At 37.7% G+C, this 71,691-nt stretch overlaps 4 protein-coding genes and 2 long non-coding RNA genes across 6 annotated transcripts in view; 3 read left to right on the plus strand and 3 right to left on the minus strand.

Moving 5' to 3' along the window:
• Positions 1-1,157: 1,157 nt before the first annotated feature.
• LOC122014493 (protein translocase subunit SECA1, chloroplastic-like) lies at positions 1,158-20,580 on the plus strand. Its single transcript, XM_042570727.1, has 21 exons — positions 1,158-1,678; positions 2,755-2,827; positions 4,778-4,984; positions 7,856-7,959; positions 8,093-8,272; positions 8,393-8,611; positions 9,437-9,550; positions 9,641-9,754; positions 12,155-12,322; positions 13,401-13,576; positions 13,940-14,006; positions 14,079-14,225; positions 15,936-16,031; positions 16,117-16,185; positions 17,113-17,214; positions 18,463-18,714; positions 18,878-18,945; positions 19,054-19,171; positions 19,359-19,598; positions 19,710-20,037; positions 20,173-20,580. Exons 1-20 carry the CDS (start codon positions 1,301-1,303, stop codon positions 19,824-19,826), a joined length of 3,009 nt encoding a protein of 1,002 aa, XP_042426661.1. The 5' UTR covers positions 1,158-1,300; the 3' UTR covers positions 19,827-20,037; positions 20,173-20,580.
• A 2,665-nt stretch (positions 20,581-23,245) lies between these two features.
• On the minus strand, positions 23,246-25,156 carry LOC122015297. The gene is made up of 3 exons (XR_006120875.1): positions 24,685-25,156; positions 24,014-24,623; positions 23,246-23,672 (listed from the first exon to the last, which is right to left on the minus strand). It is a non-coding gene; the product is annotated as an uncharacterized LOC122015297 (long non-coding RNA).
• LOC122015296 (microtubule-associated protein 70-1-like) lies at positions 24,281-28,100 on the plus strand. Its single transcript, XM_042572110.1, has 11 exons — positions 24,281-24,521; positions 24,881-24,966; positions 25,036-25,101; positions 25,210-25,380; positions 25,458-25,628; positions 25,778-25,933; positions 26,042-26,188; positions 26,271-26,342; positions 26,436-26,945; positions 27,066-27,240; positions 27,915-28,100. Exons 1-10 carry the CDS (start codon positions 24,281-24,283, stop codon positions 27,231-27,233), a joined length of 1,788 nt encoding a protein of 595 aa, XP_042428044.1. The 3' UTR covers positions 27,234-27,240; positions 27,915-28,100.
• LOC122015298 lies at positions 25,467-25,881 on the minus strand. Its single transcript, XR_006120876.1, has 2 exons — positions 25,742-25,881; positions 25,467-25,664 (listed from the first exon to the last, which is right to left on the minus strand). It is a non-coding gene; the product is annotated as an uncharacterized LOC122015298 (long non-coding RNA).
• A 19,507-nt stretch (positions 28,101-47,607) lies between the features above and the next one.
• Positions 47,608-50,330, plus strand: LOC122017682 (aquaporin SIP1-2-like). The gene is made up of 3 exons (XM_042575349.1): positions 47,608-48,020; positions 48,094-48,366; positions 49,936-50,330. Exons 1-3 carry the CDS (start codon positions 47,727-47,729, stop codon positions 50,086-50,088), a joined length of 720 nt encoding a protein of 239 aa, XP_042431283.1. The 5' UTR covers positions 47,608-47,726; the 3' UTR covers positions 50,089-50,330.
• Positions 50,331-66,347: 16,017 nt separating this feature from the next.
• LOC122015093 (cell division control protein 48 homolog C-like) overlaps positions 66,348-71,691 on the minus strand; it is a 10,462-nt gene continuing 5,118 nt past the window's right edge. The window contains exons 3-10 of the mRNA XM_042571776.1: positions 69,940-70,092; positions 69,745-69,861; positions 69,560-69,664; positions 68,845-68,910; positions 68,688-68,752; positions 68,417-68,612; positions 67,351-67,491; positions 66,348-66,646 (exon numbers count right to left, since the gene is read on the minus strand). Of these exons, the coding sequence (XP_042427710.1) occupies positions 66,599-66,646; positions 67,351-67,491; positions 68,417-68,612; positions 68,688-68,752; positions 68,845-68,910; positions 69,560-69,664; positions 69,745-69,861; positions 69,940-70,092 (891 nt within the window). The 3' untranslated portion in view covers positions 66,348-66,598. The remainder of the gene's footprint in view (positions 66,647-67,350; positions 67,492-68,416; positions 68,613-68,687; positions 68,753-68,844; positions 68,911-69,559; positions 69,665-69,744; positions 69,862-69,939; positions 70,093-71,691) is intronic.

Genomic DNA, 71,691 nt, shown 5'->3' on the forward strand with positions numbered 1-71,691 from the left:
TCCATCTTACCCGTTCGAGGTCGAGCAGTCTCCACTAGTCTCAGACCAGTTTATTGATACCTCCATCTCCCCCGTTTGGGGTCGAGCAGCCTCTACTGGTCTTGGACCAACTTAATGAAGACTCCATCTCCCCCATTCGGGGTCGAGAAGTCTTTATTGGTCTTGGACCAACTTATTGAAGACTCCATCTTCCCCGTTCGGGATCGAGCAATCTCTACTGGTCTCGGACCAACTTATTGATGCATCTATCTCACTCGTTCAGGGTCGAACAGTCTCCACTGGTCTCGGATTAACTTATTGATGCCTCCATCTCTCCATTTGGAGTTGAGCAGTCTCTACTGATCTCGGACCTGCTTATCGAAACTCCCATCTCCCCCATTTGGGGTTGAAGTATCTCTACTACTCTCGACCAGAGTATCTCACAAGTTCCATGCTCACTTGGTTCACGGGTTTCTCTCTCGTCGGCCTTCAATTTCACGGGCTACGCTCCAGTTCAGTTCTTGGGTTCTATGCCCGTTTGGTTCATGGGTTTCACTCCTCGTTCGCCTTTGATTTTACACGCTACGCACTTGCTTAGTTTTCGAGCTCCACACCTGCTCAGCTCATGAGCTTTGCTCCCGTTCCCCTCCGATTACACATGCTTCGTACTCACTCGGCACTCGAGCTTCGCGTCCTTCGATCTGACGGGCTACTCTCCTGCTTGGCGTTGCTCGACAGCCCGCTTGCCGCTCTCTCAGTTTCTCGCTCGACATCGCTTGATCGCCCGTTCGACATTCGCCCGCTCAGCATCGCTCGATCGCTTGCTTGACATCCTCTAGGCACTATTTTTCATGGAGTGTACGGAAAGTATATCAAAACTATCCATGTCCACCTAGTGTAATTGATTTTATTTCTATTTTTTTTTTTATTTTTTTTTTAAGTTCTCGATTATCTTAATAAGATTTTATTCTAAGATTTAGAGTTAAATTATAGTATTAAATAAAAAAAATATCAAATTATTTTTTTTTAATGTAAACATGAGGTGTCAGCATATCGAACACTATATAATTATGGAATCCTATAATTATAATAATAATAATAATAATAATAATAAAAAGAGCCCTTTTGTGAATTAACTTTCGTTTTAAAATTCTTTCTCGTAAATCTCTTCCACGCCACAAAATACTCCCTCTCGTTTCCTCATCTTATCCGTGCGTTTCACCTTTGCTACGACCTCAAGCTCGGCCTCGCTGTGGCCGCAAGAGCAGGCACAGAGAGAGAGAGAGAGAGAGTGGTGGTATCTTGATCCAATTCGAGAACTATGGCCACCATTTCCCCGCTTCTCCATCTCCCAGTGGCCAAGCTCGACGATATCCTCGTCTTACGGAAGAGTCTCATCCCCAGGCCTGACCCAGGAACCGCTCTCTTCGGCTGCAGCTCCGGCCGACAAGCTCCATGGATCTTCCCTGTCCGGCGCCGGTTTCGTCCGCGGGCGGCAGCCTTGGGAGGTCTGTTAGGCGGCATCTTCAAGGGGACCGACACTGGCGAGGGCACCAGGCAGCGGTTCGCCGATTCCGTTGCTGCGATCAACCGGTTGGAGCCGGAGGTGTCGCGCCTCTCTGACTCGGAGCTGAGGGAGAGGACGTCGGTCTTGAAAGAGCGTGCTCGGAATGGCGAGCTGCTCGATTCTCTTCTACCTGTAAGGCGCATTTACAATCAATTTTAGAGTGTTTCTATTGTAATTCTTCAATCTTGCATATTTCATCATTTTGGCTTTACTTTGTCAGAAGTTTGATTTCTTTTTCCATGCCTTTGATGACTGAATTGCATAAAATTAGAGTTTTATTAGTAAAAGGTGGAATTATATAGAATTCTTTTACTATTTATTTGATGAATGAGGTACAGAAAATTCAAGTTTTAATGTATATATATATATATATAATAATAATAATAATAATAAAAATTAGACAAGCCATTGTTGACACCTTATACAAAAAATTCTGTCACTCTTAGGTTCATCTATCTCTCCACACTGATAGAGAAAACAATGAAAATCTAACGTTTGGCACTCCCCAGACAACCAAAACAATCGAGAAGAAAAAAAAATCCTCTTATCTACTGGAAATATGACATTCCACAATATCCACAAACACTTCATGTCATTTTCTAGGCTCTGAAGTCTGAAACATGTCCAAGGTGAATAATCCTGCAACCCTCCCAAAATTCAGTTGAAATCAACCTTTTCCTTCTTTATTCCTGCACCAAATAAATGTAAACTAGGCTTTCTAATTCTAGGCAATCTGGGTAACTATTGGGTCAGCTAGGCTATTGTCGAAGCATTAAGCCGGGATGCCCAACATTTATCATTCCCTTTTTCCTAACTTTTGTCATCTATTACATTATATATATATATATATTCTCAAAGTATAATTCATATACAAGTTTATGTGGAGTCATGTCAATTTAAAATTTCCTTGCTGTTATTTTCTTCTCAGATTTTAGTTTGGTAACTGCCAATTTTAGCTTATTAATGTGAAGAAAAGGGAGCACCACTTTGGCATGCAATCTTTGTCTCAATCAGTATCAAATACACCACTAGCTCAAGCATACTCCTATTTATAGATGACTCGTAGATTAGACATGTATAAATGAATCTTCACTATGGGACATAACCCTTCGACATAATTAATGTCTATAAAAATTAATTATGGGAATTAAATGTCTACAAAAATTCATTTTAATAGTTTTAACACTTATGTTTTAAATTGTTGACAGGAAGCATTTGCCATAGTGAGAGAGGCATCAATGAGAGTCTTGGGCCTGCGGCCTTTTGATGTACAGTTAATAGGTATGCCACCTTTTTCTGTATTTTTTTTTTTTTGAGCTTTAGTTAGAAGTATATTTTAATGTGAAGTTTGCCAGACATCTCTTTGATGCTGTCAGTGTATGCTTGTGGATAATTGGTGCATGCCTGAGCAAATTGTTGAATGCACCATTGAAGATTATGTCACTTCTCTTGAAATTATTTTCCTCATGGATTGATACACAAAGACTTGTGTCTTCAAGGGAATGCAAAATGTTGAAAAATCAAAGAATTTTTTTAATATTGGTTGCAACTTAAGTTTGTTGAATAGTTCACAACCTTAGTTATGTGAAAAATGCTAACCTAACAATAAAGTACTGGTGGAAGTCTCTTGAATCAAGAAAACTCTCTTTATTTGAATAAAAAGTGCTACAAATCTGTTTTCTTGAGCATCAATTTAGCCAAATATTTGGATCTTCTTTAACATAATTATGAACCTTCATATTGTATGACTAAGAGCAGTTTTTAGATTATTCTTTGAGTGTTTGTTCCTTCATTGGGAGAGTTTTCATCCTCATCCTGCTTGCTCTTTAGCTGAAAAAAGAAATCTTCATTACTAAACTACAATTTTATTTCAACTACCCATCTGATTTTGGCCCGGAGAGAGTGCTCTCTCATTTTTTTTTTTCATATAGAGATAGTTATCTGAAGGGGAGCCTTGGCGCAACGGTAAAGTTGTTGCTTTATGACCTAAAGGTCACGGATTCGAATCCTAGAAATAGCCTCTTGCAAAGTAGGGTAAGGTTGCATACACCCGCATGGCGGGAGCTTCGTGCATCAGGCTGCGTTTTTTTTATATAGAGATAGGACTATGTATTGACGGGAGTTTTATGCACCGAGATGCCTTTTTTAATTTAATAAGTTAATAATTTTTTTCAACATTTTCTACCATTCAAGAATTAAATTTAGTTCCGGGGCGTTGGTCACTCCAATGAGTAGGAAAGAAAACAAGAAGAATAGGAGGAAATTTACTTACCAAGATGAGGCAGAAATTTGCTGTGGAACTTTCCTATGGGACGTGAGGTAAATGAGGTAAATCTCCTAGCTAGGAATTTTCTCATGACTTGGGCTCAAGTGACTATGAAACATAGTCTGCTAGGGTGGCTCACGTCTTACGATGAAGGTTGAGCTCGCAGCTTATTTGCTGTGAAGAATATGCACATAACTTGCTTGTAGATGAAAGATGAGCTTGTGATGAAAGATCTGCTTGCATGCAAGGATTCATAGCTTCCCATGTGCCAATTGAAGGGGAAATAATTTTTTTTGCTTTTGTCAGCAGATACAAAATGAAATTTGAAACATTGTTATCATCTTATCTTAGGTTCCAAAGCTCAAGTTGTGTAGGAGTTTTAGTTTTTTACCAAAATGTTATATTTGAGTATCGTGTTGGTGTTGGTATTGGTATTGGTATTGGTATTGGTGTTTTGACGTATGATGGTGGTGAATTGAAGGAAGAAGGAGGAAGGAGATAAAAAATAAGAATAAGAAGAGAAGATAACTATATATCCAAGAGCAAACTTAAAATGACATTTATTGTGTTGCCCTATCTTGAATGGTACAAATTCAACACTTTGTTGTGCGGACATAAATTACAAAAAAATTTAACAATCATAAATCATTACATAATTCCAACTAAACTTGTTGTGACATGTTATGGGGTATCGAGTTTCATCATGACACAATACTTATCGGCATAATCAACACAGCTTATATAGTACAGATAACTTGTGCCAATTAGTATTGAAGTTTAATAATTTATTGGAATGGTAAGATTTGACCATACCACATAATACGAGATTTCAAATTATGATCTTATCTAAAATCATCTCCATAACTTATAACCCAATACTTCATGATCTTAATTCTCTTTCCCCAAGAATAAAAGTATAAGTCGTACAACTATTTTATACTAATTCTGTCATTTTTCATTTATAGGTGGCATGGTTCTTCATAATGGTGAAATTGCAGAAATGAGGACAGGAGAAGGAAAAACACTAGTGGCTGTTCTACCAGCATATCTGAATGCATTAAGTGGGAAGGGAGTGCACATTGTTACTGTGAATGACTACCTTGCAAGACGTGATTGTGAATGGGTTGGTCAAGTTCCACGCTTCCTAGGCTTGCAGGTTGGCCTGATCCAACGTACGTTACATTCTCATTGTGAATGAATTATCATGGTTTGATCTAATTTTCTGTCTCCATCTTAATTCCTTGAAATGCGTAGGTACTTGTTCCTAATTTCTCTTTTAAAGCAAAGGCTAAATTATTAAAATGCATTTTTATGACATTTACTTGTTACTTTGATTTTTTATTTACAGTCCAGATGTGTGATATCTAGATTTAACTTGAATTATCTTTTGAAACCAGCACAAGTCAACTTTGATTGGTCATGTCTTTCTTGTTGATTAGGGTGATTAATAATGTCACATAACCTGCACTTTTTATAATATTGTAGAACCAACATCAATTCTTAATTAAAACTAGTATTATGTTGAGAAACCGTACTTTGAAACATGTATAATTCTTGCATTGGAGGTGAATCATCATATGGAATTTCATAACTAGTGTTATGTTGAAAAAACTTTATTTTAAAACATGTATACTTCTTGCATTGGAGGATTGATTAGGGTTGTAAATGAATCGGATATTCTGAACAAACTTGGTGTTCGGTTTGATAAAACTTGTTTATTAAAAAGTATACAAAACAAACAAGCTTCAACACTAGTAAGCTTGGTCCATTAACAATCATGAACAAAGTGTTATGAACCATTTTTGAATAAATTTATTAACTTGTGTAAAATTTAATTATAAATTTATTTCTTATTTTTTTATTCAAATACATAAAAGATGTAGTAATTTATAAATTTTATAATCTTAAATTATTTATAATATGTTAAGAATAAGAAAATAATATAAGTTCCATGTATTAGATAAATGTTTAATCGAACAACAACACTATTAGTTGAGCTTGATAAAATGCTTGAGCTCGGTTGGAGCTCGATAAAATTTTTAGTATATGATGCGGCGATAAGGGAGAGCCCACCCGTCACTGGTCAGTTGTCACGGGGTCGATCAAAGTCAAGGTGGTCAACGTCGGGGCTTACGGAAAGAGCCTCGGGCAAAGGTGTGGGCCGGTCGGACAAATGTCCATTATGGGTCGGCCGGCCGAGCGGACAAACCCGTAGCCGATTGTTTCGATCGGCAGGAAAATGAGCCGCTCGGACCGCTTGCCCGACGCAAGTAATGAAATTACACAGGAGGAGACGAGGAAACAAAAGAGAACACTCCGTCTATCATTAAATATGAAGAAGCCAAGATAAAGAAGAACACTCCCTCTATCATTAATTCACGGAAGTCAAGACAAAGAAGTCTTCCTCTGACAATTAATATCACTAAATAAGGGCAGATGAACGATCACAAAGAAAGGTATAAAAGGGTACGCTATGTATGAGGAAAGGCAAGATTTTCCTATTTCTTGATTACTCATTTTCTCTTCCTGATTCTGACTTGAGCCTCGGAGGGCCAATGCTAGGGACCCTTCCCCAGTTTGGTTTTGTTTTGTAGGATTGAGGTCTTCATCCCGTCAGTAGTCACCCCATCCCCGACTTTCCAGCTTCTCTCATTCGGACATGATTAGTATACAAGATTGAATAAGCTCGATAAGTAAAGAAACAAACTTAACATGGCTAAGCTCGGCTTAGCTTGTTTACACCCCTAGGATTAATGCATTAATCATCGTATAAAATTTCACACCATATTGATTGACATGGATAATTTTTTTTTCAATAAATTATTAAAACATGACACTTGTCAACATAGGTAATCTCTCATATATCATTCCTACCACCCATGCCAAGGAGTACCATGCCTTGCCGACTTGACATGCATGGGAATCTTGATGAAGTCCATTAATGATATCTCAGCTAATGTTTGTTAGTTGAGATGATGCATGGAATCCTACCAAAATGACTTCCACTAGTGGGTTATGATTAAGGTCATGTCTTATTCAACCATGACCCATTTAATTCTAACATGTTTAATATATGGATGAAAATCTATAACTCACATATCATCCATTTATAAAGGGGTTGAATTGCTAATGACCCATTTGATTAAACGACTTACATGGCGTCATGTAGTACACAACCTACATAATTAAATGAGTCATAAATAAGTTGAATGACACAAACTGTTTAACAAGATTAAATTAACATTAAATATAAACGACATATTAATTATTTTTTATTCTACAAAACTTAATATACATTACCTATGATTATATGTTATAATATTTATCTTTATAACTTATATAGTTTACTACTAAATAACTAACTTAATATCTATATATTTATAAATGGATCCTGTGCCATTTATTTAAGGGTCATAAATAGGTCAACCCATTTAAAATCATAACTTGTTTACCTCTAACCTTCTAACTCTAATCCGCAAAATTTCTGAACAAGTTGTGCCAACTTTTGTCACTCTTAATTGGCACATTATGGTATAATAGTTTTCTTTGAATATTTAATTTCTATAATATTATTTTTAAAAGTAAAAAAAGGCTATAATAAGAAGAGACTAAAGGAGTTAAGTCACATGATCATCTTAGCTCACGTAGGAAAATGCTGAAATGCATTGAATGTTAACACAGGATGGTACAGTAAAATTTTAATTTATTGATTATCTAGTTGCTATAATGTTATTTTTAGAGGTAAATAAATTAAGTAGAAATTAAAGGAGCAAAGTTTGAATTCATCTCAGCATGCTTCGATGTTTTCGAAGTCTCAGCATGTCATGATATTAAAATTGTACCATTATAGCTAAGGACCAAAGCCTATCCTGGAATATTACTCCATGTTCTTTCCTGCACCCATCCTGCTTGTTCTTTTGTATTTTTCCTTCTTTAACCTTTTCATTTCTCATTTCTTCAAGCATGTAGGAGATTTGACTCACACTTCTCTTACAATATTGTGCTTTCCTTTGATTCTTTTATTAATATTGCCCTATCTTCAGAGAATATGACAAGTGAGCAAAGAAGAGAAAACTACTTATGTGACATAACATATGTCACAAATAGTGAGCTTGGATTTGATTATCTAAGGGACAATCTTGCAATGGTCAGTTTTCTTTTCTTATATACTACTAATTGATTTGAAATTGTTGTTTATTATTGATTGAATTATTTTAGTTATCATTTTTCATTTGGTTAATTTGTCTTTTCAAATGAATAATTTGACATCTTAATCTCAGACAGTTGATGAGCTTGTCTTAAGGGACTTCAATTATTGTGTGATTGATGAAGTTGATTCTATTCTCATTGATGAAGCAAGGACTCCTCTGATCATCTCTGGCCTTGCTGAAAAGCCAAGTGATCGATACTATAAAGCCGCAAAAATTGCAGCTGCTTTTGCGAGAGATATTCATTATACTGTAAGGAAAGATGTGAACTTTGATATATCCATTATTCTAATATTCCTTTTATCTTTTCAATATATGCATGTTGGATGATTTATAAACTAAAACTTCGTTAATAAGACTTATTCACTTTAGGTTGATGAAAAACAAAAAACTATTTTACTAACTGAACAAGGGTACGAGGATGCTGAAGAAATTTTGGACATAAAGGATCTTTATGATCCTCGTGAACAATGGGCTTCATATGTTCTTAATGCAATTAAAGCGAAGGAACTCTTCCTTAGAGATGTCAATTACATTATTCGTGGGAAGGAAGTTCTTATTGTGGATGAGTTCACTGGTCGAGTAATGCAAGTGAGTATACTCTTGTGTGTTGCATGCTTTGCAGACTGTTGTCTATCTTTTGTGCTAAAATTATATGTTAGAACTGAAACAAATGAACTGTGAACAAGTTTCTATATGGATATTTTCTCAACCTGTGGGTGCATGCTTGGTTTTCTTTTTCTTCTTTTTTTTTTTTGACTGTAAGAATCTTGTGTGCCAGACCTAGACTTGGATAATGACATAACAGTGAAAAGTTGGATTCAAAAGCAAGAAAGTAATGATTTAGATTTTAGAGTATTGGCATCAAATTGAGGCCCCATTTGGTGACTTAAAGAAGTTTTCAAAAAGAATATCTATTCTTTGTTTAGTATGCTTAAATTGCCTTAGTCAATATAAAAGAACTTGAATACTTAACATTGTACTCTCATGTGGGTACGTGGGCAGATGGACTGGAATAGATTGCCATCATGGTGTAAATTAGCCTAAATTAAACCCGGTATTTAATCAATATTCTTAAGTCTTAAGATCTGTCCTCACATGTGAGTACATGGATTGGATGCAGCTGGGCCTAACATGCGCTTTCTTATGTATGTATATCGTTTGTGTAGGCATAATGGATTCACCTTGGCCTATCATGTGGATTGTCTTAGTTTAGCTAGATATATACTTTTTGGTTACTGATAGTAGCAGAATTCAAATGTGGGATCTTACCCTACCTCTCATAAAGATTATTAAGCCATAAGTCTTTCTATTTAAAGAGAGACATCTGAACTAATTTCTATTTAGTCCCCCACATGTGCTATTATGAACCTATATACTTCATATTTGATGCTTATTTTTGCATATTTTTGGCAGGGTAGACGTTGGAGTGATGGTCTTCATCAAGCAGTTGAGGCAAAAGAAGGTTTACCAATCCAGAATGAAACTGTTACACTTGCATCAATTAGCTATCAGAACTTCTTTCTTCAGGTAATCTTTTGCAACTACATGTCCTCAAGTAGCTAACTAGCTGGACTTTTACTTTTCAAATATGGTAAAATTAGTTTGTGTAATTGTCAGTTCCCCAAACTTTGTGGTATGACTGGAACTGCTGCTACAGAAAGTGCAGAGTTTGAGAGCATATATAAGCTGAAGGTTTCAATTGTTCCAACAAACAAGACTATGATAAGAAAGGTACTAAGTCACTAATGCTTATCATTATTTGCAGGTGATTGCATGATATTATTAATTTGTTATTCAAAATTTCCAGCACACTATATTTATGCCTTAATCCTTGCATTTGAGACGTTGCTTTATAAATTTTGTGATGACTTTCACTTAATAGGTAGAATATCTCCTGTCTGTATTTTTTATGCAACATGATAAAAACATAGGTGTGTTGGTTTTTGTATATGGAGTGAACTTGTCCTAACTAACCTCTTCTTAGCTTGAGGGTTGACCTTGCTAAACAGTAATATCACATTTGAGATTAATGGAGCATTTGATAGTCTCTTTTCATATCAACAATGTAGCATTTTGGGAAGCAAGAAAACCTTTGGGTTGAGGATTGTGTTGAGCTAAGCTGGTCTATGTGGGTGGAATTTACCATTTCGCTTGCTAACCGACACGACAATGCTTTGACGCTAACACATAGGTTTGCCGCAGAAATAGAGAGGGGGAGTGAACCCACTTAGTCCTAATCACCATGTCTATTTGATGACCTAACATTAAATTGACTTCCACTAAATTCTAAAAATTTGAAGTAATGGTTTAGTTTAGCTTGATTAGTTATCTAAAAAATATTAAAAAATAATTTAAAGTAGAAAATTTTAAATAGAATAAAATTTAATATCTAATATTATGAAGTTTTTTTTTTATACTTTTGTGATGTCGGGACAACCAAGAGAAATCATGTGATTGCTATGATAAAAAATTTAGGCTTGGCGAGACTCTGTTGAGCTTCTCCCCTTCCTTTTTTTGTTTGTTCTCTAAGCTTTAGTTTTGTATGTTAAGGAACAACTAAAGTTTGAAACATTTTGTTTAAATGAATTTATTTAATTAAGTTAGAAAATAATTTAATTATTTTCACTTTTAAATTTATTTTATTAGAATATCATTGAAAATACTTGACACTTCTTTCGGTACTAGTAAGGTGACATGTTATGTACTTCACTAAACTTATCTAGTTATTTTGTGTAAATTTTAATTCAAGTCAAGGTTTAAAATTTCGACCCGTGCCAATGTTTCGGTCTTGGACCGGAATGATATGGTTTCGGTACCGTATCGTGCTGTGCCGATATAGTTTCGATATTTTTTAAATATAAAATATATTAATTAAAAAATAAAATATTTAACATAAATATTTAAAAAATAAACAATATAAAAAATATAAAAAATAATCTTTTAAAAAAAGGAAAATATATGAAAATAGATAAATAAATAAATTAAAATTTTATTATAAATTTTAAATTAAAATAAATGAAATATAAAATTAATTAGATAATTTTATTAGGGTAATAGGGTTTAATAAAGTCTCTTTAGATTATCTCCATCACAGTTAGGAGTTGATTAAAATAATTAACCTAAGTTTAATTAAAAAAATCCAAAATCCGACACCACTCGCGAGCTCGTGCGACTTCAGCGCTGTCGCGGGGTTGCACGCCCCCTTAGCCATGGTCGCGGGGATCGCGTGACTCCTCCAGCACGACCGCTGTGGTTGTGCGACCCCTCTACAGCGGCCGCAAGGTCACACGATGCCTCCGCGGCGGCAGCAGAAGGGTTATGCAACCTCTCCACTGCTATTGCGGGGTTGAGCGACCCCTCCGCTGCGACCATAGGGTTGCGCAACACATCGCAGCTGTCGTGGGTTTGGTGCCTAGGTCGTGCTGGTGCCAGTTGCCGGGTGGAACGAGATGTTTCCCCTGTTTCGACTGTCTCGACACGACACTTTAAACCATGATTCAAGTTAATATTGTATTAAATATTTTGTACTAGTAAGTTAATATTGTATTAAAAAAATCAATATATTGTATTAAAAAAAGGTGTTGAAATCGTATTGACACGACTATATAGTAGAAACCATATGACTCCGATCAGAGAATGGGCAAATTTTTAAACCTTGCTTCAGGATATGACAAATTTTAAGTTCAAATCCTTTACAACACATTATAAGAAGAAGATGATAGTTGATCGAGAATATTAGGTCGCAAAAAATGTTGAGCAAGTATATACACATAACATTAGGCGTAAAATTTCTTTTAACGATGGCATATGTAGTTTGTGACTTAATTTGGGAGGTTTAGTTAATTTTTATAAGAATTTGAGAGAGAAATTATGCATAGACTTACCATATGTTTTAAAGGAAAAACATAATGGTGTTGCCTGTCTTGGCATATATATTAAGATATACCAAATCATATTAGGATTTGGTTATTTAAGTGTATCTTGAGAAGATTAGTTCTAGACTGAATAAGACAAGTCTTCCCTTGTTTCTCAACTAAACTGGTTTTAGATTATGATCCATGGAACTTTTGCATTCCTGTAGATATATACTGATGTTACTGAAACATGAAATCTATCATTTTATCTATTCAGGATGAATCAGATGTTGTCTTTAGGGCTACTACAGGAAAATGGCGTGCTGTTGTGATTGAGATATCCCGGATGCACAAGACTGGTTGCCCTGTGCTTGTTGGTACAACAAGCGTGGAGCAAAGTGATGCATTATCAATGCAGTTACGTGAAACAGACATTCCTCATGAGGTGAGCTATTAGATGCACTCATTATTGTCTGATATTTATTTCCATTTAACATTTTGAAACTTTTGGGTTTAAGCTTATCTTTCAAAGCTATGAACATTGCTTTATGCAATAATATACAGTTTTCATGCAACAACGGAATCATCTACCTTTATATGTCTATTTTGTAGAAGTCTATGATACTTTTCCAATGCACAAGGATACAATGCTCATATCACACAGAATTGTCATGTAATTATAATCTAACTATATAAGAAGAAATGCATATTTACTAAAAATATATCAGTCAGATGACCTTAGTGTTTGCTGTCTGGATCTTGTTTATCATTACCAAATGCTTCAGTTTATTTTACTAATAGTATTGAAATGGAACTAAAGCTCAGATTGAGAAACATAAATATGTTTAGTAATCATCATGTAACAGATCGGCACAAGGTTACATGCCAAGTTGGATGACATCAGACTATTCTGGAGGTCAAATGATGTTATGGAAATATGCTTTATAATTTTGTAGTCATTTTGAGTAACACGAATTCAGAACTGAGATAATTCCTCCACAAATTACATTCTGACTGACACAGAACACGGACTTGCATGTGTTTGCCACAAAATATATTTATTCAAGTGGGCAGGGACTAGAAAAGAAGCTTGTCAAGCATTTCTATACCTTCCCATATTTTTTTTTCTTTAATTAAAGGTAATCCCTAAACTCAAATTCCTATCTTCCGTTTGAACAATTTACTCCCACAAGGCCTTTCTTTGCAAAATTACTTCTACAAATTTTCAAGAAAATCAGCAAATTGCACCTTATACATGCTCATCTAACCCAAAGATAACTGGTCGTGATTGTATGTCTGTAACATTGAGTACTAAATGATGTTAGGTTCAGGGCACTCTCTTGACATTTATCTCTAATTTCAAGGTCCAATTGCGGAAAGAATAAAGAAAATAGCATTCTTCAACAGGCGCTGTTAATTTTTAGAACACAAACATTTCCAGTTTATTTACCCATGATGCATGAGTTTGCTTTACATCTCGCTCAGCATTTGAATTGTCTTCTTAAACTAGTCTTTATTGAAAGGTCCTGAATGCAAAGCCAGAGAATGTTGAGAGGGAAGCAGAAATAGTAGCACAGAGTGGGCGCCTTGGTGCTGTGACAATTGCCACTAATATGGCAGGTCGTGGAACTGACATCATACTAGGAGGTAATGCAGAATTTATGGCTAGGTTGAAGCTACGTGAGATGTTAATGCCAAGGTAAAATTAAAAATTCTCTGTTTCTCTGAAAAATAACTTGCTGTAGATGCTTAACTGCAAGGTATAAAAGCATATTCTTTCCTGGAGTTTGTTTCACTTAGGCTATCTTTTCATGTAGTTGCCATACATCAACTAATGATTTCCATTTGTTTTTTCTTCTTTGTGCTCTCTTTTCTTTTCTTGCTGTTATAGATAGTATTTTGTCTTGTCAGCATTTACTGGGTTTTCTATGTTTTGCATTTTCACAATTCTTCTAAACTTTGTCGACCAAAATCCAAAATAACATATTCTTATTCAGGCTATCAAGAACCACCAGCACTAGAATTACACTTCTATTGGTTCTGATTGATTTGTACTTGACAGTGTTGTCAAGCCAATCGAAGGAGTCTTTGTCTCTGTGAAGAAACTTCCACCAAAAAAGTCTTGGAAGGTAAATATCTGCTTTGATCTGCTAGTGATAGATTTGATAAAATCTTACATCTTATCTTGGTTATGCATATAGGTAAAGGAGAATTTATTCCCTTGCGACCTAACTAAAGAGACAATATCACTGGTCAATGATGCAGTAGCATTAGCTGTTAAATCATGGGGTTTGAGAACATTGACTGAGCTTGAAGCAGAGGAGAGGCTGTCTTACTCATGTGAAAAGGTATATTGCATATGAACTCTGACAGATGACTGGCTATCAAGTATCAACAGAAATGATCGACTGCTGGTTTAATTTTCAGTTCAACTCAACTCAAATTTACTTGAGAAGTATTATTCTATCAATCTTTGTCACGGACCAGATGGGTCTTCATGGTCATTGGTATAACATGGCTCCCTTGATGATTATTACACAATCTCTTGATTACTTGCTAACCCAGCAACAACCAAACCACAAGTATACAAATCACAAGAAATTCATTTAATAGTTTACATCCACATATACTAAACCATGTTATGAAAAGCTACCACGCAAAACTTAACTGCATAGAAATATTCAAGGCTTAGAATTTTTAGTCATGCTAAAGTTTCAGTTTATGACTAGAACAATATAGTTTCGAACTATAATGTGCGATGCATATAAAGTTTCAATGATTTTTAAAATATAAAATATATTAATTCTTTTTTCTACTTTTCCTAAGAATCCATCTCCTACATCTTTAAATAGGTACCTAGTCTTTTGTTTATTGGAGGGAAAAAAATTAACAGGGAAGCAAAAGAAAAGGGGAAGGAATTAACTATAATGAACAAATAAACAAATAAATAAAATGAACGTTGTTGGTTTGCCTTGCAGCCGCCTCGCGATCTCACATCATTGTGAGGTTGCGTCAGCCTCGCAACTATGTCGGTGCTCGTGTCACTGTCGATCGTCAGGCAAAAGTAAATTAAAGAAAACACTTGATGTTGGCAAGTGGATCTAATGCAGCCAATTGGGAGGCGTTTGACAACAGATCAGAGGGGTGTGGGGGACATTGTTGTAGGTCGTAGAGGTTAGAAGAACTGCAATCATTGTAGACAATTGAAAGCGAGTGGTGCAAGTGCGATCATTTAGAGTGCCCATAGTGGAGAGTTGGAGCAACGTATGGAATTAGTGGTAGAGTATATGGGGAAGTGGAAGGTGAACATACAACTGGTGATGGACAACAGAAATACAACCTAGATGGAAGTGGAAAGTTGATGGTGATATAGGAGAATGACATAATCGAATATTGAATAGGAAACTTGGCTTCGATTTCAAATATATGTAGCACCAAAATTGCATCAAGCCTCACACACAAAAATTAATGAAGAAGGGAGAACTATCTCACATGGATAAGAAAGATCTCACACAAAGATTAATTAAAATGAAATTTTATTAACTGAAACATCATAAATACATTGCAGATAACACTTCGTTCATAGACTTCACTCTTAAGCAACTAGGAAATAAATCAAAACTAAATTAGAAACACAAATCTAATTAGACTCCTATCAAAACTTTGTACCTTCTATCAACAACATACCAACACTAAATTAAAATAATTACCAATTTTATCACTTCCTCAAAAATGACTACCGATCAAATGAAAATTGATTTTAAATTTTGGATGGGTTAGCATTACAGGGAGTGTGCACAATCTTTATAATCATATAGTTCTTAAGGAATATGCTGGTGCATATAATTTGAATTGTAATGCAGTAGTAATGTAGTAGCATAAAAGCTAATATCTTGTATATTTCATTATGATTCAATTGATTCTTTGCCCTTTAGTTATTATTTTAAACGATTGATCCCACTTGTCTTTTATCTCACATATTTCTCTTTCTGCAGCTTATTATCCTGGAAACAAGTCTAATCACTTATAGAGATGTAACTTGCTCATGACAATTACAGGGACCCACAAGAGATGAAGTCATTGCAAAATTGAGAGATGCTTTTATAAAGATTGTTCAAGAATACAAGGTTTATACTGATGAGGAAAGAAAGAAGGTATGTTAGGCCTAACTTAGCCCAATGGTGAAATTTCAATTCTACATAGATTTACTAGACTGATATACATACATCAATTCATTAGGTTGTAGCTGCTGGTGGTCTTCATGTGGTAGGAACAGAGCGTCATGAATCCCGTAGAATTGACAATCAGGTATAGGTAATCATGATACCTACAGTTAGGTTCTTTATTACTCGACGACCTCGATACACATCTTCAGTTGTTTGTATACAGAAACATGCTTGTTTAGTTATTGAGTGCAAAATGGCAATGCATATGTATATGCATCGAGACTTTAACAAGGCTGCTTCATTGACATGTCTTTTTTACCCTTCATGGATGTACATTATCTAAAATTTGTATTGACATTCTTTGTAACTGGCTGTAAATGATCGATTTGTATTACACGCATGTGACTTCAATCAATCAACTTGGTAGAAGCTTATTGCCATGTATAGTATTAGTCCATTCTCAATCCTGATATAGTTTGTCATCCAGCTTTTGTGAATTTATCCGGTTACCTTATTGTCATGTATCATAACATTTCTTTTTGCAATGCTGGTGCAGTTTGTTGTCTAATTTTTGCATGCTTATACCAAACTCATCGTCTTAGTTATGATCCTCAAATCTAAACTTGATTTTATAAGCATGTTTTAGTATTTGAATTTATAGTTTACTTGAACTGAGGACATGGCCATGTCCAGCAACCACTATTGATATTACAAGATGCAATTCCTTTCTTTTATTAGTTTGACTGAATTCTTGTGCTGTTTCTCATATTAATTCAGTATCATCTGCATAATAACATAACAGATTTTCATTCATCATCTAGTTGAAGGGGAGCCTTGGCGCAACGGTAAAGTTGTTGCTTTGTGACCTAAAGGTCATGGGTTCGAACCTTGGAAATAGTCTCTTGTAAAAAAAAAAATAGGATAAGGTTGTGTACAATGGATCCTTCCTCGGGACCCCACATGGCGGGAGCTTTATGCACCGGATTGCCCTTTTATCTAGTTGAAGTAATTTATATTTATTGGCAATGAATCTTTTTTTATATAATTTCCTTTTCATTGTATCCCACAGCTTCGAGGGCGAAGTGGAAGACAAGGTGATCCAGGAAGTTCTCGATTTTTCCTGAGCCTTGAAGATAATCTGTTTAGGGTATTTGGTGGAGACAGGATACAGGTGCTACCTTGTTCCTTATTTATTATCTTCCTAATCTCCAAATGTTTAGTTAGCGAAGTAGATTGCTGCTGTATTCATGGGAGGAGGACAAGGGACCGCAAGTAGCAGTCATGACAAGACAGAGCCAAAGATCATGATGACATTAAAATTAATAAAGGCAACATGAAGGAGAGAAGTGATAAAAGGGACAAAATATCAACAGTTTTAGATGAAGGTTATGCGACCTCTCCTATACGATGTAGTCACAAAAGGGGTGTAGATCTCTGCGACATTCCCTGTGAGACATAGGCATAGAGAAGGTAGAATCTTTGTCCCTGGGCAAGCGACACAACCAAATATCAACTCTCCCTTTTTATCGTGCAATAAAACCATGAGAACCAACTACATCACTATGGATATTTGGAAGTTAATGAAGGGGAATGAGCTAGTCTCTACGTAGAGACAATCAATAACAATTACTTGATATTTTCTTAGATTGAGTCATAAAATTGTATTATGGATGTAATATTATACCACAACAACTAAGCCTTATTCCAGTAAGTTGGGTAAAACAATAAAAAAATATAAGAATTTCATACAATTACACTCTTAGGTTTGGGTTGCCTTTAATGAAAATATGTTTCTCTTTCACCAACATAGGAATGCAAGGTTTGACTAGTCCTCCCAATCATCAGAAGACTCCCTTCTTCGTTTCCCTTTTGATATAGTGCCTATAATCTCCATCTCAAAGCTAGTCATTTATAACAATCACCCATGCATGAAGCCTTTATCTGGCAAATCAAAGTATCCGTTAGAAAAAGTGAAATTAAGAGATTGAGATTGCAAAAGGAGAATCATCACAAGTTGAGCGACCACCATTTTGAGTTGTTAACTTGATACTTGATGGTATCTTGCATCTCTTTATAAACCATCAGATGAAGGAAACCACATCCAATTGAGCCAATAATGAAATTGTCTGGATCTGTCTATGAATTTACATCCCTTGTCATTCCTATTGCACTTACCCTGCTAATCATGATAAATGCATTGCTTCCATGTTTAAATATGCTAAGGTGATATATTCACCTCAATAATGGGATGCTAATTCAATTTGATGGTTGGTTGTCTGCTTGCTAGTTGAGACAATCTAGGACTACAATAGTATCCTCAAATTTATTGGATATATGTATTGTCATTTATCTTCATATATTTGTGTAGATAGTAACAATATGGAAACTTTCTTAAGCATCATTTACATGGAAAGTGTAGGGCTTAATGCGAGCCTTTAGGGTTGAAGACCTACCAATTGAATCCAAAATGCTGACGAAGGCACTTGATGAGGCCCAACGGAAAGTTGAGAATTACTTCTTTGATATCAGGAAACAATTATTCGAGTATGATGAGGTGCTAAACAGCCAAAGAGATCGTGTTTATGCCGAAAGGAGGAGGGCACTTGTATCTGATACCCTACAGTCACTCATTGTTGAATATGCTGAATTGACAATGGATGACATCTTAGAGGTAAATTTTATATCAAATCAAGGCACACCATTGTATTTGTTTTTTCTTTTTAGTTAGGCTTGATATATGCAGAATTATGATATCATTTTTCCAAGATGTATTGTCTTATGTATGTATTGTGATTTTTGTGTTTGTTATTATCATAGACATTTTTAATGTTTAGGCAAATATTCCTCCTGAAACCCCAAAAGAAAGTTGGGATCTTGAACAACTGATTGCAAAAGTTCAACAGTAAGATATTCTAAAACTGTAGCTATAGATTTGTCAAGTGATGCCTTCATTGTATTTTTGCAACCTTTTTCTTTGCTGTGCCGGATTCTTACATTGTTTTATTGGCAGATACTGTTATCTTTTAAATGATATGACACCTGAGTTGGTGGTGAGTAAATGCTCAAACTATGAGGAGTTGCGGGAGTATCTCCGGTATCGAGGACGTGAAGCATACTTCCAAAAGATGGTCTGTGACTTGGATCCATTCTTAAATTGCATACATGATATTTTTGTACTTAAGCTACTTGTATTATTTCTTTGGGAAAATGAAGAAAAATTCATTTTTCTATTTTACCCAACTGGCTAAACCACCGTATACTTCACGGATTAAATATTTCTACGAGAGTCTCATAGTGCTTACATAAATATTTTAGGATGTAGTCGAGAAACAAGCACCAGGGTTGATGAAAGAAGCAGAGAGGTTCTTGATCTTAACCAACATTGACAGACTATGGAAAGAGCATCTCCAAGCTATCAAATTTGTCCAACAGGCTGTTGGCTTAAGGGGATATGCCCAACGAGATCCCCTCATTGAGTATAAACTTGAAGGATATAATCTCTTCCTAGAAATGATGGCACAAATCCGCAGAAATGTCATTTATTCTATCTACCAGGTTCTTAAACATTTTATTATGTTTGAGCCGACCGACTCAATAAGAAGCAAACCTTGAATTATATTATTCCTTGGTCTTTGTTGATTTATGTCCTATGTTTTTCACTTACAGTTTCGACCAATCTTGAAGAAGAGTGAGCAACTGGGTGATAGTTCGAAGAGGAAAGACTTGAAAAGGAAAGGGGCTGATGACACCAACCCCATCGGAGCTGCACAGGCTACTTCATAAATTGTCAATTCAAAAGATATCGGAGATATCTACTTCAATAGGGGAAGAGTTTTCTTTTATTTTCTTTTTTTCCTCTGTTGTATCTTAAATTATTCACGGTTAGAGTACTTAATGAACAATAGAATATCAGTAAAAATGCAAATGCCTCTTCTATGTAAAGCCTGCCATTGAAGATTCTATTTACCACTCCGAAAGCATTCCTGAATTCAAGGTTGGTTTTAAGTTTCTATAGCAACTTAGGATTCTTAAAAGATTTTATTAGTGGTTTTTCATTACGTGCTTACATTTGATTTAGAAATAAAATGATTGATTTATATAATTAGTCATTTCTTTTGCTTTGCCTCAGTGGTTGGATCAAAATCACAATGATTGAAGATGAACTCTTGGGGTAGACGGTTTGGTCTTATGTATCTCACTCATCAAGTAAATTCAAGAAGCATGGTGGCTACTGCTGTGGTGCCCTAGGTTCATCAGTAATTTAATTATCGTAGATGTGTACGTGTGTAACTCTGGTTGTTTGGGAATATATTATCTCTTACCATCACACTAAGTCCTAGGGGATTGGGATCAATGATCCTTGGGTGTTTGTCTCCGATGCTGATTAGTGGTTCAATAATGTTTCAGTAAAAAGTAGTTAGGTTGAGATGAGAGTTGGACTCTCCTTTAAGATGATATTGCACTTCTAAATAGTTGTGGTTTATTGTTTCTGTTAATGTAAAACGACCTTTGTCAAAGAATGTCACTTTAAATTTCATGAGATGGTGAACTATTAATGCCTTGGAACTCTTCAAGAATTAGAGAAGTGAAGAAAATTTAAGAGGAAATTATTTTAGTTTGGTGCAAACTATAATAAAAGTTGGAAGTCTTTGTTATAGGATGAAGAAACAATCTCAAGAGTCACTAAGATGAAGTGTTCTAAGAGTTCAAAATTCAAGTGGATTTCTAGTGGCATTGTTATGAACATTGATGGCCCACCTAAAGGGGATGTAAATACTAAATAGGTGACATTTAATTTTCATCAATTCTAGCATAATAATAAACTCAGGATAAACATTAAATTATAATTGTGTTGTATGCTAATCAAAGTGATACTAATTGTAGTAGAAATAAATATACTAAATACATGTGCTAGCAAGATGATGCAATATGGTTCGAATCTTCTAAATCATCACTTTAAATGAAGCAATGAGCTAAAGCCTATAGAAAGATTACTAGTAAGTTGTTAGAACTCAATGTAATGATAAATTTCAGAGCACTTGGTGTAACCCTCCATTAGAAATGCCACTAGTCAAGCCACCTTTTAACCCCATGTTCATATTCTATTGTGCAGTCGTGCCACAAAGTGGTCCAATGTGACCTTAGCGACATTAGAATTTGATGTTTGGATAAAAGTTTAATTTAGAATTTATCGTTGTATATTTAGATTGTATAGGATTTAGAGAAATACACATGGAGAAGATGTGGCACAGCCAAGGTCGATTGAACTTGATTACTCAAGGTCTGTAAAGATCAGAGAAGGATGGCATAGAGCATTCGAGGGACCACGAGAAGCATTAGAGTATGGCTAAGTTGATGAAGTGAATCATGAAAGAAAAAGGGGTGAAAGCACGAGGAGCCAAGGGTTCAGGCGAATTTGAGAGATGTATGGCCTAGTGAAAGATGACTTCAAGGTGCAAATACAACTCTTGTGAGTTGAGTGTTGAGAGCAAGTGTGCCTAGCAAGGGTAAATCTCAACATAGACTTGCTTAACTTTAGAATTAATCGTCAAGTATCCAGTTGACTAGTAGAATAGTAGATTGATAAAGGCTACTAGTTGGCTAATCAACATCTAACAACAACAGTAATAAAGCTTAATGAAAGAAGGAATTCAAAGAGATTTAAAGTCAACGTTCCTAGATTTAATTCAAGCAATTCTTTGACCTTTCTTGCACATATTCGAGAGTCTTCTTGTGAGCTTTTTTGCATTCCATTCTAGAGCATTGTAAGAGGTTTCACCTCCTATAATTGATCAAGAAGGAGAAAAATCTTGGTTGATTCAAGGATGATCCATTTGAAGAATTGGCAGGTCATAGACTAGGAGCTATGGGCTGCTGAACCACATTACATCCTTGTGCCCTTGTGTTTGTGCTTTCTCTTCTTTTTTCAATGCATTTTTGTGTTAACCTTGCTAAGCAATTAACAAGAATCCTTTTGAGCTGTGAATTTTAGGAATATTCACAATTCACCCTTCCTCCCCCTTTGACGTTCATGGTTTCAATGAGTGGTATCATAACTTCGTTGACCTTCGGATGACTAACTTCCAATGAAGCAAATGACCATAGAAAAATTTTAAATTTCAAGGTTAGAGTCAAATTTTGAATCCTAAAGAGGAAGATGATGCTCTACTTCCACCTCAACATTGACATGGCAATAGTCATTGAAGAAAGACATGATTTTTTTTTTCTCTTAACATTGAAGGTTACATATTATCATTGTCTGTGGCTGACCAAGAAGCAAAGGGAGAAAGTGGTGACCGATGTCTCATAAGCAAGCCCTCTTGGAACAAGAGATGAACAAAATTGAGCTCTACGTTTAACATGATTCAACGTTGGTTCAATCATAAATCACCAAGTTCGCATCCACCTCAAGTGACATTCAAACCCAAGTCAAGCTCAACTTGATTCACATCCAAGACTCTTTCTCAAACAACCTAACAAGCTCAAATCGAACCCCCGATCGTGCCTAATTATCTCAAAATCAGCTCCTAACATATTGACTCAGCATCAAATGAGTTTCTTCATTTGATTAATAATTACTAACTAATCACAAGGATAAATAATTACTCAAAGCTAACCCCTAATAAAACTTATAAATATACAACAACACCTTTAAGAAGTTGGTCGTCCAAATTTAAAGCGCAAGAATAAATGCACCCACCAACAGGGTAGAATACAACAACAAGCCACAACTTAAAAGGATTAAATAGCCAACAGCAGAGGGTTGATTATGATTCCATTACAACTCACAAGTCCCATCAACTCTCCTCAAAGAATCAAAATAATTTGGAGACTAAATACACTTTCATAATAGCACATTTCATTTATCAAGCATCCTAAATGGACATTTTTTTTAAACAAAAAAGTCATTTATGCCTAACTAAAAAAAAGAAATATCTTATTATGGATTCATTTTTAAAAAAATCTAAAACAGAACTTATAATTATATTAAAATTAGCACCCTTACAAATGTAGACATGGATAACCTTATTTGGCACTTTGTTAACATACATACATACATAAATACACTATAATAATCAGTCAGCAAATATCATATTAGCACTAGGTTAGCTTCAAGTTTAACACAATTTATAATTAAATTTATAAAATATAAATATTTTTTAAAAAGAAAAAGATAATTATAAAAAAGCCTTGAAACAATCAGCTCCAGCTCCAATGATCTCAAAATTTGTTTTAATTTATGATAAGATAAGGTTAATGGTGGAGTACCCTGCCGTCCCATTTCTCGTACGTCTGGCAATTAATCAAAGCCCAAGGAAAATGACAAGTAGGAGCCAGCGATCCCGCAGGCCACGGCAAATGCGTAATCATAGAATACTGAACTTCTGGACTGCTTACCATGAGCATTTCCAAATTTATCAGGACAACCAAATGGAAAACTTGGATAGGACTGAATCGATCGCAGTATTATCTGGTTCAATTTTTTTTCCCCCACAGGCCACAGCAGTGCAATGCAACAGCTTACAGCTCAAAAGCGAGCAGGTGGGGAACTGCCTGCCTCACTCTGAAAGCAATTAGTTGTTTAGCAGTAGACGAATCTGCAGTTAGGACACGGCTGCTGAGCTGTTCCTGCATAACACAATCCACCAGCCATGACAACCAGGACTGACGCTGATGGATTATATATAAATAGATGAGCCAATTTACTTACATAAAAATTAAAATAAGAGTATTTTTAGAATAAACAATATTATAGGATGTCCTTTTAGTTTTTTTTGAAAAAAAAAATTAAAAAAGAGATACTTTATAATGATTTATATAATTTAAAAATACTCTTTTGATTATTTTTTTTCGCCCGATTTACTACCTCAACCGGTTGAAATTAACCAGTTTGGTTCAATTGTTGAGCCAGACCGAACCGTTTATCATTTTGTTTATATTTAATAAATTATAATATAAATTAATCGAACCTGGTCTGCTCCAGCTGCGTCGGTGGAACACTCTTGTATCTCTCTCTCTCTCTCTCTCTCTCTTTCGTCTCCTCAGTTTTTTTGTTTGCTTTGATCATTTGCATGCTGTTCCAAGTAACAATGAGCGGGATTAGTTTCTTTGATCTCTGCCATTAGGATCGCAGCATGTACTTGTTATACTCACTCGATCCAACTGCATCGGATTAGATTGGAGACTGTTCGTCGAAAGCTCTTCTCCTTCCCTGTACTCTAGTTCCGATTCCGCTCATGGGGGAGAACGGAGGGAAAGAGGAATCCAAATCGGCGGCGTTTGGGTTGCTGGAGGAGGATGCCGTCGACTACTATTTCTCGTCGTCGTCGTCATCGTCGCAGGCGGGTCTGGGCTTGCCGCCGGCGAAGAAGAAGCAACCGAAAAGAACCAGTTTTGACGACGAAGACTTCTTGAACCTGTTGCATGGTTCTGACCCCTTCAAGATCGAGCTGAATCGCCTCCAGAATCTAGTCAAAGGTACGTTTTTGTTCTTTCTTCTTTCCGCTTCCTCATGCAGTCATGCTCCCCGAAAAAAGGAGGATGAAATCTACAGGACTTCTTTTCATAAGAAAGAAATATCTGAAATGGAAAGGAGAGAATGAGATATTAGAAGAAATGAAAAGGAAAAAAAAAATCCTACCTTCCTAGGTTCTTTCATGTTCCACTGCACAAATTCCATCCTTCAAGTAAAACTATTGCTACGGTAAATTGAGTTGCATTGTTGTCTCACAAGGTGAAACTTGTTCTTGACGACCAACTACAAGCATGACAAGGAGAGTTTCCAAGTGAAGATATTGATATTCTGTTTTATATACTTTGTGCGTTTTCCACTGCAGATAAGGACCGTGAGCTATCTGAAGCTTATAGTGAAATTAAAGGCCTAAGGTTGGTAGAACGTGCCAAAGACAAGGCTCTTGCTGAGGTAGTATCATGAGTGCATCAGCCTATGTTATCTGATACATAGAAACTTAAAACCTGCTCATGCCAATAGGTTTCTGAGGAGCTTAACAAGATGGTGGAGAAGTTGCAGCTATCTGAAGCTGCTTTGGAGAGCAAGGTTTGTTCCGTGCAGTAACTCACTTTGGCATGTTGCTTTAAGCTTCTTCGAATCCAGATGAAGAAATCAATTCAGTTGTTCATAGTTATTTCTAATTTTGACCCTCAGAACTTGGAGATCAAAAGAGTTACTGAAGAAAAGAAAGAAGCATTAGCTGCACAGTTTGCCGCGGAAGCTACTCTTAGAAGAGTGCATGCTGCACAGAAGGATGAGGCGCTACCCAGTTTGGAGGATATACTTTTCCCACTAGAAGCTGAGATCAAGCTCTTGAAGCAAGAGGTGTGCTTTTCTGCAACATAATTGGGTTATATTTCTTGAATCATCGAGCATGTAAGTTTTACTATGGAAATTTTCAGATAGCAAACCTTCAAGATGATAATAGAGTCTTGGAGAGATTAACAAAAACCAAGGAAGCAGCTTTGTTAGAAGCAGAAAGAGAAGTGCAGATTGCGAAGGTTAAGGCAGCTCTTGTTGATGACCTTCAGAACAAAAACCAGGAGCTCATGAAACAGAATGAAATAAACCAGGTTAGTCCTTTCATCCTAGCATTACTGATTCTCCCCCTGCATATACAATACAAAACAAATTGGCGGATGAAAAGGAAAAGAATAGTTCACAATTCACACTTTCGAATTGAAACCTTTGATTTGTCTGATCTCATTCCCATAAAGTGCAGGAAGAGTACAAAATACTAGATAGAATGCACCGTCAAAAGGTTGCAGAAGTTGAGAAGTTGGCGCAGACTGTTCATGACTTAGAAGAGGCACTTCTTTCAGGGGCTGCTGCTGCAAATGCTGTAAGAGATTATCAGCGGCAAGTTAATGAGTTAAAGGTTAGGAAACTATTATATATCTTTAGCTCATAATGTAAAATGAATTAGAATTGAATTTGCATTATATGTATTAAGAAATATAAAATGATTTTGTGCGACAATATGCAGGGGGAGAAAAAGACACTTGAGAGAACATTGTCTCGAGCCATGGTTGCAGAAAACCGAGCGGCTGTAGTAATGGCAAATGAATGGAAGGATACTAATGACAAAGTTATACCAGTCAAACAATGGCTTGAAGAGCGACGTGTTCTGACGGTGACAAACAAACTTTGGCATTGTGCTGCTGCTTGAAATATGTCATGTTAAATTATGAGTTTTATTCAGTGGTTTTCAACAGGGAGAAATGCAACAACTACGGGAGAAGCTCTCCATATCAGAACGTGCTGCCAAGGCAGAGGCTCAACTTAAAGTATGTCACTCACTATTGAATATAACTTTGGTTAGTTTAGCTATCCAAGAGTTCATAGAAACTCTTAATTACCTTTTCTTTGTTAATTTTTAGGAAAGGCTGCAGCTGCGTTTGAAGGTTGTTGAAGATGGACTAAAATCATCACTTCGGTCTGGGATCCGTTATGATAAACGAAACAGTCCTTCTTTGGCTAGAAGTAGCTCGATTAATGGGTCTGACAGTGCTCCAAATACTCTATCAAGTGGAATAGGGACACGAAAACCATGTGCTCCAAGTGGAAAATTTTCAAGCCCTTCCAGTGCGCTGCTAAAGCATGCCAAGGGAGCATCAAAGTCCTTTGATGGCTGCAGAGTAGCAGAGGAAGAGTATTATAAATCAAGGTTATCTGAAGACACTTATGTTAGTGATACTTTAGAGAAGGACATCGAACATCTTTCTATCACCGGAGCAATGGAGCAGCTCAGCAGCAAGCCCCAAGATGCTGCTCCAGATGATTATGTTTCAGTTGTATTTTATGATATGCTACAGAAGGAAGTAATCACATTAAGGAAGTCATTGCATGAGAAGGATCAGTGTTTGAAGGACAAGGATATTTCTATGGAGGTAAATTTTTATTGAAGTTAGTTATATACTTATATCTGTGCAGTAGACTAATGTCGAGTGAAATTAGATTACCTGATGTACAACACAAAGTATACCTACTGAAAGAGGAAATTTATGCAGATGCTTTCAAGAAAAATAGACACAATAACTAAATCAATGGAGGTCGAAACAAAGAAATTGCGTAGAGAAAAGGCTGCACTTGAGAAGGAGATAGCAGCCTTGAAGGTAGAAAACCAGAATGAACTGAAAGTTAGGCGCTCAAAAGGGAATGGCCAACAATTTGCATAATTAAGAGGTATACTAAAGGCTTTATTCTTCAGATGATTTCCATGGTTAGGCAGAATACTTGCTTCAGGCTTATGCTCCTACCTAGATAATTCAAACTAATTAAATTTGTTTATCAAACATGATTCTAGTGCAAAATCTATGAAAATAAAATACCAAAAATTGAACAAGTATATTTTTTTTGTAGCTATCTCAATTTTTGTTCCTTTTCTTATTTTGATATTTTCTTGAGACGTATTGGGATAACTCCATGTTTATATCTATTTTGTTTCTTTGAGAACAACTATCCTTTTTGACTCTGCTTTTTGGTCTCTGCATGTAGAAGAGAGAATATATAATAAGTTCATGGAAGTTTTTAGGTACTTTGCGTTTCTGTGTAAACCATCCATTTTCATCAAACAGAAGCACTGGCCTCCTTTTTCAGAATCATACATGTACTTCTAGTAGAAAATCAGTCATGTGTAACATAATCCTACCAAAATCTTACAAGGTTGTTTGTCATCTCCCAAGAAACATAAATATTCATGCTGAAGCCAGTTCCTAAGAGATGCCTCATTACATGTGAAATTGAAGCCTTTCATAGCTTTTTGATATAGTGATCATGATCTGTGATCCTTCTACGCAATACAATTAATAATGCCATCAACAGTATATTCTAATACACAGAAAATGTTCATCATGCAGATAATTTCAGGAACCCAGAGCTTTCAGATTGACCATTTAACAGATCCTTCATAGTTGATGTTCTTTTTTCTTTCTAATTGAAAGGTTGAAACATTAGTGTCTTGCACATTATGGGAAATACGTATTTATCTATATAATTGTAATTCTACCAAGAAAATCCAAGATAAGGCTGTGAGTTTCTTATTCTGATCTGCTTTTTTGGGCAAACTGTGTTCACTATGAAATTCCCTGAGAAAAAAAAATAACTCCAAGATTGTGATGTGGAGTGATTCTGTTATGTACATTGGTCACTAAAAGTTCACTTGATGGACTCAATATCTCTATTGCTTGCAAAAGACAATGCCGCTGTTATTTAAATTAGCAATAGAGAGTTATTAACACTGAATTTCGGATCCGTTTTTAGTTTTCTCATTCTTACACAATCGAGTGAAAATACTACGCTCTGCTGTTGGACAGATCAAAGAACAGCTACATTTCACAATCCTGTAAGGAAATTCTTTGTTCCCTAACTAAAGAAATCTTTTAATTTGAAGTCTAAAACATTGAAGATTTCTAACTATTTCATGATGGAAACTTGTTTCATACTTGTGATCTGAAGTAAAAACAACAACAACAAAAAAAATGACGCATTTTATCTCTAGGGTTTGATACTGATATAGCTTGCTCTTTTAAACTTGGAGAGATTGTTAACTGTGGAGAAATAACTAACCGATCATATCTGGAGTTTGGTTGGGTGTTCTGAAGATCGTCGGAGCTGTGGATCCGGTGCTCCATCGGCCCATTTGTTCGCAAATCGTGGACGTCGCATTTCCACCGCCCTCGCTCCGCCCCCTTGCCGATTTCCACTCGCACGTCGCATTTCTATCGCCATCTCATTTCCGCCGTCATCTCACTGAAAACTAGAAATTGTAGGAAACATAATGAAGCAATTCATTGAAAACTAGAAAGAATAGCATCTGTTCTTCAATACGCAATTTGCACATTTATGAACTTCGTAAATAAGAAGGGGAGCCTTGGCGTAACGGTAAAATTGTTACTTTGTGACCAAAAAATCACGGGTTCGAATCCTAGAAACAGCCTCTTACAAAAAGTAGGGTAAGGCTGCGTACAATAGTAAATTGAGACATGACTCTACTATTGACTCGGTAAAGACTCTGCATTATCCTGCAATAAAAAGAGCAGTAGTACTAGGCTAGGAAAGAGATCCCCGACATTGACCCTCCGACGTTCAAGTCAGTGCTCGTCTCAGAGAAGAAAGTAATGAACTGTAACGAATAACGTATGCAAATAAGAAGTATCGCATACCTCCGCCTGTAGATGGAAACCCCTTTTATAGTGTGACTATTGTTGGTACCCCAAGGTTGTTTTGATGTGATCAAATAAGTTAAATTATGTCCTATTGTGTTTAACTTTGTAGCTAAGTGTACAGAACTTAGGAGCACAGAAAGTCGAGCAAAAGATGCAACCAGCGAGAAGGACGACATGAGAGAGAGTTGACAGACTCGGTGCATCTGAGGGACGAGGTGCTACGGAAGAGTACGCAGGCGGACAAGAAGGAGGCGCGCTGCATTTCCGAGGGACAAGAAGTCGGAGCGGAAGGTTGCTCGAGAAGGCCGGAAGTTGGGTTCGGGTGAGCCCTATTCCGGATGGCCGAAATCACCCAAGCGAGCGGAAAAACCTGGACCGAAGCAAGCGGAGCCGAAGCTGGAGGCTTGGAGATAAAGTCAACAAAATGTTGACTTTTTCCCTTCGGGGCGCCCAGAGCAGTTCGAGGTGCCCGGAACCCAAGTTTTAGCCATTTCGAAGTGGTCTTTGACCGTTGCATCGGGGATAAATTTTTATCCCACTCCAGGTGTCTGTAACCCTTCTAGGCGCCCCGATCAAGGTTATAAATACAGCATTGATCCCAGAAGCTATCAACAACAAGCATTTTGAGAAACAACACTTGTATGCCTCCAGTTTTCGTTTAACTTTTTGTTTTTGTGCGATCATTACTATAAAGAGGCTTCTCCACATGAAGGAGATATTAGTGCGCTCTACTTCCTTGGATTAACAATCTCTTCGGTTGTAACCAAGTAAAAAACTTCTGTGCTTGTGCCTCTATCTTTTTTATTTCCTTATCATTTCTTGTGCAAGTGTTCTTTAATTAAGTTAGTTGTCCGAGAAAGGTTCTTTCGTTTTTATTTGTGCAGGGGCTATTCACTCCCCTTTAGCCGGCCGCCAAGGGTCCTAACAACTGTTGCGTTGTCCATGCATCTCAAAACATTAACACATTTCCCAAAGCTTTCCTAAGAAAGAACATGTCACAAAGTGCCTCTAACACCTTTCCTCAAATGCGCCCGCAAATCACTATAAGTTGACAAGATGGAAGCTTCTAAAGGACGATTTGCCGGTGAAATATTCTCTATCCTTTCTGGCACAAACTTTAAAAAGAGTACAATATGACATGTAGGTGGGTCCCGCTATAAGCTGACCGGCCGCCACTCGACCGACATGTCGCTAGATTGGCCGCACAGAGTGAATCTACTGAATTATTCTTCACTCAGCTTTCATGTTGTTGGAGAGACACACTGTGTCCAATTAGACCTAAGGTCCGATCGGCAAGGATGGTAAGCTGGGTAACTTAATATTTGGCTCTTAACCTTAACTGTAAGTTGCGGAGGACAACCGTTCGAACGATCTAGTCGGCCTTTCACGTTCGATTGGCGTTTAAGGCCCGTTCGACCAACCTTGCCTGATCCACAGTCTCATGGTTCATCTGACTCTGCGACTTTGACATCCATGTCAGCCGATCTTTGTTGCTTCGAGGGCTATCTTTATCACTGTATCACAAACCTTCCCCTCAAGTCTAGTCGAAGAAGGTTGCAAGTTCAACTGACTGCACAATTAGGTGGCATTTGGTTCTTTCCTAGGAATCGAAATAGGAATGAGAATCATAGTATTGTGGAATGAGAATGACTATGAGCACGGGATGCCACCCTGGCACTTGACCTCCTTTTGGTCTTGGAGGGATACCATTTTACCTAAGGGAAGGAAAGTGGGTGAAAATCTAGGCATTAATTCCAAGAAAATGAGACATATGCCTAGGAAGGTGTGTAGGTCTAGGAATGTCCAAGGTGGGCATGTTGACTCTAGGGTTAGAACCCTAGAGTTGGAAAATTAAGCTTTGAAGGCAAGGCTTGAGGAAATGGAGAAAGTTCTAGATAGGTTCATTATTGGACCTAAAGGACTTGACATGTGTTTGGGTAGTCAAAGATCCAAAAATATCAATTTAGGTCCCTCCAAGACCAAAAGGAGGTCAAGTGCTAGGGTGACACATAACATTGGTAAGGAAGGAGTGACCAAGGACAAGGGAGTGTCATTTGAAGCTAATGAGAAAAAATATGCTAGGGTTGCATATGTTTATAGCAAGGATGAGGTGTCCAAGGTTAAGGACAAGAAGAAATTAACCAAAGACAGGGTGTCTAAGGTTAAGAAGGTAAGTTTTGTAGGTCAAGCGTCACCCAAGGTGCACCGCAGTGGCCTAGTCATAGTGGATGAGTCACCTAGGGAGGTGGCTAAGGTTAAGAGCTCTAGGGGGAGCTCAAAGAGCCTTTGAGACATATGGTAAATGGATCTCAAGTAGATATTACTTAGGAGTCTAGAAGAGTCATGGAATGTGCCAAAGGATTTTGGAGATGGACTTGAGTCTCAAACCTAAGAAATTGGCACAATTGAGTTGAGTTTCATGCATGAAAATATGATTTGGGTTCATATTGCATGAAAATTAGTTTTTGATGTATAGATGTACGTCATATAAATTAATGCTAGGAATGCATTATAGTTTAATATAGGAAGATACTTCAAGAGGAAACCAAAACTAAGACTTTAGGTCAAAGTTCAATTGAACCATTTAGTTAGTTTTGAATTTTGTATCAATCTTGGGATCTGAGATAAATATTTTTTTTAATATATTTTGCCCAAGTAGACATTGGTAAAATAGACCTCTCCACAAAATTTGAGAATTTTTGGAAGTCTGTGAAATTTTTGGTGCATTTCTGAAAGTATGTCAGAAAGATTGATTTTTGCTAAAATAGAGTACCAGTCGATTGGTAATAGTATTTTTTAGCACAGAATATTTCTGTAAACTCATTTTGATGAGGTCAGCTGACTGGGGTCAATGGTAGCCGATTGATACAGACTGAAAGTATTTTTCCAACCTTAGAAAATGATCAAAAGAATGGTGAACATGTATGTAACCTTATGAGGAGTTAATATATGATAATTATAGTCATTAGAGGTCAAAGAGTATAATAATTAGAATATTGCTAGAGCTCTTTTTGATGTATGGCAAAAGAGAGTGTTGGGTTTAAGTGGGAAACCTACACACCTTTGTAGGAAATCCTAGTTCAAGGGAGAGCTTAGGTGAAGGGGGAGCAATTGCTCATTTATTGGCAAAGGGGAAGAAGTTAATCTTTATGAGAAATCCTAGCTTTAGGGGGAGTTTAGGTGAAGGAAGAGCCTAGGGTTAGGTTCCATGTTTATGCATGAGTTGATTTGCATGTTTATTTACATTGTTATTGTATTTATATTTCCCTAACTTAAACAGGTTGTCAAATATCAAAAAGAGAAAAATTGTTGGAGAAATCTAGGTGCCCTAGGTTGTGATATTTGGGCAAAGATTTAAGTTAGGTTTATTGTTGTATTTGATATGCATTGTGAGTGTGCAGAATACATGTACAACAAGGAAAGTCCAAGTGTGATCTTAGCAAAGGAGGAAAGTCCAAGTGTGAATCTTAGCGGTGTAAGTCCAAGTATATAGTCTTGACAACATAAGTCCAAATGTGACTTGACAATGAATGAAGTCCCGGAGGCACGACCTCTTGGCGGTGAAGACGTGACAATGATGACAAGGCCGAAAGAAGCTCTAGAAGGCAAGGCGTGAAGGATGGGGAGACATTCGAGGGATGTGAGGCTGATGGAGGAGGCTAGAAGGCTAGGTCAAGGTTGGTCAGACGAGGACGAGTGTTGAGTGAATGTACTCGGGGGTTAAATCCTAAGGTTAGGGTTTGACCAGTTGATTGGGGCAGGGCATAGAATGTTTCTGTGCCCGACGGCTGTGAAAATAGTCGAGTAGTACTGTAGCAGTCAACCGAGTACTATAGCAGTTAACTAGTGCACTGTAGCAATTCCACTATAACGATCGAATTCCACTATACACCAGTCAACTGGTGGCGGGAAACACAACTTGTGTTTTCTCTCGAGCTCTATTTAAGAGAGCTCGGGGTATTTGGCCATGGTTGACAAAAGAGACTTGGTTAAAGTCTATTAGAAGTCTCCTAAGTGCTCCAAGCTCACATGTAGCCTGATTTTCCGTGTCAAAATGTCTTCCTTTGAATCCATGATTTAAATATAACCTCTTCATATTTTAATTATCATTTAAATTTCCTTAACTCACTAACGGTTCTACTCCTTCCCTCCTTCCCCTATTAGGATCAACCCAAAAAAATATTGCTAAACCAACAATGACATTTGGTTAAGAGCTAGTTGATGCGCTTGAACCGACTATCTTGTTGACTCAGCCAATAGTTGATTGAAGTTATCAATTACAATCACCGTAATGGTCAAACCTTCACCTAAATTAAGAGCTACCCTTTCTCGCACACAATATCTCAACTCTTAACTCACTAATGAGTTTACCTTGCATCTTCTTTGCCAAAGGCTATTTTCAATTAAGTTTCTTATCTCTTCGATTCACTAAGTCCTCGACCGATTCAACTTGTCATCCTTTATGCTATGCCTATATACTTTACCTCCTCTAGCATAACTGCACTATGATGCTCCTTATCTTATCATTCGTCGAATCTCTCATTAAATTTTTCTCTAATCTCACCTTGAATCAACTGAGTAATCATGGACCTTGGCTACGTCAAGTGATTTACATGTGTATATCTATAAAGTTCTACATGACTCAATACACATTAAATCTTAACTTAAATTTTTTATCCAAATATCAAAATCTATAATTGATGTTGATCACTTGGGGCCTAATTTCTCAATCACCTCCATGAGACTAGCACCAAGTCTAAGCACAATTACATATGTAATTGTTTTAAGGGTCAACCCAAAAAAAGTCAAAGCATATTGATATTTTTATAAGATAACAGTAATAATTTCAAGTTTAAAGGATAGTTGTGTTAGGACCAAAAGTAGCTGGAGGGGGGGGGGGGGGGGGGAATAGCTCGTCGCTCGCTAGGTGCTCGTCGTTGCTTGTTTCTTTGAAGATGTGCAGCGGAAAATACAGAAACAAATCACACAACGCTAACACGGTTGGTTTACTTGGTATCCACCTCACAAGAGGTGACTAGTCCAAAGATCCACACAACGCACGCACCCTCCACTAATGAAACTCTCCTTTATAGTAACTACCAAGGGCGGAGAAGCCCTACAAGACTCAATACAAGAAGAAGAAAGGGTAGTAAAGAAATACAAGCTTACAAGCTTACAATGAGTGCACACACCCTAACCATAGTTTCTTCTTCTTGCTTTGATTCGCCTCTTGACTTGGAAGAGCCTCTAAGAACCTTCAAGAACTGGCGATCTCGAGCTTGAGAAGAGCTGTGGAGGAGCTGGTCAAGATCTGAAATGAATCTGTGAAGAGGTGCCGAAGACAACGCTCGCCTGCGGCTCAAATACGACGCAACGGTCGGATCCCAATCGATTCGATTATTCCCAATCGATCGGGGAGGCTTTGGATCGATCCAGAGTGCCTCTGTGCTCTGGAAAAATGCCTGAATCGATCCACGGATCGATCCAGCACTTATCGCGCGAAGTAGCAGCGTCCCAATCGATCCACTGATCGATTGGGACCTCTGGATCGATCCACTGATCGATCCAGAGGCTTTCTGTTCGCTGGGAAAGGTCTGGATCGATCCACTGATCGATCTAGAGCCTGGATCGATCCACTGATCGATCCAGCACTTGGTTTTTGCCCAAAACTAAGTCCCAAACCTCCCAAACCAACATCCGGTCAGCCTTAACCTGTTGGTACGTCATGCCTAGCATCTAGTCACTCCCTTGACCCGCTAGAACTCCCTCACCAAGTGTCCGGTCAATCCCTTTGACCCACTTGGGCTTTTCTTTTATGCCAAGTATCCGGTCACTCTCTTGATCTACTTGGACTTTCACCTAGCTTCACTCACTAGGGTTTTCAATCTGCCTAGCTTCACTCACTAGGTCTTTCACCTGGCTTCACTCACCAGGATTTTCCTTCTGCCTGGTTTCACTCACCAGGACTTCCATACTGCCTAGCTTCACTCACTAGGACTTTCACCTGGCTTCACTCACCAGGATTTCTATCTGCCTAGCTTCACTCACTAGGACTTTTCATCTGCCTAGCTTCACTCACTAGGACTTTCACCTGGCTTCACTCACCAGGATTTCCTTCTGCCTAGCTTCACTCACTAGGACTTTCCAGTCAGGTATCCGGTCACTTTTGACCTACTTGACTCTTCTTCAATCACACTGATCAGTCCCTGATCAGAATCTCCCCATATGAACAACTGCACCTGCATTGTCCATGTGTCTACATGTATTATCAAACATCGAAACTATGACCAAGACTCAAGCTTGGTCAAACCAGTCAACCTTGACCTAAGGGATATTGCACCAACAATCTCCCCCTTTTTGATGTTTGACAATACCTTTAAGTTTGGACCATTCTGAGTTAAGCTAATCCCATAGCCTTAACTCCATTCATGCCAAAGTATGAATGTTGGTTCCCTTCATTCTCCCCCTATGACCTCCCCCATAGGTAATGAAGGTCTAACTTAAACCACACATTCTCCCCCTATTGGCACACATCAACCCATCTTTGAGCACACATCAACCCGTGCCTCAATTTTGGGCACACTTCAACAAATGCTCCATTGTTGAAAAACTCTCCCCCTGAAGAGTTGCTCATCGTTGTTCACAACTTCACTCGTTGTGATCAACACGATAATGAAGGACTCATTCCCTTCATTTTCAAATAATGTCTGCTCTGGAGCATTAACATGGTCTAATGACCCAAATGAAGGTCCCATACCCTTCATTTATCCTTAACCCTATATTCTTTCTCAATGTAGGCAAATGCCCATCCTTGAGCATTATCCACTTAACGGAAGGTTAACCACCTTCCAAGGTTCATGAAAAATAATTTTCATGTCTTTAAAGAGTCCCTCCCCCTAAAGACATGGTGGTAACTTCTGTCATTGCACCAACAATGACTTGGAATCCCTAATCCTTTAGGAAATCCAAATTTAGAAGCTTTGAGGTTCAAATATTCAAAATTTGAAACAAACCTCACCCTAGACTTCAATATAGTCTTCCTTAACCAATCCATCATTGTTTTCAACACGAAACCACCCTTTTTATGTATACAAATGTATTTTGAGGGGTTGGAAAGGTTACCTAGACTAACATAGGTTCAAAATGCTGAAAATAAGTTTTCCCAGCCAAAATCAGCATCTTCAATCGATTGGAGTTGGGTTCCAATCGATTGAACCCTTCTGAATCGATCCACTGATCGATTCAGTCTCCTTGGATCGATCGGCTGATCGATCCAGCGAGCTTCTGCTCGCGAGAAATGCCTTCTCAATCGATCAGCTGATCGATTGAGGCACTCCAATCGATCCACTGATCGATTGGAGGCCTGAAATTGCTGAAATTCAATTTCAACCAATTTCAGAAACCCCTAGAAAATTCTACAAAATTCTAAAAATCGTAAAAATTTGTGTAGACATTATTTAGGGTATAATTTATCATGGAAAAATAGTTTTCTATGAAAATACATCATATTTTCAAAGATTTACACAAACTTGAGAACTTGCAAAAACTTTAGTGTTTTCTTCAAGTTTGTGTCTAACTATTCAATGGTTATTACTATCAAAAGATAGCCTTCACCAAGGTTATCATATTTTCAAAGGTTTCAAAATTATTTTAAAACATTTTCAAAACCAATATCCCACCATGTTCCTTGTGCTTAATGCACATGACTTGTACATTAGCTTTCCCAATGATGGGAAAACACATAACTATGTGTTTTGATGAACTTAAAACTCAAAAGAATGCACTAAATCAACATATTGAGTTTTGTTCATCATCCTAGCATCTCACTTGTATCTAATGTGCACTAAAACACATACAAGTCATCTTATAGGTCTTTGTGAGATGTGAGATTTTGGTTTTGCCCTATTCTAGGGATCATGCATATCTATCTAGGCATTTTAGAGATATTAGACATCCACCTAGGATGTCACTTGTTAATAAGTATTGTTAAATGTCATTTGTCCCTAATTACAAGGAATTAAGCTTAATGCATGAATATGTTATGGCATACATCAAAAGGAAATAATTTTTCAAACGAAAATATCCTATAACTACTTGATGTATGAATGTCATGACATGATATTTTTGGATTTTTTATAATAAAACATGAATGCAAAAATAGACATGATGTCATGACATATGATGGGCAAACAATCATGGCAAGGTTTAGCATAAATAAAATATACCTAGATTGCCTATCTAAGTATCCTTAACCACTTTTTTTTTTAAACTTAAAACGTTAAACCTAGATTGCCCTAAATGCCAAAACCTAAATTGTCATTTCTATTTCTCTTGATTTGTTTATGCCACTTAAAAATTAAGCATATCCTCAAATGTTGGCATATTCCATTTTTCCTCGAGAGTAAGCACATAAATCAAGGCCCGGAGTGCCTTAAATTCTTAAGAGAATACCAAAATCCCAATTTGATATTTCTCTAGATTTTCCCAATTTATGTCATTAAAGATAAAATCAATTTTTCCACCATTAGGCATATTTTACTCTTTCAAAGAGTAAATAATAATTCCATTTCATTTTCAAAGGTTAACAAAAACCTTGAAAATGCTCCTTGAGTGTCAATTTCCTCAAAGTTGGATTAACTACCCTTCTAATCGGAGTTGACACTCTCTAACCCATTTATGGGGTAGAGAAGATGCTCCTAGGAACCCAACACCTATTGGTGCTCCTTGGATGCTCTAGGTACTCACTAGGGATAATTTCCCTAGATACCTTCCTAGTGACCTTGTTTGGCTTCTTGGAAGCCTTGGTCACATTTTCTAGGTCAACTCTAGGGATAGCCTCCCTTGTGACTTTCTTTGTGACTTTCTTAGACTTCTTAGAAGTCTTAGTCACATTTGTTACAAAAATACTCTTAGGGATAACTTCCCTTGTATTTTTGGCTTGACCACTAGACCTAGGGTTGGTTCCATAACTATATGGAACCCTATGGTAAGAGATTACATCCTTCTTAGCCTTTGGTTTGTATCCCAAACTCCTATGACCATTAGATGACCTTTGTGCTCCTAGACCTAGCCTATGCTCATTTTGCCCTTTTAGGATATTTTCCATCCTTTTTAGGGTCTTTTCCATTTTATCAAGCCTTGACCTCAAGACTTGATTTTCTATCACTAAGTCCTTAGTTTTTGGTTTTCCATTAAATTTATGAGCATTTTTATTTCTAGGCTTGTAGCTAAGGTCCTTAGTGTGATTGCCTAGATTTTTATCTACCTTCCTAATCCTAGGTGTGGTAGTTTTAGCATGGTAAGCTACATTATTTTCCTTAATTTTACCATGCTCTCTATTCTTATGGTAAATATCATTAAAATGATATAAGTTAGAACTAGCATGCTTTTTACCATAATGTAAAAGGGTAGGCTCAATAAAAGTTACCTTCCTTTTTACCTTAGAGGCTCCCCCTTGACTTGAGCTTCCTCCTTGAGTCTTGACCATCTTCTTCCCCTTAGGGCATTGACTCCGGTAATGCCCCTTTTGATTGCAAGAGAAGCACACAATGTGCTCATTGCTCTTCTTTGTTCCGGGGATGGTCTCCTTTGGCTTCTCCTTGCCCTTAGGTGCCACTTGGCCCTTTTTCTTGGCCAATTTAGAGCACTTGCTTTTGTAGTGCCCATGTTCCCTACATTCAAAACATATAATATGATTCTTATTATTAATTGAACTATTTATACCTTCTTGTGTAGGGGTGGCACTTGCTCCTCCATTTGATATGAATGTAGAGGCTTCCTCTTGATCCGAAATCGATTTCCCTCCAATTGATTTATCTTGACTTGTGGAGGTAGAAGCTTCTTCATCCTCTTCTTCTCTTGACCCGGATGTGGAGGATTCTCCTTCTTCTTGATCCGGTGTCACCAAGAGTTGCTGCCCCTCAATCCTAGAGGTGGAGGCTTCACCTTCTTCTTCATCCTCTTGTACATGAAACAAGGAATATGCTCCTTCCTTGCTCTTTTGATTACACTCCCTTGAGAATGAAGCTTCTTGGATTTTCTCTTCTTCGGAAGTTGAGCATCTCTCAACTTCGGAGTCCTCCTCTTGATCTTGCTCCAATGAGTCACCCTCTTTGGATTCTTCTTGGTTAGGTACAGTGGAGGGGATCTCATGAGCCTTTTCCAATTTGCTCCATAGCTCTTTGGCATCTTCAACTTCTCCAATTTTCTCTAAGATGTTGCTCGGCAATAGATTGACCAAAAGCTTGGTCACTTTGTCATTGGCCTCACATCTTTGGATTTTTTCTTGGCTCCATTTGCTCCTTTTGAGAACTTTGCCCTTTGAATTCCTTGGAGCCTTAAAACCTTCCATTAGAGCAAACCATTGCTCTATCTCCATCATCAAGAAATTTTCAATTCTTGATCTCCAAGAATCAAAGCTTGTGGATGTGTATGGTGGAGCCACCCTTGTATCAAATCCAAGTCCATCTTGGAATTGCATCTTGAAGTTGAGCTTCTTGAATTCTTTGACTTTGATGAATTTGCTCCAACTTCTTCACCCTCTAGCTTTGCTTGTTATGTTTGCCCTTTCCGGCGGTGATTCCGGTGAAGAGCAACCTTGCTCTGATACCACTTGTTAGTACCAAAAGTAGCTAGAGGGGAGGGGGTGAATAGCTCGTCGCTCGCTAGGTGCTCGTCGTTGCTTGTTTCTTCGAAGATGTGCAGCGGAAAATACAGAAACAAATCACACAACGCTAACACGGTTGGTTTACTTGGTATCCACCTCACAAGAGGTGACTAGTCCAAGGATCCACACAACGCACGCACCCTCCACTAATGAAACTCTCTTTTATGATAACTACCAAGGGCGGAGAAGCCCTACAAGACTCAATACAAGAAGAAGAAAGGGTAGTAAAGAAATACAAGCTTACAAGCTTACAATGAGTGCACACACCCTAACCTTAGTTTCTTCTTCTTGCTTTGATCCGCCTCTTGACTTGGAAGAGCCTCCAAGAACCTTCAAGAACTGGCGATCTCGAGCTTGAGAAGAGCTGTGGAGGAGCTGGTCAAGATCTGAAATGAATCTGTGAAGAGGTGCCGAAGACAACGCTCGCCTGCGGCTCAAATACGACGCAACGGTCGGATCCCAATCGATTCGATTATTCCCAATCTATCGGGGAGGCTTTGGATCGATCCACGGATCGATCCAGAGCGCCTCTGTGCTCTGGAAAAATGCCTGAATCGATCCACGGATCGATCCAGCGCTTATCGTGCGAAGCAGCAACGTCCCAATCGATCCACTGATCGATTGGGACCTCTGGATCGATCCACTGATCGATCAGTGCCTGGATCGATCCAGCACTTGGTTTTTGCCCAAAACCAAGTCCCAAACCTCCCAAACCAACATCCGGTCAACCTTAACCTGTTGGTACGTCATGCCTAGCATCTAGTCACTCCCTTGACCTGCTAGAACTCCCTCACCAAGTGTCCGGTCAATCCCTTTGACCCACTTGGGCTTTTCTTTTATGCCAAGTATCCGGTCACTCTCTTGACCTACTTGGACTTTCACCTAGCTTCACTCACTAGGGTTTTCAATCTGCCTAGCTTCACTCACTAGGTCTTTCACCTGGCTTCACTCACCAGGATTTTCCTTCTGCCTGGCTTCACTCACCAAGACTTCCATACTGCCTAGCTTCACTCACTAAGACTTTCACCTGGCTTCACTCACCAGGATTTCTATCTGCCTAGCTTCACTCACTAGGACTTTCACCTGGCTTCACTCATCAGGGTTTTCAATCTGCCTAGCTTCACTCACTAGGACTTTCACCTGGCTTCACTCACCAGGGTTTCTATCTGCCTAGCTTCACTCACTAGGACTTTCACCTGGCTTCACTCACCAGGGTTTCCTTCCAGTCAAGTATACCTACTTGACTCTTCTTCAATCACACTGATCAGTCCCTGATCAGAATCTCCCCATATGAACAACTGCACCTGCATTGTCCATGTGTCTACATGTATTGTCAAACATCGAAACTATGACCAAGACTCAAGCTTGGTCAAACCAGTCAACCTTGACCTAAGGGATATTGCACCAACAAGTTGCACTAGTCTCCAAGAGACCCTCCTAAAATCTTGGTAGCATATTAAATAATTTCTAATGGGTTATTTGATCCTGTCCATAAGTCGAAGAGACGGATGCTAGGGACGTGATGTTCTTGTCGACTTTCGGTGGACTTCGCTCCTGCCTGCAACACAAGCAGCGTCGGTGCCAAGCCAGGGAAGGGGCCCCCAGCGATGACCCTCTGACGCTCAAGTCAGTCTCTGATGAAGCAAGAAGAAACAAGAAGTGAGAACTTAGCGTAACAGTAGAAATCGAGAAAAGCATACCTCCGTCGATGTTTGGACCCCCCTTTATATAAGAGCATGTGTGCACGCTTCTTAAAGTGGGTACGTTTTCCCAAACTTTTCTTGAAAAGATATGTCTATAAAGTGTCCCTGACACAGTACTTTAGCGGGCCGAGCATATCTCTGAAGTGACAATGGAAGCTTCGGTCATACGATCCTCTGTCTGACCATGTCGCCTGTCAGTGACATTAACTCCCAAAAGAATGTCGAAGGATATCCCGCTGTGTCTATTGCTTGGCCGAGCAGAATGGCTGATCGGCTAGAATTCTGATATCCTTACGTTATCTGCTGACACGCCGAGCGGGATAACCGCTCGACTTAAAGTCCACAGTCGCGCCGAGCGGGAGAGCCGCTCGGCTGAAAGTCCTCTATCCGTGTCGTCCGTCGTTGGGTCAAGCGGGATATAGCCGCTCGACATGAAGTCCCCCGTCCACATGCTCGACGAGTATCTCCCTTTCTGCGTGCCCAGCTGATATCAAGTCTGCTGTTAGGCCGAGCAGGGGAGCCGCTCGACTCGGCTTCTATGCGTCCATTGAGCGTCGGTTTGATTACTCCCTGTGCCCAAGACGATGGGTCGGTGCTCAACCCTCGATCGACGTATAACTCGCCCGATCGGCCAACAACATCCACCCGTTGACCATCTTGACTTTGACCTCCACACGACAGTAAGGTGGGGCCCCACCTAATCACCGCATCATTATTGTTTAACAAATCCACTGTGCACCTACATAATTGTGTAGATGTCATCTTATAGGCTAAGGGCGGAGGCATGTGTTAGCTACCTGCGCTTTAGCGAGGGGTCATTTTAGAGTTTAGGAAAGAAGCATGAATTTCTTTATACCTTAACCATTGTAGGCCATTGTCATTCAATTAATCCTAAATCCCCAAATCAAATTATGCAATCATCCTATAAAACTTCTATCATCTCGATTAACCCAGGTATATTATAATTTCTAACTCCGCCATTGTATAGGCATGAGATCATCTACACAACAAGATAGCTAGAAGATACTCCACTCTTAATTTCATCATAAGAAATTCTATAAAAGATGATGGATGATGTTTAATAGAATATTATGGCTTCCAAAATAGCAAACCTAAACAAAATTTAAATTTTCATTATAGGTTAAGCTACCAAGTTTGTGATAAAATTAAATTTTAAGTATTGAACACTATCTAAACCTTCATCATATCTCCACCTCTAACAACATAGTTGCAAAGTAAACATTTAGAGTGCAAGGATAGAGATGGGAGGACAATGGCAAAGATTTCTTGGTTCAATGAATGAAGCACTCACAATTCAAAGATGAAACATTGAACCCTTTAATCGCAACTCCTATAGGATGAAAAAAGGAAACATCTAGGAGAAGAAGGAAGAAACATACCTTTCTTGCTAATAAAACAATAAAGGTAAGAAATTTGGTTCGAAGATGATCCATCTATAGTTAATTGACATCTTGTTAATGTAATCATGCCCGAGAAATATAATTTTAGTATTTGATAACATTTAAGATTGGGCTAATGAAAAGATATCTTATTTGTGTGATAAGTGTGCAGGGAAAATTCCTTGTATGTTGGAGACCGAAAGTAAGAAAATGAAAGTCCGTAAAATGGGGAGACTGTAGGCACGAAAGTCCAGTCAACCAAAGGCTTATCTAGCATTAGGAACCCATCTGGAAAAGGCTAAGATAAGAGAATCAGTCGATTGATACAAGTATCAATCGACTAATACTCTAAAAAATCATTCATAAAAGAGAATCAATTGATTAATTGGTTTCATCAATCGATTGATGTTGAATTAAGGGAAAACAATGGTGAATGGGACTCATGTGCTCGATTTGACTTATGGAATCAATCGATTGATGTGGAACATCAATCGATTGATGTCGAATTGGAGAGTACAGTGACGAGTGGGACTCGCGTGCTCCATTTGACTAATGGTATCAGTCGATTGATATGGAACATCAATCGACTAATGTCGAATTAGAGAACACAATGACGAGTGGGACTCGCGTGCTCTATTCGACTGATGTTGAATTAAAAGAGCATAGTAGCAAGTGGGACTCATGTGCTCGATTCGACTGATGTTATCAGTCGAATGATGAAGGTAATCAGTCGACTGCTATTCAAATTAGAGACAAATTTAGACAGGTTCTAGAAGCGTCAATGGTCGTTCAACAGCATGAACAGTTGTCGGAGACCATATCAGTCAACTAATATGATGTAACAATTGACTGATGTCTAAAATAAAGGCTTTTACTCAAGCATTCATATATAAAAAAGAACATTTTGAAACAGAGCTCTCATTCTAAGCCAAGGTTTGGTTTTGTGCTATCTGATTACTGAAAAGTGCTTGAGCTCAACTTCCATCTTCGATGCAAGATTTGAAGAAGAAGAAGTCAACATCTACTTAAGAAACCATTGTAATCTCTTCTTGTTTCATTCCATTCTTGTATTGTATTGTTAAATTGTTATAAAAGGTTTCTCCACCTTCGGTTGTGATCCGAGAATGAGAAGTTCATAATGAAAAAAAATGTGAGAAGTGGACCCTTAAATTAGACACCTCAAAGAGATGTATCCTACAAAGTAAAATCTAAGAGTTAGTGTTGTGGTTGTTTTCGCAAGAAGTTTTCATTACCACTCAAGCTTGATTAAGCAAAGCAAGCTATTCAATCCCCCCTTCTAGCTCTAATGTCCTAACACATCTCTCTCGATTGGATTAGCCAAATCATACTAGTTCAATGAATGAAGCACTCACAATTCAAAGTTGGAAGCATTGAACCCTTTTAATTGCAACTCTGATAGGATGAACAAAGGAAACATCGGAGGAGAGAAGGAGAAACATACCTTTCTTGCTAATAAAACAATAAAGGAATGTGGTGATCCTTTGAAGAAATTTGGTTGGAAGGTGATTAATCTATAGTTTAACATTTCTCTTTGTTAGATTTGTTGGAATACAAATAATCTGTTGCCGAAGATTTTTAGGGGACTTAGTTGAATTTAAAAATTACACAGAATTTAAATTCAACTTACAGTTGAGCTGACCTGAGTAGATGATCTCAGGCTGCCAGCAGAGGCTGATTTTTATCCAAGTGTTAACTTCAGAGTGACTGAGTGAGCAAAGCGTCCTAGCAAAGAGGCCGGTAGGACGAGGCAAACAGGCCTAACAGGAGAGGTCGGTCGGACGAGGCAGACAGGCCAAGCAAGAGAGGTCGGTCGGGTCGAGCAGACAGACCGAGCGGCAAACAGGTCGGGCTGTCAGAGAGGTTGGCCGGGTAGAGCAGACAGACAGGTTGGGCAAGGCAGACAGGTCAGACTGTCAGAGAGGTCGGCGGGGTCGAGCAGACTAGTCGATCGGGCGATGATCCCAAGCGGGCAGAGAAGTCTGACAAAGAGACCGACCGGGCGAGCTGACTGAGGCCTGCGAGTCGCAGTTTCCTTGAAACAGATTCGGCCAACTTCGGCTGTGCTTCGAGCCTTACAAGGGTCGTCTATTTCCCAGGATACAACGGCCGACCGTGAATCCAACCAAGCACTGGTGGTCACGGCGAGCTGAGATGCTCGACGGAGGAAGAAGAAAAATGGAGAGCGCATTAATCTTGAATTTAATGCATCTGTTTCACAGTAACAAAAGATCTATGTGGCAAAATGTTGGTTGTTTCACTTGGGCAAATTTTGCCCCGACTAGTCCGACATTCGTGTGCGTAGGTCACGCTCGCACACAAGTCAACTTGGTTCAATGCAACAATCCGGGCCCTGAATTTGTACCCCCCCTACGCACCCACGCGTGAGAGAGAGCATCTCCCCATGTATTTGTTCACATCCTCAATGTATGTGAATCAATATAAACTAACAAAAATGCCTTGAAACTTCCAATGTGGGACTAAAGTCTCATTCACAATGGAACATCTTTCCTCTTCCATTTCTTCTCCATTACTTCGGCCCTAGCTTGGGCTCCAAGCTTAGCTTGGCCGACCACCTTAAGGTGGGTAAGAAGTTGGGTTTGGGTGGATATAAGACTTTATAAATAAGAGACTACAATAGGGACCGAGAGGAGGAATTGGTTTTGGTCTCCCGATGAGCTAGAGCTTCCCGTGTTCGCCCCGAACATCCAATTCAAGTTCATCAATAATATCTCATTCCACTAAAGAGTTATTATTACACTATCGCACCAATCCCATATTACTATATGGGCTCTTTCTTATCATGAATGTGTTAGTTCCCTGTGTTTAAGATATTGAATATCCACTAATTAAATGAATTACTGACAACTCACTTAATTAATATCTAGCTCCAAGAGTAGTATCACTCAACCTTATTGTCATGTCGGACTAAGTCCACCTGCAGGGTTTACATAACAATCCTTATGAGCTCCTCAAGGGCACATCATCAACCTAGATTACTAGGATACAGTTTCATTCTATAATCAACAACACACCATATAAATAATATCATTTCCCAACTTATCGGGCCTATTGATTTAACGAGCTAAATCACACCCTTTGATAAATCAAAGAAATAAATACTAAGTATATGTGTTTGTTATTATATCATAATAACACTACAACCACTCCAATGATTTGTCCCATTCTATCTTGTGTGTGACTCCACTCCCCATGTATCATATCCTTATAAAGGCCTTGAAACTACATCACTCCCCATGTATTTGTTCGCATCCTCAATGTATGTGAATCAATATAAATTAACAAAAATACCTTGAAACTTTCAATGTGAGACTAAAGTCTCATTCACAATGGAACATCTTTCCTCTTTCATTTCTTCTCCATTCACTTATTCAACAAGATTAACCAAATAATACTAGTTTAGAAAGACGGGTTGAGATAAATCTAAAAAAAATGATTAACCAGGCTGGGTAACATCGAACTTCAAGCATGGAACGAGTAAACTTTAGTGGGCTAAGTAAAAAAAAATACATAGATAATTTTAATTTATTTTATTTTATTGGGCTAAAGCTAAGGACAACCCTGTTTAAGATCCATCTTTGAAGATGTAAAGTAGTTAATTCATTATCATTCTCACATACCACCAATTATTGGAGAAGAGTGAAGTTATATATATCAAAAGGTGACAATATAGTAAGAGATTAAATTAAATGTGAATTGATGATATGAAATCAAGTAAAATTGATTTGGAAAAGGAAGTTATTATGCTAAGGTGTTATTAGAATGAAGTTTTGAGAATAAAAAGAAGACATGAGGAGAATGTTAAAAGGGCCATATTGTAATGTGCATGTCCATCACCTACCTTAAATAAGAACACCTACCGTTAGAAAATGATCAAAAACAAAAATAAAAATAAATAAGAAGAGAGTGATGTCCATATAAAATTAATAATAAAATGATGGATCCAGGTAATTTTGACCTGCTTAGAATTATTGGTAAGAAAAATAAATGCATCTGCATAAAACAAGAAATTATGCGACCGCATGAGATTTCTTTATCCACTATCATAACTCTAGAATATCGCTCAATTACCTCCGGACACGATGAGACGGTCACTAGTGAAATTGATTAGATAAATTCAACGGGTGATTGACATATAAAAAAAATATTTATCTTAATTATGTTAAAATTTGAATTTTATATCTTAATTTGATAGTATACGCTAGCCACTGTATCATCCTAAGAAAATATATTTATAATAATGATAGTGGAGTGTTGAATTGTTGGCTACGTGAAAACATAGTTTTTGAGTGAAAACATATTAAAAACATGATTGGTTGACTGATTGTTAAATTCGTATAACAATCTATCTAGCTATTAAATAAATAAGAGAAAAAGTATATTATTTATTTATTTATTTTTAAAAGTAAATAGGATTTTTTTTCGTAATTTTTATTTCTATCTTTCTAAATAAACAGAGAGAAGTTAGCCTCGCGACAAAGATAGAAGTTTTTATGAGAAAATTTTATTTTATAAAAAAAAATTGTACACAGCATTTAGATTTTAAAAATAATTTATGATAATAAATTCTCCATCGAATCCTCGCTCTCCCTTCGCTGGTAGGTGGCATTTGCAGCTGAGGAGGAAGAGCAACCATCGAGTCCTCCATTTCTAGGGTTTCGATCTCGGCGGCGTTGCAGGAGAAGGGGCGGAGGCGATGGGTGCGATTAAGGCAGCCGTGTTGGACGCCATCGTCACCTTCCTCTGGGTCTTCTGCGTCTCCACTGTCGGCGCCACCACTTCCATCGTCACCGCTGCATTCCAGATCCAGGGAGCCGCGCTCTCTTTGCTCGTGACCACCACCATCGTCTTCGTCCTCGTTTTCGTCTTCGGCATCATAACCAACGCCATAGGCGGCGGCAGCTTCAACCCCACCGCCACCGCCGCTTTCTATGCGGCGGGATTGGGTAACGACAACCTCGTCTCCATGGCGCTCCGTTTCCCGGCCCAGGTAATCTTCTATCTCGCTCCTGATCGGCGCAGCCAAAATCGAGCGGTTTGATGAATTCTGTGGCACCTCCTAGGCGGCCGGGGCGGTCGGTGGTGTCTTGGCCATCTCGGAGGTGATGCCACAGGCGCACAAGCACAAGCTGAGAGGGCCTTCCTTGATGGTTGATTTGCACACGGGGGCCATCGCCGAAGGTATCCTGACCTTCGTCATCACCTTGGCCGTGCTATGGATCATCGTCAAGGGACCTCGGAGCCCGATCGTGAAGACGTGGTTGATTGCTGTATGCACTGTTACCATGGTTGTTGCGGGCGCTGGTTACACCGGACCAGCCATGAATCCTGCAAATGTAAGCTCAAGTTGCTTATTTCCATCTTTGCTATATCTTTTACGTTTATTTTATCTGTCCACTTCCACGCTATACTCCTCCTGTGTTTGGAATTGTATCCCCAAACTAAGAGCGACATGAATTGGTTGTATTGTGCGTTTACGAAACCGGTTGTAAGAATAGTGCTATCATATTTTCTAGACAACACAAGGCAAGGGAAGGCTATCTTTCCTCAAGCAGCCTCTTTGATAAAGTTTGGTCTTTGAACATTTAGACAAGTAAAAACAAGCGAGAGGGCATCCTTTTGTTGGAATCATTGTTATTAAAGCGTGTTTCTTACATACAGCTAGATTGAGGCTTACCACACGTGTAATTTGTCTAATTATGTTTTTTTGTAAAAAGGTGCTGTTAGGCAATCTATTTGCAGTTCTACTTATTCCGTGTTACTGATAACATGGGTGTAAAATTATATCAATTCATTACCACAAGGCTGAGGCCAAATAGTAGCACCATAGCCAAAGCTAATAACGTGTTTGGTTCAGAATGGAATTGACAAATTACAAAGATTGGTGAGATGCTTGGAGTTCTAATAACATGTATTTGTGGCTTTATTTCTCTTTTCGGCAATGTAAATTATTTCAGCTTCACTATGGTTAGAATTGTTTGAGATAGCCCATGGGAGGTCAATATGAAAATTTTAGAATTTTGTATTCAACTTTGTCCTTTCTTTTTTAGCTCTTAGTAATGAATCTAGATTCCTTGTCCGAGCAACCTTTCTTCGATTTAAAAGATTGAAGTTGAGTGTTACATGTGAGCCTTAAGTGGTTGAATAATACCTTTCCTAACACTATATTATATTAATTTCATTGTTCGTTAATAACAGTGTACAGGCTTCATTACATCATTGACTGTTTCCATGCTCTCTTGTGTTAAATTTACATTATTTGCTAACTTCTAGTTCTTCAGGATATCTCACTATTAAACCTGCAACTTAAGTGTGGGTTGGCCATGAAAACATTAATGTTTGGAGTTATATCCTTGTTCATCATAATAGTGAACTAGGATGCCCAATGTATATGGAAAAAGAACTTTTAGTACTTGTTCTTATGTACTCTCAAATATTAGGACACAAATCTCATGCTGGTAGATAATAATTAAGCCATCGGTAATATCAACTGAGTGGAGACAAGGAAATAGGCCTATATGCTAAAATGAAATCCATATCCGATCAACATATCTTGTTAGCACAGCTGTTGCAGTGGGTTGTCATCTTACATGCAATTCTCTTTTATGATGAGCTGCTGTGGCCAGATAATATACTCTGCGGGCGCGATACATTTTAGTTTAAGCTTTCTTTCCTAGTATTTTTTCATTCTGTTGTTGCTGTGAACATGAGCCCATTTCTTGTAACGTTTAAGCAATTCGCACTCTTAGGTTTGGTACTAAATACTTACATCTCATTACAGTGGTCAGTGGTTATATCATTTTGATTATCACCATTAATTCCACTCATTCCAACCATTATCATCTTCTAATCCTTCACCATATCTTCTATTACATGAAAAGATACTCATTAAATTCAATTTACAGGCATTTGGCTGGGCTTATTTGAACAATCGCCATGATACGTGGGAACAATTCTACGTCTACTGGATCTGCCCTTTTATTGGTGCCATTTTTGCAGGTTGGTTCTTCAGAGTCATCTTCCCTCACCGTCCACCAGTCAAAGCTAAAAAGGCATGAAGAAGCTAAGTTGGGACGCTTTAGATTGAAATGTTTTTTTTTTTAAAAAAAATAATAAGTTGCATCCATGTCAATGTCACTTATTTAGTTTGAAAATAAAGTAGGTAGTGGGTAGGTTTGGTAAAACCTTGTTAAACATCTAATTTTATGTTTAAGTTTATGGCTTTTCCTTGCCAAAACCTGCAAGTTGTGCACATTAAAAGTTTAGCTTTTTTTTTTAATCTGGATTGATTTATTAGTCATGAGCACGAAATATAGGTGTGAATTTGAGTTTCATTTTGCAAAATTTTCTTGGGAGCCTTTTATTTTCATATTCTTCTTTAAATTCCATCATTTTAATTACATAGTATCTTTATAACTGTATTATTGTCAGTAAGGCGACAAGAGTTATAATTGTCCATCAATTTATCGCTTGTGGAATTCATAAAATTTGAGATGGACCTTTTGATTTTAAGGATTAGGGTATCATGAAATGAAAATGGGCAAACTTGAAAATGAATGTGTACAATAGTATATCACTATGGTAGAAATTTATTATGACCTTCAATTTTAATGTGGGCATAGTTACTTTCTAATATATATACTTATGATATATTTTTATTTATTTATCTTACTTTAAAAGTGTCTAACTATATCTTGATTAAAACAAAGTTGTTCATCTGAAAAGCTATCTTTTAGCTTTTCACTAAAGTGCTTACTTTTTCACGAGTGTAGTTGATTAGTATTCGGATGAGAAATTTATATCATAAGAATAAGGTTTGAATCTTCTGAGGTGAACTCTGTTTGGAAATAAGTTTCTTCCACCTAAGCAGTCATTTAGTATCGTGATTTATTATATTATTTTTTATAAGACCTTGGGGTAAATCACTTAGGTGACGTTTGGTTTAGAGGTTTGGGAACGAGGAAATGAATTTATTCCTAAACTTTGTGTTTGGTTGATGAGAATGGAATCAAGATTTTGGAATGAATCCTAAAAATTTGGGTATGGATGAAACCCACCTATTCCCTTGGGTTTTGATGGAATGGGAATAAGGGGGCATTTGGTTAAATGATGGGAATGACTATGGGTATGAGTTTGATAGTAGGGTGGAATGAGAATAGGAATGGAAATGAAACCTATCAAGTTATATGGGTTTGGTTGATTCCCATAAATCTAGTAATCATTTCCAAAATGTTATTCCCAAACTCACAATCCAAACACTATTTTTTACTATTATTCCATTCCCTCATTCTCAAACTCATAAACCAAACACCCCCTAAGTTTGTATAAAAATACCCTTAGTATATTTGTTCAATTTTTCTTTCATTTCACTTTCTCTCCTTGTTCTCTCTCATCATACTTTCTCTCTTCTCATTCTATCATCACATTTTCTCTCTCAACACACTTTCTCTCTCCTCATTCTCTCTCATCACTCATTCTCTACCATTTTCTCTCTCATTACACACACTCTCTCATTATTTTCTCTCTCTTCATTCGCTCCTCATTTTTTCATCATACTTTCTCTCTCTTTAATCTCTCTTACCATACTCTTTCTCCATATTTCTTCTTATCACACTTTCTTTCTCTTCATTCTCTTCCATCACACACTCTCTCTTCATTCTCTCTCATCACAAATTTTCTACTATTTCTCTTTGTATTCTCTCTCATCATACACTCTCTCATTATTTTCTTTCTCTTCATTCTATCCTTATTTTTTCATCATACTTTCTCTCTCCTCAATCTCTTTTACCATACTCTCTCTCCATATTTTCTCTCATCACACTTTCTCTCTCTTCATTCTCTTCCATCACACTCTCTCTCCTCATTTTCTCTCATCACACTTTCTCTTTCTTCATTTTTTCCTATCACTCTCTCTCTCAGCACACTTTCTCTCTCATCATACTTTTTCTCTTCTCAATCTCTCCTATCACGCCCTCTCTCCTCATTTTCTCTCATTATACTTTCTCTCTCTTCATTTTTCTCATCATATTTTCTCTCTCATCACACATTCTCTCTCATCATTCTCTCTCATCATATGTGTTAGGACCTTTGTGCCCGTTAGAGGGGGGTGAATAGCGTTTTGTCGCGCTCCTTGCATCGTTGCTTGCTTCTTGTGATGATGTGCAACGGAAAATACAAGAAACAACACACTACAATGCTAACACGTAGATTTACTTGGTATCCACCTCAAGAAGAGGTGACTAGTCCAAGAATCCACACACTTACACACCCTCCACTATGAAAATCACTCCTTTACGGTAACTACCGAAGGCGGAGAAGCCTTACACGCTCACAATACAATAAGAATATAAAGAGAAGCAAATACAAGGGAAATCTTACAAGATTTGTACAATAAACTCTAACCCTAGCTTCTTCTTCTTGTTGTAATTCGCCTCTTGACTTGGGCGTGCCTCCAAGAACCTTCAAGAACTGGCGGGGAGAGCTATAGAGAAGCTGTGAAAATCACCCTTGCAAGCTCGTGTGGAAAAGAATCAAGTTCTACCGAAGAAATCGCACGCTAATACCTTTATCTGCGCCAACGGTCGAATCATAATCGATTGGATTGCTCCCAATCGATTGGGGAGGCTTTGGATCGATCGGTCGATCGATCCAGAGCACCTCTGAGCTCTCTGGAAATCCCCTGAATCAATTTCCCAATCGATTCACTGCGTTTCGTGCGATTTACAAAGATCTTGCACGAAAATCCAACCTCCCAATCGATCAGCCGATCGATTGGAGCCTCCCAATCGATCGACCGATCGATTGGGAGGCTTTCTGTGCGATCGGCGTTTGCCTCCCAATCGATCCATGGATCGATTGGGAGAAGCTTTGTTGTGGGTGCTCTCCCAATCGATCAACCGATCGATTGGGCATGAGCCAATCGATCGGTTGATCGATCCAGCTCTTATGAACTTGCCCAATCAAGTCCAAAGCCCCCTAAAATCAACATCCGGTCAATCCATGACATGTTGGTACATCATGCCTAGCATCCGGCCACACCCGACCAACCTCGAATTAGCCTTCTAGCCTCCTCCATTAGCCTTGCGTCCCTCAGATATCTCTCATCCTTCACGCCTTGCCTTCAAGAGCTTCCTTCGGCCTCATCCTAGTTATCGAGTTCTCCTTGCCAAGTCACACTAGGACTTACTTTGCCAAGACCACATGCTTGGACTTACAACCCTTGCCAAAATCACACTTGGACTTACAATTGCTTGGCTCCTTACCAGGACTTTCTCCTTTGCCAAGATCACACTTGGACTTTCAGTTGTCTGACTCCTCACCAGGACTTCCCAAATGCCTGGATCCTCACCAGGACTTTCTCCTTTGCCAAGATCCACTTGGACTTTCCCATTTGCCTAACCTCCAGTTAGGAATTCCACCATTGCCTAAACTCCAGTTAGGACTTCCATACGCCTAACCTCCAGTTAGGACTTTCCCAGTCAAGTCTCCTGTCACCCTTGACCTACTTGACTTGTATTCTCATCATCCTGGTCAACCCTTTGACCATCTCCATAACTGGATGATTGCTTCAGCAATCTCCTTATATTGTCAAACATCAAAACTCAAACCCTGACTCAAGCTTAGTCGAACTTGTCGAACTTGACCTATGGAAATTTTCCCAACAATCTTCCCCTTTTTAATGTTTGACAATACCTCTAAGTTAGGCTAAATCTCATAGTCCTAACCTCTTCTTTATACCAAGGCTAAATCTTATAGCCTTAACCTCTTCATTATCACAAGGTTAGATCCCATAGCCTTAACACCATTCTTCATAACAAGGCTAAATCCCCATAACCTTAACATCATTCTTCATAACAAGGCTAAATCTCATAGCCTTAATCCTTTCATGACAATGCATGAATGAAGGTTTCTTTCATTCTCTCCCTTTCCTAGAGGGCAAACTCCCCATTCTCGGGATGAAGGCCTAACTTAACCTTCCATTCTCCCCCTTTGTCACACATCAAAAAACTGAAAGCAAACTCTGCTCTATAAGAGTTAACCCCACAATGAAGATCACATACCCTTCATTGTCTCCAAGGCCACCCTTGGGCTCCATTTCACTTTACAATGCTCATCCTAGAGCATTCATTCATTTCGTCAATGAAAATCTCATTCATTGTATTCACTGCTCCCCCTTGAGCAGTAATCTTCTTCTCAATGCTCATCCAAGAACATTTTTCACTCTACCAATGAAGGTCTGACCCCCTTCATTAACTCAATGCTCCCCCTTGAGCAGTAATCTACTCCACAATGTTTATCCGAGAGCATTTATCATCCTAGTAATGAAGATAACCAATCTTCCATTGCTCCCCAATACTCGACCCTAAGTATTAATTCATCACGAAGGTTTAACTCTCTTCCAAGGTCTTTGAAAAGATTTTTATGTTTTCAAAGAGTAACTTCCCCTAAAAACATGATCAAACTTCTATCATTGCACCAACAATGACTTGGGGTTCCTAAATAGTTAGGAAAACCAAAACTTGAAGTTTTGAGGTTCAAAATTCAATAATGAAATTAAACCTCAACCTAAACTTCACCTAAGTCTACATTAACCAAATCATGCTTATTTTCATCATGAAAACTCCCCCTAAGTGTATACAAATATACTCCAAAGGGTTAGGAATGGTTAATGATCCTTGAAAATCAAAACTTGAAGTTTAAGGTTCTAAAATTTAGAATTGAAACTAAACCTTATCCTAAACTTCACTTTGGTTTTTCTTAATCAATCCATACTTGTTTTCATCAAGAAAACTCCCCCTAGATGTATACAAATGTATTCCAAGGGGGTTGGAGTAGTTATCTAGACGAAGATTAGCTTAAATCACTGAAAACAAACTTTTTCAGCCATATTCAGCGTGTCAATCGATCAATAGATCGATTCACGCTGCTTGGATCGATTGGTGGATCGGTCCAGCAAGCTTCTTCTTGCGAGAAAATCGCTTTCAATCGATCACCCGATCGATTGAGCCCATCCAATCGATCGGGTGATCGATTGGAATGCTGAAATTCTGAAATTTACTTCATGTGAATTTCAGAAACTCCCCAAAAATTCTACAAGATTCTAAAAATCATGAAATTTCATGTAGATATTACTTAGGGTATATATTATCAAGGAAAAATAATTTTCTATGAAAATACTTCTTATTTTCAAAGATTGACACAAACTTGAAAACTTGTAAAAACTTTAGTGTTTTCTTCAACTTTGTGTCTAACTATTCAATGATGATCACTATCAAAAGATAGTCTTCACCAAGGTTTTCTAAAAGCATTTTAAAATGATTTTCAAAACCAATATCCAACCATGTTCTTTGGGCTCAATGCACATGACTTGTACATTATCTTTCCCAATGATTGGAAGTCACATGACTATGTGTTTTGATAAACCTAAAACTCAACAAGATGCACTAAATTAACATCTTGAGTTTTGTTCACCATCCTAACATCTCACTTGTATCCAATGTGTACTAAAACATATACAAGTCACCTTATGGTTATTTGTGAGATGTATATTTGGTTTTGCCCTAAACTAAGGGATCATGCATAACTATCTAGGTATTAGAAAACTTGTGATCATCCACCTAGGATGTCACTTGGTGTCATCCCAGTTGTTGGGATATTTAACATTTAAAATATATGTCATTTGTCCTTAATAGCAAGGAAATTAAAATAATGCATAATGTTATATGACATACATCAACATAAGTAATTTTTCGAACAAAAAGCAAGCTATAGCTACATGATGTATGTATGACATGACATGATATTTTTGTGTTTTTCATAATAGAAATGAATGCAAAAATAAATATGATGTCATGATATATGATGTGCAAACAAAGCATGACAAATTAGCATAAATAAAATACCTATATTACCTATCTAAGTGTCTTTAACCCTTAGCTAATCTTAAAATTAAATCCTAGATTGCCCATTTCTTGAAGAAATGTCAAAACCCAACTTGGCATGTCTTTCATCCTGTCCTATTTGTGCCAATTGAGATTAAGAATTGAATCCTCAAAATTTTGTTTGGCACACATTACTCTTTTTAAGGATTAAATATTTAGATTGAGACTTAATTTTGTTCTTAATCCTTTAAGAACATACTAATATCTCAACTAGACAAGTCTTATCCTTTTTCAAGTGTACCAACTTATATTAGATGTGATTCCTCAAGGTTTGGCACAACTTACTCTTCCAAAGAGTAATTGATTTGATTAAGGTTTAAATTTTCCCTTAACCCCTTAAGAGAATACCAAATTTTTAACTTGGTATTTCTTTTTGTGTTTGTGCCAATTTAAATTAAGTCCAATTCCTCAAGACTTAACACATTTTATTCTTTCAAAGAGTAAATGAAATCAAATTAAAGCTTAGATTCACCTTTAACCTTTTAAGAAAAATGCCAAAACCCCAACTTGACATTTCTTATCCTTTTCTAAATGTGTCCATTTAACTTAAGTTCAAGTCCTCAAAATTTGACACATTTTACTCTTCCAAAGAGTAAACATCTTACATTAGGGTTTAAAATTGTCCCTTAGCCCATTAAGAGAACACTAAAATCTCAACTTAGTATCTCTTATGATTTTCCTTTAAGTGTGCCAATGTTAACTTAATTTCAAATCCTCAAAACTTGGCACCTTTTTACTCTTCAAGGCTTAATCACATTTGATTAAAGCATGAGTTTTCTCTTAATTCTTTAAGAAAGTATCAAAATTCTAACTTGATTTTTCTTATACTTTTCTTAAGTGTGTCAATTTAAATTAGATTCAATTCCTCAAACTTTGACACATTTTACTCTTTCAAAGAGTAACACTTATAATCATTTTCATTTTCAAAAGTTAACAATAACCTTGAAAATGCTCTCAAGTGTCAACTTTCCCAAGGTTGGGTTAACTACCTTTCCAATTGGAGTTGACACTCTCTAGACCCATCTAGGGTGTAGAGAATATGCTCCAGGAACCCAATACCTATTGGTGCTCCTTGGATGCTCTAGGTACTCACTAGGGATAACTTCCCTAGATACCTTCCTAAGGACCTTCCTAGGCTTCTTAGAAGCCTTGGTCACTTCTAGGGATAATTTCCCTTGTAATATTCTTTGTGACTTTATTTGCCCTTTTCGGGGCCTTAGTCACCTTTACTAAGTCAACTCTAGGGATGACCTCCCTTGTGAGCTTCTTTGTGACATTATTAGACTTCTTAGAAGTTTTAGTCACATTGGTCTTTGCAAAAGTACTCTTAGGGACAACTTCCCTTGTACTTTTAGCTTGACCACTAGTCCTAGGTTTGGTTCCATAGCTATATGGAACCCTATGAAAGGAAGTCACATCCTTCTTGGCTTTGAGTTTGTATCCTAAAACTCTATAGCCATTTGATGACTCTTGTCTAACTTTTCCAAGGTTGTGCTCACTTTGCCCCTTAAGCAAGTTTTCCATTCTTGCTAAGGTTCTCTCTAAGTTATCAAGTCTTGACCTTAAGACTTGGTTTTCCCTTACTAAATTCATAGATTTGGATTTTTGTTAATTCCTATGAGCATTGCTAGCCTTAGACTTATATCTAAAGTCCTTAGAATTGTTGCCTAAGTAGTTATCTAACTTCCTAACCTTAGGTATGGTAGATCTAGCATGAGAAGGTATATATTTGTCCTTAGGTTTATCATGCATTCTATTTTCATGATAAATAGCATTATAACGATTTAAATTTGAACTAGCATGCTTTTTATTATTTCTAAGAAAATTTACATTAATAAAATTTACCTTGGGGTTGCTCTTACAAGCTCCCCCTAGATTTGTGCTTCCTCTAATCACCTTGGTTGGCTTCTTCCCTTTAGGACATTGACTTCGGTAATGTCCTCTCTGATTGCAAGAGAAGCACACAATGTGCTCCTTGCTTCTCTTTATTGTGGGGTTGGTCTCCTTGAGCTTTTCTTTGCCCTTTGTTGCTACTTGGCTCTTCTTCTTGGCTAATTTGGGACATTTGCTCTTGTAGTGCCCATGCTCCCTACACTCAAAACAAATGATATGATTTTTATCTTTAATAATTGAAATCTTTATACCTTTGCTTGTAGGGTTGATGCTTGATCCTCTATTTGATTTTTCTTGCAATGTAGAGATGACATCATCTTTTATTTCTTCCTCTTCACTTGAGGATGTGGGCTCTTCCACTTCTTCATCTCTTGAGGATATGGAAGATCTCTCCTCTTCCACCTCTTCCTTCTCTTTCTCTTTCTCTTTCTCTTTCTCCTTTTCCTTTTCCTCCTCGAATGTTGACATCTCGTCAACATCAGATTGCATCTTTTCTTCCTCCTCTTCTTCGGATGTTGACCTCGTGTCAACATCTGATTGGTCCTTCTCTTCTTGGACCAATGAGCCATTTTCCTTGGGCTCTTCCACTCCTTAGACTTATGTAGGGTCTTCATGATAGGCAATGATCTTTTTCCAAAGATCACTTGCATTTGTGGTTTCACCTACACTTAACAAAATATTAGAAGGTAGTAAATTATGCAAAATTCTCGTTACCTCCTTGTCCGCCTCTGATTGCTCTCGTTGCTCTTCAGTCCAATGCCGAGGTCGGAGGCGTTTACCCTTCTTGTCCGTAGGAGCTTCAAATGGGTCACTCAAGAAAACCCATTGGTTTCAATTCATTTGGAACCATGTCTCCAGCCGATTCCTCCAAAAGGTGAAGTCTTCCTTGTCGTATGGCGGAGGAATTCGAATGTCCCATCCGAGAGGTCCTTCACTCTCCATCTTCTTCTTCCTCTAGCTTCTTGTTCTCTTGGCGATTAGTTCGTAGAAGAGTGGCCTCGCTCTGATACCAATTATTAGGACCTTTGTGCCCGCTAGAGGGGGGGTGAATAGCGTTTTATCGTGCACCTTGCGTTGTTGCTTGTTTCTTGTGATGATGTGCAGCGGAAAATACAAGAAACAACTGTTGGAACCCCAAGGTTGTTTTGGTATGATCAACAAGTTAAGTTAGGTCATGTGTGTTTCTAACCTTGTGTCTAAGTGTACAGGAGCTTAGGAGCACAAGTAGTCGAGCGGAAGACGCAGCTAGCGAGAAGGACGGCAGTCCGAGGGACGAGGTGCTGCGGAAGAGTACACCGGTGGATGAGAAGGAAGCGTGCGGTGGTTCCGAGGGACGAAAGTCGGAGCAGAAGATTGCTCGGGGAGCAAGAGACGCAGCTAGAGAGAAGGACGGCACGCGGTGCGTCCAAGGGACGAAGACTGCGGATGAGTACGCCGGCGGACGAGAAGGAAACACGCGGCGATTCCAAGGGACGAGAAGCCGGAGGGAAGCCCGCTCGAGAAGACCGGAAGTTGGGTTCGGGTGAGCCCTTTTCCGGATGGCAGAGATCACCCAAGCGAGCGGATCCGGAGGAGAAGAACCGGACCGAGGCGGGACTGAACCAGAGAAGAGGTCCCAGACGAAAAAGTCAACACTTGTTGACTTTCGGCTCCGGGGCGCCCGGACCCTGATTTTGACCAGGATCGTGATTTACGCGATCTGAACGTTGAGGGATAAAGTTTTATCCCCCCAGGGCGCCCGGAACCCTTCCAAGCGCCCCGACCAAGGCTATAAATATAGCCTTGGTCCAGAAGCTTTTCATCAATTCAGAACAACTCATTGTAACAACACTTGTACGCCTCTCTAGTTTAGCTTCTCTAGTTGTGCACTTCACTGCTGTAAAAGGCTTCTCCGCCAGAAGGAGATAATAGTACGACATCTTCCTTGGATTAACAACCTCTCCGGTTGTAACCAAGTCAACTCCCTGTGAGCCTTTACTTTTTGTTTTCTGTTTATTTTATTATTCTGTAAGTGTTCTGTTGAAAGTTCGAGAAGAGTCTTTGTTTATTTTTTTAGGGCTATTCAACCCCCCTTTCTAGCTGGCCCAATGGTCCTACAAGTGGTATCAGAGTCGAGACGGTTCAGGAGGACTAATCGCCGAACGAAGCAACGAGATGGTCGGATCTAACATCCACCCGCCAAAATTCGAGGGGGACTTTGCAAGCTGGAGAAAACACATGGAGGTGTTTTTTGGTACCGATTTTGATTTATTACTAACAATGGAACTCGATTTTGAAGCTCCCGAGGGCAAAGCGAAAAATCAATGGGCAAAGAAAGAGCAGGCCGAGTACGCGGCAAACAAGAAAGCAGAATTTCATCTGCTAAGCGTACTTTCGCCACAAGAACTCAACTGTGTCGACACCTACAACTCGGCAAAGGAGCTTTGGGAGAAGTTCCTTGAGCTGCACGAAGGAACGTCCGAAGCCAAGCTCGCTAGACAAGATCTGCTTCGCAATCAGCTCACCAGCCTGCGACTTGGGGAAGACGAGACAGTTGCACATCTGCACTCCAGAATAAAAGAAATCTCCGAACTCACGAATCTCGGAGAAAAGGTAAGTAACCGAGATTCGCTCAGGTACGCGTTAAATTCATTTCCGAGAAATTCAAAATGGACATCACTAGTAGATGTTTTTTACATTTCGAAGGACTTAGAAAAAATTTCATTAGAAGAATTTTTTTCAACATTTGAAGTGCATGAGTCAAGATGTGCAGGAATGAAGGAGCCCAAGAACAACGTCGCCCTCAAAGCTTCGAGAGACGAACTTGAGTCGGAATCTTCTCTCGACGACGAGGAAATGGTAATGATGGTAAGAAGATTCAAGAAATTTTATAAATCTAGATCTACTAACCATCCGCAGGGGAAGAAGAAAAGGATGATCCACTGCTACCACTGCAATGAAGAATGACACGTCAAGGACAACTGCCCCAAGCTGAAGAACAAAGACAAGGAGAAGGGTAAGAAGTCTATCCAGAAACGAAAGGCCCTAAAGGCGACGTGGGACGATACGTCGTCCGAATCGGAAGTCGAAGCATTCTCCAGACTCGCACTGATGGCGAGTCATCAAGACGACGACTGCGATTCAAGCTCTTCCGAAATGAGCATCGAGAGCATCGATGAAGGGGGAGACACGTCGGAAGAAAACAGCAACTCAGGGGGAGAAACGAACAACGAGATTGACAAGGTAAGTCAGGTACGATCTCTTCCTCCCGATAAAATGTTTAAGTTCGTTAAACTTTTAACAAAAGACTGCTACAAATTAGAAAATGAAAATAAAAATTTAAAAGTAATTCTAGCTAAGTCTTGTCCCTTAGAAGAATTAGATAAATTAAAACTAGCAAATGAAAAATTGAAACTTGAAAATGATGATTTAAAAATTCAAGTAGATAACTTGAAAAACTATGCATGTTCATCTAAAACCAATTTTAGAAGATTTAATAATTTAAATTGGTACTTTAAATATCACCCGGGATAAATTAAGAACATTTCAAGAAAATATGTCCCTAAAATTTTTTTGGTTAATCCAGTAAGTTAGAACCTATATTGGGTTCCGAAGTCATGTTTAAATTAATTTTAAAATTAAAATTAGCACTTTAAGTGAGAAAATTAAACAAAGAATTTCTTTATGAGGCTTTGTCAAGGAAGTGGTTGTTGCTCCAATAACCAAGAAGGCCTAGTGCATCGCCACGACCTGAAAGTCAAAATATTGAAATAAAAGTTTAATTAACTTACTAATAAAGCATTAATACAAGAATTAATTAATGTTTTAAAAAGGTTATTCAAAATATTTTCTTTCAATTTAGAAATTTACTTACTTAATTTTTTTTAAATTGACTAAGTCATTTTTTGAAAAAATTTTTCTTAAAAATTCTCAAATGATTAAGTTAGAATTTTTTTTTTCAAAAATAATCTTTACTTAGAATGATTAAGTTAGATTTTTTTTTGAAAAATAATCTTTACTTAGAAATTTTTTTTAATATTTTTCTTAAGTTAAAAGATTTTCTGAAATTAGCAATTTATGCTCAAATTATTTAGAAATTTTTTTAAAAAAATTGCTTAAGTCAGATTTTTAAAACTTTACTTAGAATTGTTTTTAACTTAGAATTTCTTTTAAATATTTTTTTCAAATTTACTAAATTTTTAACCCTTAGATTGTTTTTCTTGGAACCCCATTTTTTTGTGATCAAAGGAGAAAAAGGGAAAGTATAAGTCTAGGGGGAGGTAGATAGATTTAATTTTTCTTTCTATCTTTTTTGTACTTAAATTGTAAATTAAGTTAATTTACTTAATTTTATTTAATGTCTATTTTAACCCTACCTTAACTTGGGTTGATCACACCAAAAAGGGGGAGATTGTTGGAACCCCAAGGTTGTTTTGGTGTGATCAACAAGTTAAGTTAGGTCCTGTGTATTTCTAACCTTGTGTCTAAGTGTGCAGGAGCTTAGGAGCACAGGTAGTCGAGCGGAAGACGCAACTAGCGAGAAGGACGGCAGTCCGAGGGACGAGGTGCTGCGGAAGAGTACACTGGTGGATGAGAAGGAAGCGTGCGGTGGTTCCGAGGGACAAAAGTCAGAGTAGAAGATTGCTCGGGGAGCAAGAGATGCAGCTAGCGAGTAGGACGGCACGCGGTGCGTCCGAGGGACGAAGACTGCGGATGAGTACGCCGGCGGACGAGAAGGAAACACACGGCGATTCCGAGGGACGAGAAGTCGGAGGGAAGCCCGCTCGAGAAGACTGGAAGTTAGGTTCGGGTGAGCCCTTTTCCAGATGGCAGAGATCACCCAAGCGAGCAGAACCGGAGGAGAAGAACCGGACCGAGGCGGAACTAAACCAGAGAAGAGGTCCCGGACGAAAAAGTCAACACCTGTTGACTTTGGGCTCCGGGGCGCCCGAAGCTGTCCGGGGCGCCCGGAGCCCTCCGAGGCGCCTGGAATCCTTCCGGGCGTCCGGACCTTGATTTTGACCAGGATCGGGATTTACGCGATCTGAACGTTGGGGATAAAGTTGTATCCCCCCAGGGTGCCCGGAACCCTTCCAGACGCCCCGACCAAGTCTATAAATATAGCCTTGGTCCAGAAACTTTTCATCAATTCAGAACAACTCATTGTAACAACACTTGTACGCTCTCTCTAGTTTAGCTTCTCTAGTTGTGCGCTTCACTGCTGTAAAAGGCATCTCCGCCAGAAGGAGATAATAGTACGACATCTTCCTTGGATTAACAATCTCCCCGGTTGTAACCAAGTCAACTCCCTGTGAGTCTTTACTTTCTGTTTTCTGTTTATTTTATTATTCTGCAAGTGTTCTGTTGAAAGTTCGAGAAGGGTCTTTGTTTATTTTTTTTAGGGCTATTCAACCCCCCTTCTAGCCGGCCCAACAGTCCTACAACAACACACTACAATGCTAATACATAGATTTACTTGGTATCCACCTCAAAAAGAGGTGACTACTCCAACAATCTACACACTCACACACCCTCCACTATGAAAATCACTTTTACGGTAACTACCGAAGGCGGAGAAGCCTTACAAGCTCACAATACAACAAGAATATAAAGAGAAACAAATACAATGGAAATCTTACAAGATTTGTACAATAAACCCTAACCCTAGCTTCTTCTTCTTGTTGTAACTCACCTCTTGACTTGGACGTGCCTCCAAGAACCTTCAAGAATTGGCGGGGAGAGCTGTAGAGAAGCTGTGAAAATCACCCTTGCAAGCTCATGTGGAAAAGAATCAAGTTCTATTGAAGAAATCGCACGCCAATGCCTTTATCTGCGCCAACGGTCGAATCCCAATCGATTGGATTGCTCCCAATCGATTGGGGAGGCTTTGGATCGATCGGTCGATCGATTCAGAGTGCCTCTGAGCTCTCTGGAAATCCCCTGAATCGATTCACTGTGTTTCGTGCGATTTCCAGAGATCTCGCACGAAAATCCAACCTCCCAATCGATCAACCGATCGATTGGAGGCTCCCAATCGATCGACCGATCGATTGGGAGGCTTTCTGTGCGATCGGCATTTGCCTCTCAATCGATCCATGGATCGATTGGGAGAAGCCTTTGTTGCGGGTGCCCTCCCAATCGATCAACCGATCGATTGGGCATGAGCCAATCGATCGGTTGATCGATCCAGCTCTTGTGAACTTGCCCAATCAAGTCCAAAGCCCCCTAATACTAACATCCGGTCAATCCATGACCTGTTGGTACATCATGCCTAGCATCCGGTCACACCCGACCAACCTCAAACTAACTGGCTTTCTAGCCTCCTCCATCAGCCTTGCGTCCCTCGGATATCTCCCATCCTTCACGCCTTGCCTTCAAGAGCTTCCTTCAACCTCATCCTAGTTATCGAGTTCTCCTTGCCAAGTCACACTAGGACTTACTTTGCCAAGACCACATGCTTGGACTTACAACCCTTGCTAAAATCACACTTGGACTTACAGTTGCCTGGCTCCTCACCAGGACTTTCTCCTTTGCCAAGATCACACTTGGACTTTCAATTGCCCCGCTCCTCACCAGGACTTCCCAAATGTCTGGATCCTCACCAGGACTTTCTCCTTTGCCAAGATCACAATTAGACTTTCCAATTTGCCTAACCTCCAGTTAGGACTTCTATCACTGTCTAAACTCCAGTTAGGACTTCCATACGCCTACCCTCCAGTGAGGACTTTCCTAGTCAAGTCTCCTGTCACCCTTGACCTACTTGACTTGTATTCTCATCATCCTAGTCAACCCTTTGACCATCTCCATAACCGGACGATTGCTTCAGCAATCTCCTTATATTGTCAAACATCAAAACTCAAACTCTGACTCAAGCTTGACTCAACTCAAGCTTAGTCAAACTTGACCTAGGGAAATTGCCCCAACAATATGTTTCTCTCACATTCAACTTTCTTTTCTATCTAATTTTTTCTCTTATTTTCCTCTAAGGGTAAAAAAAGAAATTTAGGTTCATTCCGATTGAAAATATTCAACTAATCAAACATTAGTTTTAAGAATGATACCTAAGCTTATATACATTCCCATTCCACTATACTATGATACACATTCCCATTCTAATTCCTATGAGAGAACCAAACGTCACCTTAGTATCGTGATTTATCTTTTTTTATAAGACCTTGGGGTAAATAGTAGAGAGGTGTTTGGATGAGTATTATCATATTTTTACATCACTAAAGTGATTACTTCAATATCTCTTGCACTATGATGTAGCCTGTCCATACAATCTCTCAAATATTCACGGTTCAATTTTCAACTTTAACGCATTGTAGATTATTTTCCTCTAATGGGATAAAAAATATGGGATGTTGAATTACTGGACTGCTCGTTGCGCACTTCTAGATTTACTATAATGATAGATGGAAAATTGTTTTAGAGTCTATTAGTCTACTCAAAAGATTGAATACTTTGTGCTAATTTAACCTAGAGTGCTTATCACACTTTAAACTCTTTTGAAGTTCCTAGATTCACTTTAGGGCAATCATATGGTAACAGATGAAGTGCTCACCCTAGCGTCCTCGTGGAAGAGATAAATTATGATAATTGAAGAGGCAAATGGATGAGAATAAGTTATACATAATGTAGAGATTTACGCCTAGTCAATCTTAGAAGTTTGACCTCTCAACATGTTATATCTGTAGGGCTGGCTACTTTAGGATAATCATGCTCTTAGAGCATTGATACACATTGGAAGTTCCAACTAGCATGCACAAGTAATTTTGGTTCAGGATTCTTTTTTATCCTTTTGATAAAATATGCTACAAGAGGTGCTACTTTATTTTTATTTTTTAAAAAAATGTGATTTGATATGATTTTTGACTGTCTACACTGCTCAATAAACAAAGTTCTATTTTAATATATGAGCATTATTATATTTCATTAATGTATTCATAGTACTTGAATATAATTTTTTACTTTTGATAATGAGTTTTATTAAAAATAATAATAGAGCCTCCTGTAATATATTTTATTAAATAGTAAAAAATATATAATTTTTTAATGTAGAGTGTCAAAAACAAAGAACAGGAGTACATGTGATGCTAATATATGTTTTTTTTTAAAAAAAAAAAGACTAATACACATAATACAGGACTATTTTTTTTTTGCCAAAAATATAATATAGGAGAGATGTAATTATATTAATAAAAAATTGTTAAAAATTTCTATTATATTTTAATCATAAATATAATTTTTTTATCAGGCTTGGTCCGATTAATTTAGAAGTAAATTGGAATTTTGATCTTTATTTCTTCAACCCACAAAAATAAGTGATATATTAAGACACAAATAGTTGGAGACAAATTTAAAATAAAAAACATTTTAAAACTAATTTTTAAGAACCGCTTTATATTAATTTTTTAAATTAAGGTTTCAATAATTTTCTTTGTTGGTGACGATGATAAGCAATAAAAATAATTTTTACAAATCAAACAAAAACAATCGTTTCATGAAGCAATGCCCACTTATTCTTAAAATTCATAACTGGTGATAAATGTGACTACAGCTTTCCGACAAATTTCCCAGACGAAAAGGAATAATTTTCCCTTTTCAAACTAATAATTATCCTTTCGATAGTAATCAAAACATAGATAGCCGATATGCAACATCAGTATATCACTCCAAGTTCCATAGAAATATTCTTTTTCATCTTTATAGTGAAGAAGCTATACCTCTTTATGAATTGATTGGACGAGGGTCGTCAGTTAACTTTGAAGTTTTTCGATAACTGCTCATAATATATCCTTTCCTGATCCATCAAAAAGTATAAACTTGGTCATGTAGAAACATCAACCTAAGGCATAGTGATGCAAAGGGGAAAATAAATAGCAACAATGTTTGAAGACCTGTGTGGCTAAAATGAATGGAGGAAACAAAAACAGAAGCTACAGGCTTCAAGTTGCTCGACATGCACTTGACTGGTGATGTGATAATATTTATTATCGCACAAAATTTAAACATGGATTGTTTGAAAAGGTTGATTGACTGGCCACTCATTCTAAAAGTTTTGTGCTGCTATGAAATCTATACCTTGCAGCTTAATAGAAGTTAATTAGTATAGTTAAAAAGTCTCCATAGGTAATGAATTCATATATTCATGGGCAAGTTGCCCTCTATTTAACATGCGGTTTTTAGAAAACATATATTCATTAAACATTTCAAGGCAAAATAACAAGCATGTTCATGAAACTAATGTAAGTTCACATGAGTTTTCAAAAAATTCAATACTGCTAGTTGCATGTTGACAATGAAATAATGCTGTTGAAGATATACAAAAAGTAACAACAATAAAATGAAAATCAGAATAACTGAGGCCTTGCAGTGGGCAAACATCATACTGAGAGCTTGCTACATGCCCTATAAACTAAGAATAAATAGTCCAAAGTGCTGGACTTCCACCAAACTTGAAAAGGAAATTATTTGGATTACTTAATGGCAAAATTCTAAAGTTACCTGCATAGAGACAGATGGCTTGATTGTCTGTAGCACGTGCTCAAAGTGTGACATCTTGATCATGGCGGGTTTTGTAATATTAATACCCCGGTCTATGCAATCCAGCTTCTCTCCAGTGGCAGCCGAGGCAGCTCCATTCATCTGGTTAATAAGAATACAAATAAGGTTGAAGTGTAATTGAGCAAGTTCCTACAGTAAAAAGATGTTGAAGATATACATAAGGCTACCTTCATAAAGTTTTTAGTAAACCTTTCCCAAATGCATTTGCAAGAAAAAAAACTTGCTAAAATCTTTGACGGTTTCTAACTTATAAGGTAAACAAATCCAAATTCTAATGAGTTTCTGTTTAAAGAGATGAGGGTATATCCATAACAAATCCACATATTGCCAGCCTGATAGAGTGGGATGAAACTCAGCCTGATAAAGAGACTCTGATAAGGGTGATGCAAACTCAAGACAACAATTTGAGTCTTAATATGGACATAGAAAAAAAACAAGAAAAATGAATGGTGGTGGAATAGCAGAAGCATGGCTATGGTGATGCAGCAGAGTGGCACTCTACATATCCTACACTTATGTTTACGAAAATCATGAAAAATTCATGAGAAAGAAAACAAACACTACATAAATCCATGTCCATTCTATTTCCCGTATGCATTCTATTCATTCAAATATGCAAAAAAGTACTCTTAATCATATGCAAGCAGGTTAAAGATAATAACTTAGTTAATTTACTTATTCAACATTGATGAGTAGCACCATTTGGTATTAATACAAACAAATTTATCGATAAGCCAGATGCAAAGAAAAGAATTTAAAATTATGTGAGGGTTAAAATTTGTGCATTGATGCATGTACTAGCAGTCCTAATCATCAAAATGAACCAGTCTGCACATTCCCCTGAAAGAATACAGTGATTCAAAACTTAATAGGATAAGTTAGTAATATATGGCTTTGTTAAGAAGTAATCAGCTTTTCCTTCAAAATTGCAAGTGCATCCAGCAAATAATGGCAGCAGCATAACAAGCAAAAAACCAAAACTGAGTGGGAAAGAGACGAAAAATACCAAAGAAGCTAGATCAGCACCATTGAAATTTAAACATTGTTCTGCAAGAGCAACCAAATCTACATCTTCTAAAATAGGCTTCTTTCGAGCAAGTGCCTTCAGTATTAGTAGTCGTTCGTCGGAATTGGGCAATGGAACATATATGACATTACCTAACCTTCCTGGTCTTAGTAGAGCAGGATCCACAACATCAGGTCTGAAAAAGTTGTCGTCTTACTACATAGATCTCCATCAAAAATTTATAAATGCAGAAAGGATAGAACAAGCAAACCTGTTTGTCGCTGCAATGACAAATACACCTTTTCGTTCTTCAGCGCCATCTAGCTCAACAAGTAGCTGTATGATTGGCAGGGTAATTGAGAGAGAAGAAAATAAAAAGTATTAACAAGATGACTATTTTAACTACTAAAAGGATTTAGCACTCAAACCTGGATTAATTGTCGTTCGACAACCCATGCACCCTCTCCCCCACGCTTGCATGCCAAAGCATCCACCTATTGAAACAAGACAGTTTTAGTGTAAATACATCATAATTCTAGAAATAATGTGATAGCAAGTAAAAAATCTGCCTGGAAATTTTGCTGATGGAGACTGAGTTACCGAGCTCAAAGATTCGGACACTTGAATAATAGTCATGGGCAGGATTCAAATGGCAAGACAAAATGACTAGCAATTGAGAGCTAGTGAAAAGGTTTGTTTTGTTTAGATGGAATAAAAGTGTTTTCTCCATAAGGAATAAGATAATGATTGGATTCAAGAGAAGTTTTCTTATTGCATCAAAATTTTATGAAAACTACAAGTAAAATACTACACCAAGACAATGTTTTGCAAATTAAGTAAATTATGCTACCTAATAAATGAAGAGTAAAAGACTAAAATCCATTTCAAACAATACTCTGGTTGGATTGCAATAACTTGGTCTTTATTACTAGGACTAGTAACTAAAAATGTTCTTGGTAGGGCAGAAAGTCAAGAAAACATGGTCAAGACTTTTTAAGGGGGGTCCCACACACAGGCTTTATAGAAATAATTCAGTAAAAAGTTTGATAAAAAGCAATCAATTGAACAAAACACCACAAAATTCAGATCACATAATCGTGAGAAGTTTCTATTTTTATAAATAAATAATTTGTTCTCATTTACCTCATCAAAGAAAACTATACAGGGAGAACACATCCGAGCACGACGAAATAATGTTCTTATTGCCAACTCACTTTCACCAACATATTTGTTAAGCAATTGAGGACCCTAGCATCAAGGAATAAAAGGAACCAAACTTTCATTAAAACATCTAAATCAAGGGGCATTTACTCAAAAGTATGACTAACCTGTATGTGAATAAAATTGGCTCCTGCTGCATTTGCTACAGCCTTGGCAACTAATGTTTTACCACAACCTGGAGGCCCATACAATAAAATTCCATCCTCCAAATTAACTCCAAATTCCTAAAAGCATATGAGAAAATCATGAATAGGTAAAAACATAATACAATAAGAGAAGTTGAAGAGGGAGGGGATGTTTACCTCATAAACCGCAGGGTATTTTATACGTTTAATTATAAAATCCTCAAATTTGTTTTTTAATGAAGTAAGGCCACCAACATCGTCCCATGTAATGTTGGGTATTGGGGAAAATCCTTCTCTCATGGAAGAAGGTTGAACCAACTTCAATGCTTCCTGCAAAAGGCATTTCAAAGGTCAACATTGCAAAGAATGAGCTTGAATGTATTGCAACACTGCAAAGATTAGATTTTTTGCACAATGCCAAGATTAAATTTACTAATCTCATACTGAAAATTGCAGGACAATTCAAACAATTATTTAGTGGCCAGAAAAATAAATCAAATAATTTAAAAAAATAGAAACATAAAAGAACCAGAGTATTATACATCTATCAACTATTTAAATACCATCATCATTAAGCAATGGTACTCCCGTTGAACAAAAACTTTTAAAAAAAGCATAAAGTACAACAAGAGCAGATTATCTCTTGCATAATACTTGATTTTGTATTGAATTCCAATAATGTTAAATAATAGATGGTGGGTTAATTGCTTTACTTATTTTGCTAATTGTATTTTTGTTCTGAATACTCATTGTTATACCTGTACACAATTACTTAATCTTAGTTCTAAAGTTTTTGCATTGTGTTTTAATTAAGGACCATCCCTAGGTGGGCATATGGTTCTTCAACAACCTAGATGGGAGACAAACGGTGATTCACACAAACTTGACCCAATAGCATTTCTTCTCTCGCAGGCAAGCAAACAAGCATCCATTCATGACATGTCGATGGTGTAAGTACATTAAAAAGGTTGTTGGCATGTTAGTTTTTCATCCATGAAAATGAAATATATTATATTTTAGAAACTTATATAAATAAATAAGGTGTGCATAGAAAATTTTTCACTACAATGACATCCTCCTAATGCACTACAACCATAGTCTCATAGACCTAGAAACAAGGAACACATTCAACATTCTATACTGTGAGATTGTGCAATCTTATCTATAAGCAAAGTTGTCAATAATCCTATAAAATAATACACAAGGTAAATTTTTTTATGATCTATGATTAGGTAGACTTCTAAAAGATTTAATAGCTAAAGCTAAGACATGTTATATTCTTATACATATTCAGTTAATTTAGACACAATCATATTATTTTCTATAAATTTGAAAATCAACAAGGTTAGTAGGTAAGTTTCTAAAAGCTTTAATATATAAAACTCATGCATGCTATATATAATTAATTTAAATAATAATATTATTTCAATAAATTCGGAGATCAACATGATGGTAGGTAAGCTTCTAAAAAGGGGTTAAGAAAAAGGTGGATTTATTTAATACCTAAAAGACTAATATTATTTTCTATAAATTTCAAAATCAATATGACGGTAAGCAAGCTTCTAAAAGGTGAATTTATTTAATATCTATAGCTCATACCTGTTATGTTCTTATATATATTCACTTAATTCAGTGGTGATAAATGTTATTTTATAAAAATTCTAAGAGGTTATGAATGATAAGGTGACACATAACCTATCAATCCAACGACTCATTGAAATTGATCTAGGACGAATCTTGTAAATACCCTCAAGTAAGTTAGTAAATCTAGATTGAATATTAGATCATTGCTCAACTAATCAATGAGTCGAGCAAGAAAGCATTAGCGCTAATTGTAAAATAACAAAATGTGGAATGCAATTCGATCATGAAATATCACAAAACAAAATTTATGAAGTCACTCAAGATGAATTTGAAATGAAGATAATT

Source organism: Zingiber officinale, chromosome 8B (genome assembly GCF_018446385.1).
Source record: "Zingiber officinale cultivar Zhangliang chromosome 8B, Zo_v1.1, whole genome shotgun sequence".
Classification (NCBI taxonomy): domain Eukaryota; kingdom Viridiplantae; phylum Streptophyta; class Magnoliopsida; order Zingiberales; family Zingiberaceae; genus Zingiber; species Zingiber officinale.

What these genes read in the sequence shown, in the direction of transcription:
- LOC122017682 (XM_042575349.1), top strand. Translation starts at nt 47,727, where the DNA reads ATGGGTGCGATTAAGGCAGCCGTGTTGGACGCCATCGTCACCTTCCTC. An exon ending in CGCTCCGTTTCCCGGCCCAG is followed by an intron (nt 48,021 to 48,093) that starts GTAATCTTCTAT and finishes GGCACCTCCTAG; the next exon opens with GCGGCCGGGGCGGTCGGTGG. An exon ending in CAGCCATGAATCCTGCAAAT is followed by an intron (nt 48,367 to 49,935) that starts GTAAGCTCAAGT and finishes TTCAATTTACAG; the next exon opens with GCATTTGGCTGGGCTTATTT.
- LOC122014493 (XM_042570727.1), top strand. Translation starts at nt 1,301, where the DNA reads ATGGCCACCATTTCCCCGCTTCTCCATCTCCCAGTGGCCAAGCTCGAC. An exon ending in TGTCTTACTCATGTGAAAAG is followed by an intron (nt 14,226 to 15,935) that starts GTATATTGCATA and finishes TGACAATTACAG; the next exon opens with GGACCCACAAGAGATGAAGT. An exon ending in CCCGTAGAATTGACAATCAG is followed by an intron (nt 16,186 to 17,112) that starts GTATAGGTAATC and finishes TGTATCCCACAG; the next exon opens with CTTCGAGGGCGAAGTGGAAG.
- LOC122015296 (XM_042572110.1), top strand. Translation starts at nt 24,281, where the DNA reads ATGGGGGAGAACGGAGGGAAAGAGGAATCCAAATCGGCGGCGTTTGGG. An exon ending in CCTCCAGAATCTAGTCAAAG is followed by an intron (nt 24,522 to 24,880) that starts GTACGTTTTTGT and finishes TTTCCACTGCAG; the next exon opens with ATAAGGACCGTGAGCTATCT. An exon ending in GGCAAGTTAATGAGTTAAAG is followed by an intron (nt 25,934 to 26,041) that starts GTTAGGAAACTA and finishes GACAATATGCAG; the next exon opens with GGGGAGAAAAAGACACTTGA.